Raw genomic sequence first — 72089 nt, forward strand, 5'->3', positions numbered from 1 at the left:
CGAAAAACAATGCATGATACGAACACAAAAAAATGATTCACATCTCTGGTTTCACAGTTAGTGTTTTTAGACAGATAACTCAAGGGTGGGGTATGAGTGAATCAGGGAGGAGTTAAGTTTGCTGGATAAGTTATCCATCTAAATTCAACTTTAGCTGGTTAATATATCCGGCTAACTTTGGTCAGGCCACAGGGTTGTCCTAAAATTAGGCTAATAAATTTATCCAATTGATTTTAAGATAGCTGGTTAACTAGGGATATTTAGCCCTTTCTAGCTAAGTTAACCAGATAAGTTAAATGTGACCCATAGCAGCTGGGCAAGCTTATCTGGAGAACTTTGATATTTTTCCTGGTATATTCAGTGGTATTGCTGTTCCACTAGATATCAAATATAACTTAGTCAGATAAGTCTTATCTGGATAACTTACATAGCTGGTTGGATCTAGATAGAAATTCCAGATGAAAAAGATAATAAAATAGTAGTGGGGGTATATTACCATCCACCTGGCCAGAATGAGCTAACAGACAATGAAATTCTTAAAGAAATTAGGGAAGCTTTCAATTACCCCAATACTCACTGGGTGAATGTTACATCAGGATATTCTAGAGACATAAAGGTCCTAGATGAAATAAATGACTGCTTCATGAAGCAGCTGGTACAAGAACCAACAAGATGGGAAACTATTTTAGACCTGGTCCTTAGTGGAACACAGGATTTGGTGTGAGAGGTAACACATAAGCACTAGCAAGTCAAATGAAAAGCATTGATAAAGAAGGTAAAGAGAATTCGAAAAGAAGATTGACGTGGAAGCAAAAATTCATAATAAAAACATTGTCAAGTACATTTGAGGTAAAAAGCCTGCAAGGGAGTCAGTTGGACCATTAGATGATCAAGGGGTAAAAGGGGCACTTAGGGATGACAAAGCCATAGCAGAGAGACTAAATTAATTATTTGCTTCAGTTTCCATTGAGAAAGATGTAAGAGATATATCATTTTTCGGGTCGTCATACACGGACGTGAAAAAAGACTGGCGTTTCCGGTTGAATAGACTTCCGGATTTAGGGTATTAAAGGATCACTGGAGGTGGTTGCCATTTCAAAAAGAGATGCAGTCCAACGGGGCTGCCATGGATTACTAAGAAGATGCGATTCCAAGGAGTGAAAAGGCTTCCCTACGACGCTCTCAAAAAAGAAATTTTGAAGGACACCCCCTGAAGCAGGACGGCATCGTCCGAAACACAGCTGTGTCGGGTGAATTACTACGGACTAGATGAGTATTTGTGTCCCCTCTCTCTGGAGTATGTGACACTAAGATTTTATTATAATGAAAAATTCCTAACAAAAAATGGACGATTGATGATAAATTTAAATTAAAGCAAGGTGACCCTATACAAAAATAGTGTCTGTTACATAATATAGACTCTGTAAAGTAAGGGGCCTACATACATTTGGTTTTCTGCATATATTGTTAAGTGATTATAAAAATACACTGGTGATACCTTTTCGATTTTTGATATTGTTGGTAGACTATTTGGTACACTGGAGTACAGTGGATGTGGGTTATTTGGTTGTGATAGAGATATATCCATGCCAGAAATTATATTTAAAGATGATGATTCAGAAGGACTGGAACAATCTTAGTGAACCTTGAAAATGTACTAGGACAAAATGACAAACTAAATCATCTGGACCAGACATTATACATCCTACAGTGCTGAAAAACTAAGAAAATAAATTGGGAACCTGCTTTTGGAAATGTGTAAATTATCAGTAACATCATCTATGGTACCAGAAGACTAGAGGGTTTTCAATGTAAAACCACTTTTCAAAAAGGGATCAACGAGCGAGTGATCCAGGAATCTATAGACCAGTGAGTCTGATGTCTTTGCCAGTCAACATGGTAGAAACTATCATAAAGAACAAAACTGCTGAACATATAGATAAGTGTAGCTTAATGGGACAAAGCCAACAGGAATTTAGCCAAGGGAAGTCTTGCCTCACAAACTTGCTACATTTTTTGAGGGTGTAAATAAACATGTGGATAAAGATGAGCAGTTGATATAGTATATCTGGATATCAAAAAAGCATTTGACAAAGTCCCTCATGAGAGACTTCTTAAGAAGTTAAAAAATCATGAGATATGGGACAGTGTCCTACTGTGGATTGTCAACTTGTTAAAAGATAGAAAAAATAGAGTAGGGCTAAATGATAAATTTTCCCAATGGAAAAAGGTAAATAGTTGAGTTCCCTAGGAGTCTGTTCTGGGACCACTGCCTTTTAATATATTTATAAATGATCTGAAAATGGGAACAAGTGAGGTGATCAAATTTGCCAATGACACAAAATTATTCAAAGTTGTTAAATCACAAGATGATTGTAAAAAATTGCAAGAAGACATTGCAAGACTGGGCATGTAAATAGCAAATGAAATTGAATGTGGACAAATGCAAAGTGAAGTGATGCTCAAAAGGGAAAACTAATCCCAACTACAGGGACACAATGTTGGGTTCTGTATTGAGAGTCCCTACTCTGGAAAAAGATTGTGAAGTCCTTTGGAAAATACATTGAAATCTTTGGCTCAGTGCATGGTGGCAATAAAAAAAAACAAATATTAGGAATGGTCCAAAAAGGAATGGAGAATAAAATGTAAAATATATTACCTCTGCAATGAGTCATGGTGCAACCACATCTTGAGTACTGTGTGCAGTTCTGGTCACCTCATCTCTAGATAGACTGAGCAGAACTAGAAAAGGTGCAGAGGAGAGCGACAAAAGTGATAAAGGGGAAGGGGTATCTCTCCTGTGATGAGAGGCTGTGAGGGCTTTTCAGCTTGGAAAAGAGGCGGATGAGAGGGGATATGAGAGAGGTTTATAAAATCATGTGTGGGGTGGAACAGGTAAATAAAGGATGATTAGTTACCCTTTCAAATAATACTAAACCAAGGGGTCACTCCAGGAAACTAACAGCCAGCAGATATAAAAGAGATTGTAGGAAGTGCTTTATCACTCAGCGCACTATCGAACTGTAGAATCTGCTGCCAGAGGAGGTGAGCAAGGCAACGAGCAGGGTTTAAAAGAGGTTGGGATAAGTGCCTTGGGGAAAAGTCCATAACACATTATTAGCCAGGCAGACTAAAGAAAGCTAGTACTATCCTTGGGAGTGAGTCACAGGAATTAGATCTGCTTTAGGGGATCTGCCAGGTACTTGTGACTTGGATTGGCCACTGTCGGAAAAAGGATGCTGGGCTTAATGAACCTTGGCCTGACCCAGCAGGGCAAATCTTATATTCTTATGAGGCGCAGGGAGATAAGAGGGACACCCTTGAAATCACACTCAGAGAGGCAATGACAGAGCCAAGTATTAGAACTGAAGCACGGGGTGATAAAGTGACTCCCCCTGTGTCACACAGTTAGTGACAGAGCTGGGGATTAGAACTGAGGGACAGGAGTGAATGAATTAGAATGAATAGTTATATAAGAGAATATGTTCTTGCAGTTAATATATGAAGCAAAACAAAATGTAGGCAACACATAATCTGTTTTGGTAAATATATGATTGTACATAAGAACATAAGAAATTGCCATGCTAGGTCAGACCAAGTGGTCTTTCGGGTTCCTGCTCAATGTAATGTGGCTTTGGTACATCCCACTGATCTGGACTGATCTGGGTATGTACAGGAAAGGAGAATTGGTTCTTACCTGCTAATTTTCGTTCCTGTAATACCACAGATCAGGAAAACACAAAAGAATAGATGCCTCAATCTTTTCCAAAGTTTATTAGAACAGAGACGTGTTCGTAAAATGCCAACTCAGGCCGAGTTTCGCAGCTTAGTAGCCGCTGCCTCAGGGGCTTGAACACTTCAAAGTCAAAGGTGAAACTGAACAATATAGTTACATCCAGTAACCAATAATTGTGTGAACAACTTTCTGAATAGCGTACCGCATACAGTTTCATACGCTATTCAGAAAGTTGTTCACACAATTATTGGTTACTGGATGTAACTATATTGTTCAGTTTCACCTTTGACTTTGAAGTGTTCAAGCTCCTGAGGCAGCGGCTACTAAGCTGCGAAACTCGCCCTGAGTTGGGCATTTTACGAACACATCTCTGTTCTAATAAACGTTGGAAAAGATTGAGGCATCTATTCTTTTGTGTTTTCCTGATGGCTATCATAGATTGCCTACCTCTTTGGTTTCTTATACCACAGATCAGTCCAGGATCCTGCCCGGGTGCTACTGCCAAAAGACTGATTTACCTAACAGTTAGCTGCTGTAAATATGGAATCTATCAGAATGATTCTATAATATTTTAGTTTTTGTTATGAACCGTGGTACAAACCTGATTTTCAGGTATTGGGGTCATTTGTTTCAGACCCTTGAGGGAGATTTTTCATGTTCACCCTTTTTTCTGGAATTAGATATTTTTTTTTGTCAATTATACTTTGCTTGGGTATTGATAAATACTGATGAGCTGCAGGTGGCACACTTGGGAGTGCCTCAAAGCTTTGCTGTCTGACTCCATCTGCTGGTGGGACTGCATAACCCAAGCCCAGCATCCTGTTTCCAACAGAGACCAATCCAGGCCACAATAACCTGGCAAGTACCCAAACACTGAGAAGATCCCATGCTACTGAGGCCAGTAATAGCAGAGGCCATTCCCTAAGTCAACTTGATTAATAGCAGTACCATCAGATTCCATCAACTCCAGGGAGGACGACTCAGAACCACTGTCAGGAAATATTTCTTTAGAGAGAGGGTGGTAGATGCCTAGAATGCCCTTCTGGAGGAGGTCGTGAAGAAAAAAATAGTGAAAGATTTCAAAGGGACATGGGATATACACTCCGGATTCCTAAAGGCTAGAGGATAAAAATGAAGAAAAGAGTACATGGGAGTAATTTCCTGGTGTGGTGCTTACTATCTTTAACCAATAGGCCTTCATACTGTTGCTGCAACTCCATCATTGCTCTCTGCTTCAATGGCAGGGGGAAAAGAGGAATAGCAAATTAGATTCAGACTCCAACCAACAAGGACATTGAATTGTACAGTCTGGGAAAACAAATAAGCATGGGGGTAACTTGCTGATGCGGTGGCACTGGTTACTTCCCTTAACCAATAAGCCTGATATTGTTCATGCAACTCTTACATTGCTCTCTGCTTCACCAGCAAAGGTAATGGGGAATTGGACTCAAACAGCAACCAACAAGCGCCGTGACTTTGGCGGTCTGGGAAAATGGTAATTATAAAGGTGACTTGTATGGTGCAGTAGTTTTTACCATAAGCTTGCTGGGCAGACCGGATGGACCGTTTGGTCCTTTTCTGCCGTCATTTCTATGTTTCTGTGTTTCTATATGTAAAGTCAAATTCCTGCTCATAGTTGTAAATGTTCACGATTATCTGCATAATTGAAAGTAATCTGATTTGCTAATAAAAAAACAAATGCAGCACAGGGAGATAAAGAGAGTAATATTCAACATCTGGCCAGTTTAGAAAGATATGCTTCTCTAACTTTGGTGGAATATTCTGTCATGCAGCCACACCACTGAATATACCCAAAGGTTTATCCAGCTAACTTTAGGACTATTCTACGACATGACCAGAACTAGCTGGATACATATTTCCAGCTTAATAAGATTTTGCCTGAGAAAAATATATTTGTAGGGAAAAGGACACCAGGATAATCTCTCTCAGCTACTATTGGCTAGGAGGGTCTGAGCCCGGTGGAAGCTTCTGAATAAAATTGTAAATTGTATCTGATGAGAGAATGAAGCTCACAGAAGGTGTCAAAGTCGCACATTACAGGATTGCTGGGTTTCTCCTTACCTGTCCTGCAGCGCTGCCTCCTCTCCTCCACTGTGGATCAGGCTGGGTTTATCTTGGGTGTCTTAAATGCTTTAAGAGAGAGACATGGAGAGAAAACTGTTTTCTGTTCATTTGGGAAATTATAAAAACCTTGCAGACAATTAAGGGAAGATTACTGCTCAGTAATTGATCCATGGGGAGAATACATTTTGGATCTCTCATTCTGTTACATCCCTGCTGAATCAGGAGAATCTCCTTTCAGTTATAGAAGATTTAAGGAAATCTTATTTGAGCTTCACTGGCACTCTCAATGGTCAGCATCTGGGGATTATAAGTGAATTTAAACCCCTTCTGCATTTACAAAGTCCCTTGTCAAGCCCTCCCTCTCACCATTATGTGGTATTTATGTAATGATAATTTTATCAAATTTTCTCCTAGATTTTCAGCTCTTTGGGGAACTATCCTGCCTTATTCTGTATCTGGTTATTATTTGTATATTTTGTACAGTTCACCTGCTGCAGTCTCCTCATCTGCACACTAATAACTCGTTAAGTAGTAATCAAATTTCCCTGCAATGAGAGACAGAATTTAATAATTACCTTTAGAAGAACCAAGAATCCAGGTTGATATGAAAGTCCCTCTAAATAAGGATCAATACCACATGACATTATAGAACATAAGAACATAAGAAATTGCCATGCTGGGTCAGACCAAGGGTCCATGAAGCCCAGCATCCTGTTTCCAACAGAGGCCAAACCAGGCCACAAGAACCTGGCAATTACCCAAACACCAAGAAGATCCCATGCTACTGAATCAATTAATAGCAGTGAGTGGCTATTCCCTATGTAAACTTGATTAATAGCAGTTAATGGACTTCTCCTCCAAGAACTTATCCAAACCTTTTTTGAACCCAGCTACACTAACTGCACTAACCACATCCTCTGGCAACAAATTCCAGGGTGTTATTGTGCGTTCAGTGAAAAATAATTTTCTCCGATTAGTCTTAAATGTGCTACTTGTTAACTTCATGGAATACACCCTAGTTCTTCTATTATCCGAAAATGTAAATAACCGATTCACATCTACTCATTCAAGATCTCTCATGATTTTAAAGACCTCTATCTATCCTGCCTCAGCCATCTCTTCTCCAAGCAGAACAGTCCTAACCTCTTCAGCCTTTCCTCATAGGTGAGCTGTTCCATCCCCTTTATCATTTTGGTTGCCATTCTCTGTACCATCTCCATCACAACTATATCTTTTTTGAGATGTGGCAACCAGAATTGTGTACAGAATGCAAGGTGCGGTCTCACCATGGAGCGATATTGAGGCATTATGACATTTTCCGTTTTATTAACCATTCCCTTCCTAATAATTCCTAACATTCTGTTTGCTTTTTTGACTGCTGCAGCACACTGAGTCAACAATTTTAAAGTATTATCCACTATGATGCCTAGAACTTTTTCCTGGGTGATAGCTCCCAGAATGGAACCCAACATCGTGTAACTACAGCAAGGGTTATTTTTCCCTATATGCAACACCTAGCACTTGTCCACATTAAACTTCATCTGCCATTTGGATGCCCAATCTTCCAGTCTTCCAAGGTCCTCCTGTAATGTATCACAATCCGCTTGTGATTTAACTACTCTGAATAATTTTGTATCATCCGCAAATTTGATAACCTCACTCGTCGTTAGGGATGTGAATCGTTTTCCATATCGTCTTAACGATAGAAATCGTGTGGCAGGGCAAGAAAATCGTCTTAGGCACGATTTTTTAGTTAAAAAATCGTTAAAAATCGTTTTTTCCGATTAGTGCGCACTAACGGGAGTTAGTGCGCACTAACTGGGAGTTAGTGCGCACTAACTGAAAATGATACAATTTGACACTTTTCAGGTCAGTTAAGGTCAGTTTAGGAATGAATATGTATTCCTATTGGCTGCCCTCTTATTTATTCATGTTACCAAGTTTCCTACTGACAGTATATGGGGGATGGGAAATGGAAACAGTTGGTAGCTTGACAAAACAAGTAATGTGATCAGTCAATGTGACTAGAACTTGTGCCCTAACCCTGATACCAGGGGTATTGTGATCTTCCTGCACACAGTGCCCTATCCCTATTAATACCAGGAGTGTTGTGATCTTCCTGCACACAGTGCCCTATTCCTGATACCAGGGGTGTTGTGATCTTCTTGCACACATCCCGGTATCAGGGATAGGGCACTGCATGCAGGAAGATCACAACACTCCTGGTATTAATAGGGATAGGGCACTGCATGCAGGAAGATCACAACACTCCTGGTATTAATAGGGATAGGGCACTGCATGCAGGAAGATCACAACACCCCTGGTATCAGGGATAGGGCACTGTGTGCAGGAAGATCACAATACCCCGGAGGAGTGAGGGTCAGGCAGCTCCCCCCTGTCTGTGAAGCCAGCCTCTCACTAGTAATGCAGGGAGGGAGCTGTCTCAGACTTCACCATCCTCCCCCCCCCCCCCTTACCCACACACCATTCACTAGCTGGGACATGGGGGAAGTCAGGAGTGAGGGTCAGGCAGCTCCCCCCTGTCTGTGAAGCCAGCCTCTCACTAGTAATGCAGGGAGGGAGCTGTCTCAGACTTCACCATCCACCCCCCCCCCCTCACCCACACACCATTCACTAGCTGGGACATGGGGGAAGTCAGGAGTGAGGGACAGGCAGCTCCCCCCTGTCTGTGAAGCCAGCCTCTCACTAGTAATGCAGGGAGGGAGCTGTCTCAGACTTCACCATCCTCCCCCCCCCCCCTCACCCACACACCATTCACTAGCTGGGACATGGGGGAAGTCAGGAGTGAGGGTCAGGCAGCTCCCCCCTGTCTGTGAAGCCAGCCTCTCACTAGTAATGCAGGGAGGGAGCTGTCTCAGACTTCACCATCCTCCCCCTCCCCCCTCACCCCACACACCATTCACTAGCTGGGACATGGGGGAAGTCAGGAGTGAGGGTCAGGCAGCTCCCCCCTGTCTGCGAAGCCAGCCTCTCACTAGTAATGCAGGGAGGGAGCTGTCTCAGACTTCACCATCCTCCCCCCCCCCCTCACCCACACACCATTCACTAGCTGGGACATGGGGGAAGTCAGGAGTGAGGGTCAGGCAGCTCCCCCCTGTCTGTGAAGCCAGCCTCTCACTAGTAATGCAGGGAGGGAGCTGTCTCAGACTGGTATCAGGGTTAGGGCACTGTGTGCAGGAAGATCACAACACTCCTGGTATTAATAGGGATAGGGCACTGTAAGAGATGACTGTAGTAGATTGAATAAAGATCTGATGTTTCTGCTCTCCTCACACCAAACAAAAACAACACACAAGCAGAGAAGCCCTTCTTACAAAGCTGAGCTAGTGAGTTAAGTAGGAGGAAAAGTAAACATACTGGTGCCAGTGTGGCTACTTAAAAAATACACTTACCAACAATCAATTACATATATTTGAACTGTGTACAGTTCCAGCCAGGACCACCTTTCTAAAATGCACAGTGATTGGCAAATTCAACATGCACTAGCATTTCAGGTGCCTGCTAACAAAAATAATAAACAAACAAGTTCTAGTCACGTGAGTGCTGATCATTACATTACTTTTTTTGTCAAGCTTCCAACTGTTTCCATTTCACATCCCCCCAACCATATTGGTAACATCAATAGATAAGAGCACAGCCAGCCAATAGGAATACATACATACATATTCATTCCTAAGTGACCTTTACTGACCTGGGAAGTGTGAACACTTTGTTTCATTTTCTGTTGGTGTTCGTTAGTTTCCAGTTCCATTTCCCATCCCCCCAACCATCACCTCAGTGGTAACCTTGGTAACATCAATAGATAAGAGGGCAGCCAGCCAATAGGAACACATATTCATTCCTAACTGACCTTCAGTGACCTGGAAAGTGTTTATTTGTATCATTTTCAGTTAGTGCGCACTAAATCGAGTTAGTGCGCACTAACACGATTTAACGATTTTTAACGATAAATCGTTAGAATTTCTATTGTATCGTGTTCTATAACGATTTAAGACGATATAAACATTATCGGACGATAATTTTAATCGTTGAAAAACGATTCACATCCCTACTCGTCGTATTCCTTTCCAGATCATTTATATATATATTGAAAAGCACCGGTCCAAGTACAGATCCCTGAGGCACTCCACTGTTTACCCTTTTCCACTGAGAAAATTGACCATTTAATCCTACTCTCTGTTTCCTGTCTTTTAACCAGCTTGTAATCCACGAAAGGACATCGCCTCCTATCCCATGACTTTTTAGTTTTTGTAGAAGCCTCTCATGAGGGATTTTGTCAAAGGCTTTCTGAAAATCCAAATACACTACATCTACCGGTTCACCTTTATCCACATGTTTATTAATCTCTTCAAAAAAATGAAGCAGATTTCTTAGGCAAGACTTCCCTTGGGTAAATTCATGTTGACTATGTTCCATTAAATCATGTCTTTCTATATGCTCTACGATTTTGATCTTGAGAATAGTTTCCACTATTTTTCCCGGCACTGAAGTCAGGCTCACTGGTCCGGAACCTCCACTGAACGACCTCCTGCAGTCGATCTCCGGCCGGCGCCATTTTCCGTACGGAAAACGATTCGCGGCAGGAGATCGTTTTCCGGACCCCCGCTGGACCCCCAGGGACTTTTGGCCAGCTTGGGGGGGCCTCCTGACCCCCACCAGACTTGCCAAAAGTCCAGCGGGGGTCCGGAACGACCTCCTGCAGTCGAATCGTGTTGGTCTATGGCCGCCGCCATTTTGCGCCGCCATTTTGAAAAATGGCGCCGGCTGAAGACAACACGATTCAATTGCAGGAGGCCGTTCCGGACCGCTGCCGTTCCGGACCACCGCTGGACCCCCAGGTAATTTAAGGCATTTGGGGGGGGGTTCGGGAGGGTGGGGGATTTAATTTAAAGGGTCGGGGTGGGTTTTAGGGGGTTTTAGTGTGCCGGTTTTCCTGCCCGCCCCCTTCCCCCGATTTACGATTTTTTGACGATAAATCGGGGGAATTGGTATTGTATCGTGGCCCTAACGATTTTTGATGATTTAAAATATATCAGACGATATTTTAAATCGTCAAAAAATGATTCACATCCCTAATGAATACGGTATCAGAGTTAAGATGCTGCTTATAGTTGTAAATGTTAACTTGTCTATACAATTGGAAGTATTCTGATTTTTCAAAAAAAACTTGTTTAAAAATGAACTCAGGTACAGAGAGAAGAAGTGACTATCCCAACATCACAGAACCAGAGGCAAAACCGGGAATTAGAACTTATTTTTTTTTTTTGGTTCCTAGTTCACTATTCTAACACCAGAGCACTCCTTAAATTTAGGGATGTGAATCGTTTATCTGACGATTGAAAATATCATCCGATAATATCGTCAATATCGTCAGATATCAGGGGATCGCTGATAGCGATATGAAACCCCATGATTAATTTAGTGGGTATTCTTATCGTTATGGGGGGGGGGGGGCAGGAAGAAAGGACACAACCTAAAAATACAATCTGACCCTTTAAAATGAGTTTGTTAGTATCCCCCCACCCTCCGGACCCCCCCCCCAAAAAAGGTTTTAAATACCTGGTGGTCCAGCGGGGGTCCTGGGAGCATTCTCCCGTGCTCAGGCTGTCGGCTGCCACTAATCAAAATGGCACTGATGGCCCTTTGCTCTTACCATGTGACAGGGGCTATCGGTGCCATTGGTCGGCCCCTGTCACATGGTAGGTGCACTGGATGGCCCGCGCCATTTTTAAAGATGGCGCCATCCATTGTTCCTACCATGTGACAGGGACCGGCCAATGGCACGGATACCCTGTCACATGCTAAGGGCAAAGGGCCATCGGCTCCATTTTGTTTACTGTCAGCCGATGGCCCGAGCACGGGAGAATGCTCCCGGGACCCCTGCTGGACCACCAGGTATTTAAAAATTTTGGGGGGGTTCAGGAGGGTGGGGGGATACTAACAAACTCATTTTAAAGGGTCGGCTGTATTTTTTTGTTATCGGCTTGGGCGCAGCCGATAAAAAAAACCCGATCGCACTGCAAGATTAAAATTTCACGATGTGAATCGGAACCGGAATCAGAACCGATACTGGTTCCGATTCACATCGCTAATTAAATTACATTATAATGTATTATATTGAAATATTAAGTTCTGTATTTGCAGTTTAATCAGAGCCATTTTAATTTATGTCCCTTCAGACAGATTCAACCCATTCGCTGGCAAATCAGATCCTTGTGGATCTTCTTGATCACAGGTAGTAGACTGAGTCATGATAAATAGGGATGTGAATCGTTTTCCATATCGTCTTAACGATAGAAATCGTGTGGCAGGGCAAGAAAATCGTCTTAGGCACGATTTTTTAGTTAAAAAATCGTTAAAAATCGTTTTTTCCGATTAGTGCGCACTAACTCGAGTTAGTGCGCACTAACGGGAGTTAGTGCGCACTAACTGGGAGTTAGTGCGCACTAACTGAAAATGATACAATTTGACACTTTTCAGGTCAGTTAAGGTCAGTTTAGGAATGAATATGTATTCCTATTGGCTGCCCTCTTATTTATTCATGTTACCAAGTTTCCTACTGACAGTATATGGGGGATGGGAAATGGAAACAGTTGGTAGCTTGACAAAACAAGTAATGTGATCAGTCAATGTGACTAGAACTTGTGCCCTAACCCTGATACCAGGGGTATTGTGATCTTCCTGCACACAGTGCCCTATCCCTATTAATACCAGGAGTGTTGTGATCTTCCTGCACACAGTGCCCTATCCCTAATACCAGGGGTGTTGTGATCTTCCTGCACACAGTGCCCTATTCCTGATACTGGGGGTGTTGTGATCTTCCTGCACACAGTGCCCTATTCCTGATACCGGGGGTGTTGTGATCTTCTTGCACACATCCCGGTATCAGGGATAGGGCACTGCATGCAGGAAGATCACAACACTCCTGGTATTAATAGGGATAGGGCACTGCATGCAGGAAGATCACAACACTCCTGGTATTAATAGGGATAGGGCACTGCATGCAGGAAGATCACAACACCCCTGGTATCAGGGATAGGGCACTGTGTGCAGGAAGATCACAATACCCCGGAGGAGTGAGGGTCAGGCAGCTCCCCCCTGTCTGTGAAGCCAGCCTCTCACTAGTAATGCAGGGAGGGAGCTGTCTCAGACTTCACCATCCTTCCCCCCCCCCCCTCACCCACACACCATTCACTAGCTGGGACATGGGGGAAGTCAGGAGTGAGGGTCAGGCAGCTCCCCCCTGTCTGTGAAGCCAGCCTCTCACTAGTAATGCAGGGAGGGAGCTGTCTCAGACTTCACCATCCTCCCCCCCCCCCCTCACCCACACACCATTCACTAGCTGGGACATGGGGGAAGTCAGGAGTGAGGGTCAGGCAGCTCCCCCCTGTCTGTGAAGCCAGCCTCTCACTAGTAATGCAGGGAGGGAGCTGTCTCAGACTTCACCATCCTCCCCCCCCCCCCTCACCCACACACCATTCACTAGCTGGGACATGGGGGAAGTCAGGAGTGACAGTCAGGCAGCTCCCCCCTGTCTGTGAAGCCAGCCTCTCACTAGTAATGCAGGGAGGGAGCTGTCTCAGACTTCACCATCCTCCCCCCCCCCCCTCACCCACACACCATTCACTAGCTGGGACATGGGGGAAGTCAGGAGTGAGGGTCAGGCAGCTCCCCCCTGTCTGTGAAGCCAGCCTCTCACTAGTAATGCAGGGAGGGAGCTGTCTCAGACTGGTATCAGGGTTAGGGCACTGTGTGCAGGAAGATCACAACACTCCTGGTATTAATAGGGATAGGGCACTGTAAGAGATGACTGTAGTAGATTGAATAAAGATCTGATGTTTCTGCTCTCCTCACACCAAACAAAAACAACACACAAGCAGAGAAGCCCTTCTTACAAAGCTGAGCTAGTGAGTTAAGTAGGAGGAAAAGTAAACATACTTGTGCCAGTGTGGCTACTTAAAAAATACACTTACCAACAATCAATTACATATATTTGAACTGTGTACAGTTCCAGCCAGGACCACCTTTCTAAAATGCACAGTGATTGGCAAATTCAACATGCACTAGCATTTCAGGTGCCTGCTAACAAAAATAATAAACAAACACGTTCTAGTCACGTGAGTGCTGATCATTACATTACTTTTTTTGTCAAGCTTCCAACTGTTTCCATTTCACATCCCCCCAACCATTACCTCAGTATTAGCCTTGGTAACATCAATAGATAAGAGCACAGCCAGCCAATAGGAATACATACATACATATTCATTCCTAAGTGACCTTTACTGACCTGGGAAGTGTGAATACTTTGTTTCATTTTCTGTTGGTGTTCATTAGTTTCCAGTTCCATTTCCCATCCCCCCAACCATCACCTCAGTGGTAACCTTGGTAACATCAATAGATAAGAGGGCAGCCAGCCAATAGGAACACATATTCATTCCTAACTGACCTTCAGTGACCTGGAAAGTGTTTATTTGTATCATTTTCAGTTAGTGCGCACTAAATCGAGTTAGTGCGCACTAACGGGGAGTTAGTGCGCACTAACTCGAGTTAGTGCGCACTAACACGATTTAACGATTTTTAACGATAAATCGTTAGAATTTCTATTGTATCGTGTTCTATAATGATTTAAGACGATATAAACATTATCGATCGATAATTTTAATCGTTGAAAAACGATTCACATCCCTAATGATAAACTCCCTGTGAAAAAAGAGCAGGCTCTGACAGGTGCTTCCAGCTTACCCAGAATGGCCACTGTCAGAGACAGGGTACAGGGCTCTTGGCCTTGATCTTGAGGTTAGAGATTGGAAATGAAGGAAAAGGTGCATTGGGGTAACCTGCACAGAGAGGCAGTTATTATCCTTAAGAGAAACATGATGGTAACCAACCCAGCACATCTCATCATGCCCATCTCTCTCTTTCTACCATCCTCTTTACCTTCCAACCTAAGTTGGAGCAGCAGTAGAAGCCCTGAGCACCTCTTCTGGCTTTGCTTGTAGATGGATTAAAATTCAGCAGTACAGGAGTTTCAAAAGTGGAAAGGACTGAGTCTTAGCACATCTACTGGACCAGAAAGTTACTCAGTGCATTTTCTATAATCCAGCCTCTTCTATGTTATCCTTTCCTGCTTGAGGCTGCCTGGGGCTGACCATGGCTCTACCGACTCTTCCATGGGGCAATTTGATACTAGGTCCTTATCTCATTTCCCTCCCCATCCTGGATCCTCTCCTTCTGACTGCATTTCAGGTTACCTGAGGGCACTGTAGCTGAAGGCTTTAGGGGACTGGGAAAGAGGGAGGACCCCAGTCTCCCAGGCGTCCATAGGATTCTACGGAGATCAGGTCCTAAGAGATCAAAGAATTCAATGGTCAGTTCGTCAATGCCTGGTGTTTTATTGTTAAGCATCTGACTTAGCTCCCCAGTGTGCTCAGACAGAGTAAAGGCCTTCTTCAGTCTCTCCCTCGCATTCTGACTGAGCATGAGAAGCCCCTCCCACAGGTCCCTGTAGGCATTGGGGTTGACAGGGTCCAGAGAGAAGAGAGCTGAGTAAAATTCCTGCGCTCTCACCCTAATCCTCTCTGACTCCATGAAGGGGGATCCATCAGTGGATAGCAAACAGGTCATCCACTGCTTCTTCCCCCTCCCCTTCTCCAGTTCATAGAAGAAGCTTGAGCTGCAGTTCATTTCTCATAGGAACTGGACTTGCAAGCGTACAAAAGCCCCTCGGCCTCACCACTCAAGGTCACGAAGGGTGCACTTCTTATTTTCATTCTCTGTCTGCAGCTAGTGGTTGGCATCAGGGAGCTCCGCTTCAGGAGTGAGCAGCATCACCTTGAGCCACTCCGTCTGGAGATGCCGCTCCCCATTGACATCTCTGGCATATTGCCAACAGAGATGTCTGAAACAAACCTTCCCCACATCTCACCATATGGCAAGTGAGGGGAAGTCTGGCCTGAGTTATTTACGTGCCAATGGGTGGCTCAAGGTAAAAGAAGGGTTGGCTCAACCAGGCTATTGAAGGGCCCGAGATGTTCAAGGGATTCTGTGAGATCCATTGATCCTCCCACAGCAGGTTGGCCCTCATCCCCTAACTCTCTGTGTGGGGAAATGGACCTCCCCCTAGGCCTGGAAAGGTGATATCGGGCCTTCTAGCTCAATGATGGGCAGGGGAGGAACTTCTACATCCTCCTCCACTAGACTACCTTCCCCGCTCATCTGAAGGCCTTGCTCTCTGGTGGAATTTGTGCTACCAGGAGGGGAAGGTTGGATTCTGATCCTTCTCCTTTGCACAATTCCATTTGCTTGTAGTCACTTAGGGTGTACATTAACTCCACACCCTGATCTTCCCCTGGTTGTCTCTCCAGTGGCTTGACCGCCACCTCCAAAATCTCTTCAATCAATGGATTGGTATCTGTGGGTGCATGTGGAGGACAGATACTCTTGCCTCCACCTTATTCTCTTCATAGGGAAGTGGGATGAAAAGGGGGTGGTCTGGGATAGGGTCATATCAGAAGGGAGACTCTAATGGTCCTTCACACACAAGCATTGCAGGAGTACTCCTAATGAATCTGGGGCAAGCAGATGAGGAAAGCATGGTAACTGGGCCCTCTTCCTCTTCTATTTGCTGGGAGGGTAAGCCTCTTAGTCGAGGGTCCAGCTGAATTGCCTTTTGACGCTCGTGTGGTTGGTTGCCAGATCTGTATTTAGTCCCCTCTTCGTGTCATCCCCAGCTTTGGAAGGAGCGGTGGGAAGGGAGCCCTGTGTAGGCAAGGCAGCATCACAATCCACCAATACTCAGGTCGGTGGAGGATCAAGGACTTCCCCTCTTTTGCCTCTCTTCTCATGCACCTCACCTTCTTGCTCTCTCTGTCCTGGTGCTTCTCCCTCCCCCTTCCCCACCCGCAGAAAAATACCAGAGTTGAAGCCCGAGCCCCTGATGAAGGTTTTTCCACAAAACACACGCAGTGTTGGGTGTTGTTGATTAAGCAGTTTAAACCCTAAACTGCAGCAAACAATCGGGCGTTCTGAGCAGGGCACAGAAGTTCATTGCCGCTGCGATTTCACACCACAATAAGTGTTCACTTTTTTTCTGTGGATATACTTGCAATGCGGTTCAGCACATAATATTATTATTATTATTTATTTCTTTTATATACCGACATTCAATCGAGATATCACATCGGTTTCCAGATAACCAAGAGAATAGGGCGTAGTCCGCCCTATTTTACATTATAACATGGTAACCAAAAAAAAACAATTATAACATATTATAACAGTGGTACATGGAACAAAAGGTTATAGGATATAACAAAAGGTTATAGAAAATAACATATGTATATGAATGTGTTGTTGATAAAATAAATTTAGGATTAGGGACTTGTTGGTAAGGTAATTTAGGAATAGAGGTGGGGGGGATGAGGGAAGGGAGGGGGGAAGGTGGGGTGGGAGGATGTAGTGGAGAGAGGGATTCAAGGGGGTGAGAAGACTGAGTATGGGATGAGGTGTGTTGCGTTCAGGCAGGTTAAGGGTCGGGTGGGAAGGCTTTTAAAAACAGCCATGTTTTTAGGTGTTTTTTGAAGGTTTGCAGTGATGGTTCATTTCTGAGACAGGTGGGGAGGGTGTTCCATAGGGTGGGTCCCGCTATTGTTATGGCTCGTTTGCGGGTTGTGTTGAGGTGTGCAGATTTGAGATTGGGGATGGCTAGGAGGCCAGTGTTGGTGGATCTGAGGGTTCTTTGTGTGGGGTGTGGATGTATTGCGTTGTTTAGCCAGTTCATTTTGTTGTTGTGTATTTTTTTGTGCATGAGGGTGAGTGTTTTGTAATGGATTCTTTGTGTGATGGGTAGCCAGTGGAGTTCTTTGAGGGTAGGTGTGATGTGGGAGGATTTTTTGTTGTTGGTGATGATTCTGGCGGCGGCATTTTGTAGAACTTGGAGGGGTCTGATGTGGATTTCTGGTAGGCCGATGAGAAGGGAGTTGCAGTAGTCGAGTTTTGAGAGGATAATTGATTGAAGGACTGTTCGGAAGTCGTGCGCTTGGAGAAGGGGTTTAAGTTTTTTCAGGGTTTGGAGTTTGAAGAATCCATCCTTAATTGTATTGGAGATGTGTCGTTGAAAGTTGAGTTGGCTGTCGATTGTTACTCCTAGGTTTCTTGTGGATGGAGTGAGTGAGATTTGTGAGATCTGTGGCACTCCCGTGTTGATTGAGGTTCCTGGGTGGTTGGAGGGGGTGCACTTGAGGGGATAAGAGGGACGGTCATCGTGGATGTGAAGGATTTCTGTTTTGGCTTGGTTGAGGCATAGTGATAGTTGGGATAGTAATTGGGACAGATTTGAGCTGAGGTTGTTCCATTTTTCCATGGTGAGTTGGATGGACTTGTTTATGGGGAGAAGTATTTGTATGTCGTCTGCATAGACGAAGTAGGTGAGGTTTGCATCTGAAAGGTATTTGCATAGTGGGAGGAGGTAAATGTTAAAGAGCGTTGAGGAAAGGGAAGAACCCTGTGGGACCCCATGTGTGAGGGGCACTTGAGAGGATTTGGATGATAATAGATTCGGATGATAATAGATGCAAATGAAAGTGTTTAAACATTGAAAATTATTGAAAGAAAAAGAAAATATTAAGAAAGAAAGAAAAACAAGACAAGGAACCGAACCAGAAACCAGGACAGAAGACGAAGATCCAAACCTGGAACTGGAACTGGAAGCGGAGATATTCCCTGGAAGGAGTGTTCCCCGGATAGACGTAATCCATAGAGGAACTTCTCGAGGTAGTGTGGGGATTTGCAGTTGGTGAACTAGATCCTCCAGAATGAAGTTACCCTCTGCCCCAGAGTCCATAAAAGTGAGAGTTTCAAATGATCCACCTGGGTATTCCAGGGTGATTGGTACAGTACATTGAGGAGCAGTATTAGCACAACCTAGGAGTAGCTCCTCACGACCTCCTAGGGTCTGGCATTTTCCAAATGCTCCTTACAGCATGCCAAGAAGTGACCCTTCTGCTCGCAATAGAGACATAAGCCCAGAGTTCACACCCAACTGCATGGGCTCCTCGGTGGTTACCTCTTGTCGTGAGGGGCCCCGGAGTCAGGAGTGAGAATAGAGGTTTGGAGAAGGTGGGAGCCAATGGCAAGGTGTGCCACACCGGTCGACCTTCTTTAGCCCTCTGCTGAATATGTCGGTCGATTCGCCCCGCCAAATCTATGAGGGCATTAATATCCTCCGGGATGTCACGGTCGGCCAGTTCATCTTTGATGCGCCCTGCCAGGACCTCCAAGAATACTCCTCGAAGACTGTCATCCCGCCATCCTACTTCGAGGGCGAGTGTGTGAAATTCCATGGCATAATCTGCCAACAAGAGGGAGCCTTGGCGCAGTTGAAGTAATTCAGAAGTAGCTGTAGTCAGGCGACCTGGCTCGTTGAAGGTTTGTTTAAAATTGGAGATGAACTGTGGCAAGTTGTTTAGCAGAAGGTCATTTCATTCCCAAAGTGGGGAGGCCCAAATTAACGCTTTCCCATCCAGTAGAGACATGATATAGGCCACTTTCATCAAGTCCGTAGGAAACTGACTGGCGAACAGAGAGAACCTGAGGAAACATTGATTTAGAAACCCTCAACAGGTCTTAGCCTCCATGGAGTAGCGTGACGGTGCGGGCAACTGAGTGGGTGGACCAATGTTCACCACCGGGGCCGGTGATGGCGCTTGTGGCGGTTCCTGAGGCGTGGCATCCAAGCGATTGGCAAGACGCTCCACCATAGCCACAAGCACATCTAGGCAGTGCTTTTGCTGTTGTAGTCATTGAGCCATCCCGGGAATGGCCTGAAGACCAGACATATCCGCCGGTTCAATGGCCTTGCAAACTGTTGTGAGAACTGTTGCGAGTGTAACAGTGGACCCTTGGGCCGACCTGATGGGGGAAGACGTAGATGGATAGGAGGTCTCCGTGAAGAACCCACAGGTCAGTAGGCAGACGTTGGCTGAGTGATAAGGAAGGTCTTCACCCTGGAAGCCTGAATCCCCCCGGGAGGAGCCCTTGAGGATCCGAGCCACTGGAACTTATGGGACTGAAGAAGAAGACTTCGCCCTGGAAGCCCGAGGTTCCCCCGGGAGGAGCCCGTAGGAACCTGGGCCGCTGGGACTTAGGCGAACAGCAAGACGAGGAGACGGTCCTAGGTCAAGGCAGGCAGCAGGAGAGAAGCGTAGTGTTTGTTAGGGGTTTTTTTTTTCCTTTCTGAGTTTAAGACTAAAAGTGTTGACATTATTATTACACTTGCAGTTTGACCATAGAACTGGATGATTTTTATTGTAATTCAGTTTTAATGTTATTGTTTGATTAGCTAGTGAATGCTTGTATGAGTATCGCTTACAGGAATTAGGAATCTAGAGGGACACACACAAGTATGCTCTACACCTGATAAATACCAAGGTTAGTGGTTAGGACACACTTTTAAGTTCCTTTGTTATGGCTAATCGTCGGGGACCGGTTGGTGTGCCACATTGCCATTTAATGTGGCACAAGAGGGAAATGATATAATGAAGATTTTGGTTCTGGACTTTGGTTCATTCAGCTAGTCCCAGAGTCCTTAGCTGTCTGCTTTAAACTGAAACTGCTGGGATACAGTGAACCTTTGACTGACCTCAGACTCAAGAATTTGGAAGATATATGGAGGACCTGTAGGCTCTGCAAAGCCTTTAATTAAAGGCCATAAGGTTATCAATGGCAGATAGCTGAGCCATAATACAAGCTTGGTTCTCACAAATTTGGTTGCCCCTGAATCCAATAAAAAAAGTATCCTGTTGTTTATTTATATATATTGTCCACATGGGATCTGCTGTTTCTGCCCTAATTTGCACCACCCCTAAAAGTCATGGCAGGCAGAGGTCAACACCGGAGTAGCGAGACTGGAACTGAAGACAAGTAACCGAACCAGAAACCAGGACAGAAGACGAAGATCCAAACCTGGAACTGGAACTGAAGACACAGAGCCGAACCAGGAACCAGAGCTGAGGACAAGGATCCCAACCAGGAACTGGAACTGAAGACTCATAGCCGAACCAGGAACCAGGAACCAGGATCCAGGAACCAGGACTGCAGACAAGGATTCCAACCAGGGAACGGATGAAGCCTGGAGCACACTGCAACATGGAAGGTAGGCAACCCTGTTGCAAGGCACTGGTTACAGGCAGACGCTGGCTTTAAATATCTGCCGGCATCTGACGTCACGGAAGAGTTGGCCCGCGATCCGGTCAGAAACGGCCTTTAAATTGCTCCCCCTCATGCGCGCACGCACCTAGGAGGGGAGGAGCAAGACTCAGAAGTTCGGCGGCATCTCCCTCGTGGACCAGGACCAGGGCCCAGAAGTGGCGAATCGCCCCGAGGACCCTGAGTGTGCCACCCTGGGAAGCAAGGTAAGGTCCCGGTTGCTAACGTTGCAACCGGGACTGCAACACCACCTTTTATTCAGAAATTTATAAAAAATGAATGAATGATTTTTTCCATATATAAAAAATAACTTAGCTCATGACAGTGTCCATTCTAGTCCACAGATTCTGCTTAAATTGCCGACTCTGGCCAACATTTTGCTGACAAGGCTTCATCAGGGCATCATCTAAAAATAACAATATTGTTCTATCTAAGGGGTTGTCCTTTGTTCTTTTGTTCTCCCATGATTCTTTTCAGTTCCTTATTGATTTTGAAAGGGTCATACGCAGACTTTCTTTAAAACTATATTTTAGTCAAGAATATGCATGTAATTTAGTGGATTTGTAGGTGCAGGAGAAATCAAAGTGGTGCCCGTAAGACCACTAGATCCAGTGACTGAAACATATAAAAATTTAGTCTTACTGATTGGAGCTCACTCGATTCGAACATCATGCTAGATATAATAATATGAGTAAAGGAGAGAGAAAGGCTTTGGATGCCCTGAAAGCAGATACATCAATTGTAATTAAAATTGCTGATGAGGCTGGCTCCATAGTGATTCAAGTCAGAAGGACATATTATTGAACAATCTAAAGATTCCACAACTTATAGATGTTTGGAATCAGATCACACACAATCTTTATGGAAGATAATTTATGACATCACAATCCAAGCCTTTGAATGTGGTTTCTTAATGAAGAAGTTTGAATATTTGAATCCAAAACACCCTTGTGTCCCTACCTTTTACACGTTACCAAAGGTTCACAAAGATTTGGTAGAATCCACCAGGGAGACCCATCATTTCTGCGAATGAATCTATTTTGGAACGACTTTCAGTTTAAGTGGACACTTTTTTAAAACCATCTATGGACAGTATCAGCTAATATATAAAAGTTACAACTCATTTCATAAATATTCTTGAAGAATTTGATTATGATTGCAGAGATTGTTATTTAGTAATGTCAGAAGAGAGAGTTCTTTATACATCTATTCCTCAGGAAGAATCATTGATAGTCATTCATGAAATATTGAAAGGTAGACCATGTCCACATTCAGTTCCCACCAGTTTCATCATGCAACTTACTAGATTGGCTCTCATAAAAAAAAAATTCTGTTTCTGGATATTTTTTATGAACAAATTTCAGATACAGCAATGGGAGCCACTCTGGCCCCATCATTGGCCAATTTGTTCATGGATAGGTTTGAGAGAGAATGGGTGGAACATTCTCCATTTTGTGACAACATTAAATTATGGAAAAGGTTCAATGATGATATTTTATGATTTGGCCAGGCTCACTACATGATTTACATTCTTTCCATAACTGGTTAAATAGTTGTGAAGACAATATTCAGTTTTCCGTGTGTTTTGATCCACACAATATCCCTTTTTTGGATCTGGTGGTCATGAACAATGTGGAAGGTAAAATAACTATGAGCCTCTTTTCAAAACCTACAGACCAGAATACCTTTTTACATTATTCTAGTTTCCATCCTCTTCATTTGAAAAAGTCTTCCTTTCTCACAATTTCTGTTCATATGCAGAAACTGTATAGAGATTACTGATTTCAAAGTTCATTCAAAAACATTTTCAGAGAAATTATTGGATAGGGGATACCCTGTAGATGTATTAAACAAGTTTATAAATGTGCATTATTTTCCAGTTGTGATTTATTATTGTCCAGAACTAAATCAATAGAAGTGCATGACCAAACTCTAACTTTTGTTATGCAGTATGCCCACAAGATGCAAAGGAATTATTAAAATTATGAGGAAACATCAGAATATTTTGAATTTACACTAGTGCTTCAGGGAGAACACCATTCATATTTCCTATTCTCGTTGTGGATAAGTGCAAGGTGACGCATATAGGGAAAAATAACCCTTGCAGTAGTTACATGATATTAGGTTCCATATTAGGAGCTACCACCCAGGAAAGAGATCTAGGCATCATAGTGGATAATACTTTGAAATATTCAGCTCAGTGTGCTGCAGCAGTCAAAAAATCCAAAAGAATGTTAGGAATTATTAGGAAGGGAATGGTTAATAAAACAGAAAATGTCATTATGCCTCTGTATCGCTCCATGGTGAGACTGCACCTTGAGTATTGGGTACAATTCTTGTCACCACATCTCAAAAAGGATATAGCTGCACTGGAGAAAGTGCAGAGAAGGGTGACCAAAATGATAAAGGGCATGAAACATCTCCCTATGAGGAAAGACTAAAGACGTTAGGGCAATTCAATTTGGAGAAGAAACAGCTGAGGGAGGATATGATAGCAGTCTGCAAAACTATAAAAGGACATGAACAGGTTAATGTAAATCAGTTATTTACTGTCTCAGATAATAGAAGGACTAAGGAGCACTCCATAAAGTTAGCAAGTAGCTCATTTAAAATAAATCAAAGAAATTGTTTTCACTCAGCACCTAGTTAACCTCTGGAATTCATTGCCAGAGGATGTGGTTAGGGAAGTTAGTGTAACTGGATTTAAGAAAGGTTTGGAAAAGTTCCTAGAGGAAAAATCCATAAACTGCTATTAATTAATAAGCAACAGTAGCTTGAGATCTATTGAATGTTTGGGAACTTTCCAGGTACATGTGACTTGGATTGGCCACTGTTAGAAAGAAACAGGTTGCTGGGCTTGATAGACCCTTGGTCTGACCAAGTATGACATATCTTATGTTCTTGTGTAATCAGCTGAAGTCACTTTATCCCTGTCAGAGATCATCCTAAATAAAGTATGCTACAATAATCCAACCTATGACTGATTGTAGCACAGATCGCTGTTGCGTTCTTCGGTGCTAGATGGCTTCTCCCCATTTGCCTCACCTTGTTCACGGCTCTTCCCACTTACCTTGGGAAAATGGATACTGCTGCATCTACAAGCCATCCACTCCAGCGTCCTGGGAACAGTTATGGTGATGCCTCCCACCATGCTCCTCCCAAGGACCTACTAGGGTGCGCGGTCGCCACCCACGTCTTTATTCCAGCATTGGCGCTAACCTTGGAGGCGTTCCCCTCTACTGATGTCACGCCATCCGGGTATATAGTCTGTACTCTTTTGCTAGCTCGTTGAGTTAGCAAGGGATTGGTCTCAGCCAGTCTAAGCTACTCTGCTGCTTCTGTGCTGCCGCTGGAAGCTCTCTCTCTGCCCTTTGGGGTAACTGCTAACCTGGGTACCCGCTCCTCGGGGGCCCTCTGCTTTATTGCAGGTACCTTACAGGGATCAGGTACTCACTCCTTGAGGGCCTGCTCTCCCTCCCTGCCTGTACCATCTTCTTCATCCTCGTGGAATCACATACCTACAGCAAACATCTAGTGAGTAATCTAACTCTCAGTCTATCTCATCCACAGCACTGCCTTGCTGGGAAACCTACACCATAATCTCCCTATAGCAACGGGTTGAGAAGGGCTCCCTCTGCCGAGGGTCTTGAGACTACTACATCCAGACTACCTCACTACCGCCACTTCTGGTGGAACACTTCAAAGCTGTATAATAAAAGAACTAACTCTGTGTGTGTGCGTCCTGAATCTAGCCCAGTACGGGGGCTCCTCACGGGGCTCCTCCCCATAGGCATAGTCATCTGCCACATTACCCAAGAATCCACCCAAACACCACTTAACCATAACAGATTGCTAACTACATGGATTTGGCTTAGCTCACCGCATTCCAGGCCATTCCAGGCCTGGACTAGCGAATCTCCGAACAGTAGAATGCACTGCATTCAACCTGCTGCACACACAGATGAACTTACCCATCACCACAGGTAAAGAAGCTACACCACTAGACTATTGTACCTCTATCTGCTCCTACACGCTTATCAGGGCATGTTTGGAGATACAGAGGGTTTATTAACCAGTGTTGCATATACTTTTCCCTGCAACCCAACCATTTCCCCACAGCTTACGCCAAGACCACCTATATCTTGTCTTATCTGGATGGAAGAGCGTTGACTTGGGCCTCTTCACTATGTGAGTGCGAGGATCCGTTTCTTCATGACATTGAAAGATTCCTCGAGCTATTCAAATCCATTTTTGATGACCCTGCCCAGTATACCACTGCAGGATCTTTGGTTCACCTGAAGCAAGGTAATAAACCTTTAGCTGAATTCGCTATCGAATTCAAGACACTGGCATCTGAATTACATTGGTACCCAAAATGCCTGAAGACTCTCTTCTTTGAAGGACTGAACTCTCGTTTGAAGGACGAGCTCACTGCTTGTGAAATGCCTGAGACCTTGGCTGAACTAGTGAAGTTGGCAACAAGGATTGATCACCGACTTCATGATAAGGTTCAAGAGCACAAGTCTCCCAGAAGACCCTTTCAGGGTGAAGCTCGAGTTAAGTCCACACCCAGGCCTGTTCCCTCAGATCCAGTTGCTGGTGAAGAAGAACCAATGCAATTAGGCCGCAGCCATTTGACATCAAGAGAGAAATAAACGGAAGAAATTGGGGCTGTGCATATATTGTGGACAAGCTGGCCATGCTGTTCAAACATGCCCTATATGTCCGGGAAACTGGCATACCTAAGTCCTGTGGGAGGACTCTTCTTAGGTCTTAATACTCCCTCTCCTCTGCTCTCTCTTCCTGTATCCTTGATCTTTGGACCCTTAGAGTATCAAACCCTTGCCCTAGTGGACTCAGGGGCAGGAGGCAATTTCATTCTACAATGATTAGTGGATCACCTGCAGATCCCCACTACCACTATGATGTCTCCACTACTCCTATCTTCCATTCATGGAGAGCCCTTACCGGGCGAAGTAACCCAACTCAACGAACTAGTTTGTCTATAGACCAGTGCTCTCCATTCTGAAACTATCTCCTTTTTTGTCTTAGAGAAGGCCATGCACCCTATAGTACTGGGACTACCGTGGCTGCAGCAGCATATGCCTCAATTCAATTAGGCTACTCTCAAACTGTCACATTGGGGTCCAGACTGCCATAGTAAATGCCTGATGGAGGTCGCTCCTATAGCCTGCATGCGAACTACCCCAGTGATGCCGGGGTTGCCGCCTCAATATGCATCATTTCAAGATGTCTTTTCTAAAGGAGCTGCAGACATACTACCGCCTCACAGACCTTATGACTGCACTATTAATCTGAAGCCTAACACTGAACCACCCAATGAACGGGTGTACCCCCTCTCCATGGCAGAGAATAAAGCCATGTCTGAATATATTCAGAAAAACCTCCAAAAGGCTTCATAAGACCCTCCAAGTCTCCTGCTGGCGCAGGCTTCTTCTTTGTGGGGAAGAAGGACAGAACATTCGTCCATGTATAGATTACAGGGGTCTCAATGAGATAACTGTGAAGAATTGTTACCCCCTGCCTCTGATCTCAGAGCTATTTGATAGACTACAGGGAGCCAAGATATTCTCCAAGCTTGATCTTAAAGGATCCTGCAACTTACTTCGCATTTGCGCTGGTGATGAATGGAAATGTCCTTCAACACCCGGGACCATCACTTTGAATATTTAGTGATGCCCTTTGGCCTGTGCAACACCCCGGCTGTCTTCCAAAATTTAATGAATGACATTTTCCGGGACCTCCTCTATAAATGTGTCATTATATACTTAGATGGCATCTTGATATTCTCTCAAGACATGACTACTCATCTAGAGGATGTCAAAAGAGTGCTGCAAAGACTCTGTGAGAATCATTTATACGCCAAGTTGTCTAAGTGTTAATTTCACAAGGAATCAGTGCCTTTCTTGGGCTACATAGTTTCCAACCAAGGCTTCCAGATTGATCAACAGAAGATGGAGAGCATTAAGAATTGGGCATAACCCACCGGTCTAAAGGCTCTCAGATGTTTCTTAGGTTTCACCAACTATTACAGGACTTTCATCAAGAACTACTCCTCACTCACTGTTCCGCTTACAGCTATGACAAAGAAAGGTGCCAATGTTGCAAATTGGTCTACGGAGGCAATAACTGCATTCCAGAAATTAAAAGATGCCTTTTCAAGCAAGCCGTGTCTCCAACACCCAGATCCCAATAAGCCCTCATCGCTGAGGTTGATACCTCAGACATTGGCATAGGGACCATACTAAGCCAGGCCGGTGATTCCAAGGCTTTACACCCATGCTCATTCTTCTCCCGTCATTTCTCACCAGCAGAGAAATATTACGGAATAGGAGATAAAGAGTTCCTGGCTATAAAGATGGCATTCGAGGAGTGGCGCCCTTGGCTCGAAGGAGCGCAACATCAGGTCACAGTCTTTACAGACCATAAGAATCTGGAGTACCTCTGCTGCACATATCACCTAAACCATAGGCAAGCAAGATGGTCTCTGTTTTTCAACAGATTCAACTTTGTGCTAAAATATCGCCCTGGAGATAAGAACATCAGAGCTGATGCCCTATATCGCTCATTCCTCTCTGAGGACATCCCAGAGGAACCACAACACATCATCGACCCAAAAAGAGTTATTTTGGCAGCTACTCACTCAGTACCTGCAGGTAAAACCATTGTACCCAAGAACCTCATAAAAAAGCTGCTAGCATGGGCTCACAACTCCAAACTGGCTGGACACCCTGGCAAATGCAGAACTCTGTCTAAACTACAAAAGTTTTATTGGTGGCCCACCATGAAGGAAGACACTTTCTCCTATGTTACTTCCTGCACAAATTGTGCCAGACAGAAGACGCCATCTGGTCATCCTTGGGGTCTACTCCAACTCTTGCCAGTACCAGATGAACCATGGACACACATTGCTATAGACTTTGTGGTAGACTTACCACTTTCAGGAGGAAACAACACGATTTGGTTAACTGTAGATTGGTTCTCCAAGATGGCTCACTTTGTGGCTCTCCCTGGCTTACCCACAGCCATGGAGCTTGCCAAGCTCTTCATCACACACATCTTACGCCTACACGGCATGCCTAAGTACATAGTCTCCGATCGTGGAGCCCAATTCACAGCTAAGTTCTGGAAGGTATTGTGCAAGAAGTTTGATATTTCTCTTGACTTCACCTCAGCATACCATCCACAATCTAACGGGCAAAGAGAGAGAATTAATAGGACACTCTAGCAGTTCATTCGTGCCTACATGAACACTCGCCAGAATGATTGTAGTGAACTGTTGCCTGGGCTGAATTCACCATCAACTCTCATCCAGCAACATCCACTGGATCAACACCATTCGAAGTGGTTTACAGATGACTACTACTGCCAGCACTGCCACTTCCACTGTCAGTGTTGTCCCCGGCAGCTCAATCTACTGCCAAAGATATTCAACAACTTTGGACTCAGACCAAAGAGATGCTTCTCAAAGCAGGACTTCGAGCTAAGAAAGGATACGATGCTCACCACTGCAAGGCTACAGATTTCCAGCGTGGTGACAAAGTCGGCTATCCACTAAGCACTTCAGACTTAAACTACCTTCAGCTCGCTTCGATCCATGTTTCGGAGAACCATTTCCCATTCTGCGATGATTAGGCATCTCACCTATAGTCTGAAGCTACTACCTACATTGAAGATCCATAATGCGTTCCACGTCTCTCTATTGAAGCCTTTGATCCTTAGTGAGTTCTCCAACAAGACACCTGAACCTACACCAATAGATGCAGAAGAAGACATCAAATACAAGGTAGATGCTATCCTTGATGTGAGAAAAAGAGGCAGAGTATGGGAATACCTCCTGTCATGGGAAGATTATGGACCTGAAGATAACTCTTGGACTCCTTTGGCTAATATACTGGATAAAGAGATGCTTCAAGAATTCAACAGAATGCATCCTCAGAAACCAAGACCAGATAGGAAGTGAGGATGCCCTTTGAAGGGGTGTACTGTTGCGTTCATCGGTGCTAGATGGCTTCGCCCCATTTGCTTCACCTTGTTCACGTCTCTTCCCGCTTACCTTGGGAAAATGGATACCACTGCATCTACAAGCCGATCACTCCAGTGTCCCTGGAACGGCTATGGTGCTGCCTCCCGCCATGCTCTTCCCAGAGACCTACTAGGGTGCGCGCGCCACCCACGTCTTTATTCCAGCATTGGCGCGAACCTCGGAGATGTTCCCCTCTACTAATGTCATGCCATCCGGGTATATAGCCTGTACTGTTTTGCTAGCTTGTTGAGTTAGCAAGGGATTGGTCTTAGCCGGTCTAATCTACTCTGCCGCTTCCATGCTGCCACTGGAAGCTTTCTCTCTGCCCTTCGGGGTAACTGCTAACCTGGGTACCCACTCCTCAGGGGCCCTCTGCTTTATTGCAGGTGCCTTACAGTGTTCAGGTATTCGCTCTTCGTGGGCCTGCTCTCCCTGCCTCGGTGCCTGTACCATCTTCTTCAACCTGGTGGAATTGCATACCTACAGCAAACATCTAGTGAATAATCTAACTCTCAGTCTATCTCATCCACAGCAGTGCTTTGCTGGGAAACCTACATCGGAATCTCCCTATACCAACGGGTTGAGAAGGGCTCCCTCTGCTGAGGGTGCTGAGACTGCTACATCCAGGCTACCTCACTACCGCCACCTCTGATGGCACACTTCAAAGCTGTATAATAAAAGAACTAACTCTGTGTTTGTGCATCTTGAGTCTAGCCCAGTACTGTGGCTCCTCATGGGGCTCCTCCCCATGGGCATGGTCATTTGCCACAGTACCCAAGAATCCATCCAAACACTGCTTAACCATAACAATGACATGAACAAACTCAGCTTGCAAGAAATAGAGTTGAATCTGGTGCAGCTGGTGTAAGTAATAGAAGCTTGTTCACACTACTGAAGAACTGTGTGCATGCAAAGACACCCAATATGCATTCTGTACAAATCTTAGTTCCTTGCATTGTGCCTGCTCACACCTCCGTGGACTGCCACCTTTAAACTACTGCATGGACAGAATTGTGTCATACTTCTTGACTTTGCAAAGGCATTTCTTAGAGATATAAATGAACTTTTACATTTAAGTGTCACTTTTTCCTCACTCATTCCATGTAGCGTTTGCTAGTTGCAGGGCCATCCCACGACTGGTAACACTCACCCTAAAGCAATCTCGCGGCCTCTACTTCAGCATGCCTACCAAGCTCTTCGCAGTACATGCCACCAGAATAATCTGTTGCTGCCAGACCTCCTAGGCATGTGCAAGAGTGCACTCATGCTTTGTGAAAGCCCTGCGGCGGTGCTCTCTCTCAGTGCCTCCTGATGACGTCTGCCCTGCTGGGATATTTAAATATGGCCCCCACAGCCACACATTGCCTCAGTAACAGGATCTCCTGTTTTCTGCAGTGCGTGTTGCTCTAGCGATCTTGATCTTGCCTTATTCCAGTGTTCTAGCCTTACTTGCCATGTCAAGCCTGCCTTGTTCTCTCCAGTCCATCCTGTCCTATCTTGCCTTCAGCCTTGCCTCGTCCCAGTCCCTCACTTGCCATCTGCCAGACCTCTGCTTCAGACCTCAACTATACATTTCTTGCTTCCTGCCTTGACCCTTGGTCTGACTCTGGTATCTACCGACCATTGCCTGCCTTGAACCTTGGCCCAGTTGCAGACTTTCTAATTCCGACCACCCTGTGGGATTCTCGCCTATGTCCTTCTAGCCCCTGGAACTCAACTTGCAGGGAATGGGTTGATATACGTGAAGGTCAAGGCTTGTCCCAGGCTAGGACACATTCATCAGCTGCCAGTGTGTGCCTCCTACGCTGCACCAACGACTCCACAGCGCAAGGGCCCACAGCCATTGCACTCCAGAAAGGATGTTGTCTGTTCTTACGGTATCCCAAATTACTAAATACCCCTACATTGCAATGATACATAGAAATCCCCAGAGGACAGATGTTTGGTAAATAGTGTGCAAGGGACATATGCAGTAAGTGTGCACAGTGAAAATATATAAGGAGCTTTATTATTTATTTATTTTATTTATTTATTTAAGGAGTTTTATATACCGTCATTCGGAAATGTTAAAATAACGCCACCATAATGGTTTACAAGATAGGTTACAGGGAAATGGGGGGGGGGGGGGGGTTTAACAATGGTTATAAAGTACAAACTGTTATAAGGCTTAGGAAATAACATAAGTAATGATAAAGTTCAGTTTATGAGTTCTTTCTTATTTAAGAAGAGCATAGATGTGATTAATTTCAATTAGTCATGAGGCTGTGTTGGAGGATGGCGATGTTTAGATGATCCTTTGGATGGATTGGTATGCTTTGTTGAACAACCAAGTTTTTAATTCTTTTTTAAAGGTTTTTAGGTTTTCTTGAATTCTTAGCTTAGTCGGGAGGAAGTTCCATAGTTTTGGGCTGCCAAGGGAGATGGCTCTATTTTGGGTGGAGGTGAGTTGATTTGAATGTGTTGGTGGTATTTTTAGGAGTCCTTTGTTTGCTGACCTCAGGTTTCTACTTGGGGTATGTAGGTGTATGTAGGGGCTTAGCCAATTTTTTTGTTCTCCGTATATGATTTTATGTAAGATGGAAAGGACTTTGTATTCAATCCTGTATTTTATTGGTTGCCAATGGAGTGAAATAAGGGTTGGGGTGATGTGGTCATGCTTTTTGGCTCCTGTGAGGATTCTTGCAGCTGCATTCTGTAGGATCTGGAGAGGACGAATGGTGTTTAGCGGTAAGTTGAGAAGTAGAGAGTTGCAGTAGTCTATATTGGAGAAAATTAGTAATTGTAGAACTGTTCTGAAGTCATTATTAAGAACAAATCACCCAAAACAGAGAAAACAGCAAGTACTCAACACAATTAGAGAGACGGATTTACACAGCCAGGTAGACTGAGTGATGACCAGACATCTGGTGAGCCCAACCTTCTTCCAGTTGTCTGACCGCCCCTCCCAATGTAAAGATCCAGCGGCGGGGGGGGGGGGGGGGGGGTAAAGTACTGAACATCAACAAAATCTTCCTTTCCAACCCCAAATATAGTGATCAGCTGAAATCCCAGGATCAGTCCTTCCCCAGAGTCTAAACACCTCACCAGATCCACCATATCATCTTTCTCCAAAGGCTTGGCCAGTGCTGATCTGATTCATATTAATTTATACATTTATAAGGAAATTTACCAAACCACGTAATCATGTTAAAAAGCATACAGAGTGGATAAGACACCAGTTCACCTCATGCCTGATGCTCTCAACTTGGGATTTGGATTCCACATGCTCAGTACAAATGATAATGCTGGAGAATGTGACATAAGGACATTAGAGGTTCCATGCTGGGTCAGACCATGAGCCTTCATATGCAACTATGCAGAGATTTTTCTACTAATTAATAAATACCCCTTATCCCTGCAAATGTCCCTGATCAAGTCATTGCAGTGACAGTCCTCAGCAAGGGACCATGCCCTGAGGCTTCTTACAGAACTCCACAACCGTAAACCCTGAATCCAACCACCGGGTGTCACCCTTGAGCAATAAGCATAACTCTCTCCTCCAGGGAACTGTGACTGCTTCAAGCCACATGTGCAGCTCTAGATGACCGAACCTGGAGACTGAACCAGGGAGTTTATTTTTCACTTTTAAAAGAGAATCATCTCAAGCCCTGCTAGATACAGGAATCTCCTCTGTCTGATAAAATGCTCTGATTTATACAGCACATATTCTCCTAAACTACTTTCCTATGAGTTTCCTCAGTGCATTTTTTACCTCCTTATTTCTCAGAATGTAAATAAGGGGGTTCAGCATGGGGGTGAGAGTTGTGTAAAGCACAGACAGGATTTTACCCTGTTCCTGGGAGTATGTTGAGTTGGGTCTCAGATACATGCAAAATGCTGGCAAATAATATACGGAGACAACAGTGAGGTGAGAGGAGCAGGTGGAGAAAGCTTTACGCTTCCCCTCTGCAGAGCGGATCCTCAGGATGGCTGAGATGATGTAGATGTAAGAAATGAGAGTCACAAGGAAGGCAGGAACTGATATCAATGCAGCTGCAACAAACAATATAGTTTCTGTGATGGCCGTCTTGGTGCAGGAAAGCTTTAACAGTGGCATGAGCTCACAGAAGAAATGATTGATCACATTAGAGCCACAGAATGAAAGGCGGGTGACAGAAGCTGTGATTGTCTCAGATGGTAGAAAGCCGATGATCCAGGAAGCAGCAGCCAGCAGCCCACACAGTCTCTGATTCATAATGAGGGAATAGCGCAAGGGGTCACAGATTGCTGTATAGCGGTCATAAGCCATGGCAGCAAGAATAAAGACTTCAGCATAGCCAAAACTAATAACGAATTGCAGCTGCAGAAAGCACCCAGCATAGGAAATAGTCTTATCCCCTGACAGGAGGATCCTCAGCAGTTTTGGGGTGATGGTGGAGGTGCAGCAGATGTCTGTGAGAGAGAGGTTACTGAGGAAGAAGTACATGGGGGTGTGCAGGCGAGGGTCAGCACAGGTCGCTGTGATAATCACAAGGTTCCCCAGCAGGGTGATCAGGTAGATGAGCAGGAAGACCAGGAAGAGGGGAACCTGCAGCTGGGGATTATCAGAAAGTCCCAGAATAATAAATTCTGTCACCGTCGTCATGTTTTCCATGTCTATTGGGTGTTCATAGATTTTATCCTAGGAGATAATAAATCATGAATGAAATGTATGTTAAGTACAAATGTAATGGAACATTATAGATGCTGTAATGTACTATCAGCAGTGAAAGTCAGTGATCTGCACCTCATCCTGTCACATTAAACACACGGGCAAGACGTTGACCAATCATAGCATAAGCAGGAGACTGTTCAGAGAAAGGACTCTGTTAGCAATTCTGTCTCTCAATGAACAGAGGTTTAAAAATTGGGTCTAAGAGACAGAGACAGAAAGTCTATGGTGGAACTGGGGTTAGAATTGAAGCTCAAAGAGAAAAAGTGAAATCTGCAAGGTCAGACACAGAGAGTCAGAGACAGAGCTGAGGAGTAGAGCTCAGAGGTAAAGTGACTCCCCCGAGGTCACTTAGGAAGTCAATGACAGAGCTGGGGATTAGAGCAGTACAAACAAAATAAAATGACTCCCCCGGACTCACACAGAGTTAGTGACTAAGCTGGTGATTAGAACTGAGGTACAGGAACATAAAGCAACGCACCCCAGGGCCACACAGCCAGATGAGCAGGCGATTAGAAATTCTTTTGGTTACTATCTCACAACTAAAACACCTAATCAGTGAATACATTATCTATGGTGTGATATTTTATTATATTATATTGAGATATATATGTGTAGCTTAATCAGATTCATTTTAATGGGTCCCATTAAGGCAGCTCTATCTAATAAACAGAGATAGTGCATTAGTGATAGCCAGGGGTTAGCACTGAGGCACAGGGAGATAAAGTGACTCCCAAGGCTCACAGAGAGAGTCAGTGACAGAGCCGGGGATTACAGCTGAGGCACAGAGGAAGTGATTCCCCCAGTGTTACACATAAAAAATCAGTGACAGAGCTGGGGATTAGAGCTGAGGCACAGAGGAAGTGATTCCCCCAGTGTCACACACACAAAATCAGTGACAGAGCTGGGGATTAGAACTGAGGAACTGGGAGGTAAAGTGACTTCCCCAAGGTCATACAGAGAGAGAGAGAGAGAGGGAGTCAGTGACACAGCAGAGTATACACCAAAATACAAGAGTGAATGAATTTTAATGGGAGAGAATGTATATTTGTTGTTGATTAAAAAAAATCTAGGTCTCACATTATCTATTTTGGTAAATATCTGAATGTCACTCACAAGTCTTGCTGACAGAAAAGAGATGAAATAAATGGTGAGGTGTCCCTCATAACACAGGAACATTAAATGTGCACATTAAATGTAAATATTGCTCTGTTATTTTCTCCCCTCTTCCAGTTCCAAGTTAATTTTTCCCTGTTTTATTGTAACTTTCTCACATCCTTTATCTGATTCCCTGTATTTAAAGTTCAAGGTTTTTATTGAGAATATTGTTTACTACGCTACGTTATGCTTTCACACTTTGTTAATTGTAAACCGGGTTGATGTGATGCCTGTCATGAAACTCGGTATAACAAAAACAATAAATAAATAAATAAATAAACCAATACTGACTTTTCAAAACACTGAGCCAGTGTCGGGGATGGGAATAATATTTTTTGTCTAATTATTATAAAAGAAGACTCACTGTAAGATAAATAACATTTTTTATTTGCAACAAAAAACACACGTGACAAGAGATCAGCCACATTTTACTACTGTGCATTCAGCATCCCTATGTCATGAAGGTCATCACATGATTTATTTCATCTTTTTACTATCAACAAGAGTGGAATTGTTAGTTTTGTCTGTTGATAGCTTTTGTTCCTGAGGAGCTCAAGTTTTATTAGGTTTGGCAGCACAATAAAGGGTAAACAGATAAAGAATCACAATGCCTAGAAACCCTTTCCTGTGTATCCCATCCCTCCCCCCAACCAGATAATAATATTAAACAAGTGAGAGGAGAAACACAGCAAAGATCATAGAAAATATGAACAATATCTTCCACTACTATACTTAACAAATGCCTAGAAACATAGAGACAGGTCAGACAATATAAATATTATAAGCATAATACACAATACATAATGGGGTAGATTTTCAGACCGCGCGAATAGGCGTACTTTTGCTGGCGCATCAGGCGCAAGCAAAAGTACGCAGGATTTTAGTAGATACGCGCGGAGCCGCGCGTATCCGCTAAAATCCGGGATCGGCGCGCGCAAGGCTATGGATTCTGTATAGCCGGCGTGCGCCGAGCCACGCAGCCTACCTCCGTTCCCTCTGAGGCCGCTCCGAAATCGGAGCGGCCTCGGAGGGAACTTTCTTTTGCCCTCCCCTCACCTTCCCCTCCCTTCCCCTGCCTAACCCACCTGGCCGGCCCTGTCTAAACCCCATCCTTACCTTTGTCGGGGGATTTACGCCTCCCAGAGGGAGGCGTAAATCCCCGCGCGCCAGCGGGCCTTAGCGCGCCGGGACGCGACCTAGGGGCGGGTCCGGAGGGAGCGCCACGCCCCCGGACCGCCCTGGACTGTAACCACGCCCCCGGACCCGCCCCCGAAACGCCCCCAAAACGGCGCTGCGCTCGGTCCCGCCCCCGACACTCCCCCGACACGCCCCCCTCCGAAAACCCCGGGACTTACGCGAGTCCCGGGCTCTGCGCGCGCCGGTAGGCCTATGTAAAATAGGCTCACCGGCGCGCAGGGCCCTGCTCGCCTAAATCCGCCCGGATTTGGGCGGATTTAGGCGAGCAGGGCTCTTAAAATCTGCCCCAATGTTATCTAAAACTAATCAGAATTGCCAATAAAATGATGTTTAAGAAAACAAACTGAGGTACAGAAGGGTAAAGTGACTCACTCAGAGTCACATACACAGACTGCCAGAGCCAGAGATTTGAGCTAAAACACAGGGAAATAAGGTCACTCACCCAGGGTCACACACACAGACTGCCAGAGCCAGGGGATTTAGAGCTGAGACACAGGGAGATAAGGTCACTCACCCAGGGTCACATACACAGACTGCCAGAGATTAGAGCTGAGACACAGGGAGATAAGGTCACTCACCCAGGGTCACATACACAGACTGCCAGAGATGGGGATTAGAGCTGAGACACAGGGAGATAAGGTCACTCACCCAGGGTCACATACACAGACTGCCAGAGATGGGGATTAGAGCTGAGACACAGGGAGATAAGGTCACTCACCCAGGGTCACATACACAGACTGCCAGAGACGGGGATTAGAGCTGAGACACAGGGAGATAAGGTCACTCACCAGGGTCACATACACAGACTGCCAGAGATGGGGATTAGAGCTGAGACACAGGGAGATAAGGTCACTCATCCAAGGTCACATACACAGACTGGAGATGGGGATTAGAGCTGAGACACAGGGAGATAAGGTCACTCACCCAGGGTCACATACACAGACTGCCAGAGCCGGGGATTAGAGCTGAGACACAGGGAGATAAGGTCACTCACCCAGGGTCAGATACACAGACTGCCAGAGCCGGGGATTAGAGCTGAGACACAGGGAGATAAGGTCACTCACCCAGGGTCACATACATAGACTGCCAGAGACGGGGATTAGAGCTAAGACACAGGGAGATAAGGTCACTCACCCAGGGTCACACACACAGACTGCCAGAGACGGGGATTAGAGCTGAGACACAGGGAGATAAGGTCACTCACCCAGGGTCACATACACAGACTGCTAGAGCCAGGGATTTGAACTAAGACATAGGGAGATAAGGTCACTCACCCAGGGTCATACACACAGTCTGCCAGAGACGGGGATAAGAGCTGAGACACAGGGAGATAAAGTTACTCACCCAGGGTCACATACACAGACTGCCAGAGATGGGGATTAGAGCTGAGACAAAGGAAGATAAGGTCTCTCACCCAGGGTCACATACCCAGACTGCCCCAGATGGGGATTAGAGCTAAAACACAGGGAGATAAGGTCACTCACCCAGGTCATATATGCAGAGACAGAGCAGAGAATTAAAACTTAGAGGCTCTTTTGATTGTGAAATAATTGGTTACGTTTTCCATTTTTAAACAGATTCATTTGTAGCTGTGTCTCCTCAAACAAGCACATTAGATCCCTGCAGCTCCTCTCCAAGGCAGTGTAAACTATATTTGTAGGGAAAAGGACACCAGGGTGATTCATCTCAGCTGCTCTTGGCTGAGAGGATTTGACCCCAGTGGAAGCTTCTAAATAAAACTGTAAATTGTATCTGATGAGAGAGCGCAGCTCACAGAAGGCATTAAAGTCGCACGTTACAGGATTGCTGGGGTTTCTCCTTACCTGTCCTGCAGCGCTGCCTCCTCTCTTCCACTGTGGATCAGGAGGGGGCACCTCAGGTGTCTTAAATGCTTTAATAAAGGGACGTGGAGAGAAAACTGTGCTCTGTGCATCTGGGAAATTAAAAGGTCTCACAGACAATTAAGGGAAGTTTGCTGCTCTGTGCCTGAATTCTCTAGAAAGTTTAGAAGTGATTGATCTGTGGGAAGAATAGGTGTTGGGTCTCTCATTTTGCTGCAGTAGGGGAATATCCCAGAGACAAATGGGCGGCCCCTCAGCACGGATGTGCGGGAGCCGTGAATAACCGTGTGCCTGATGCATGCGTGTGGGCAGCCGCCCCCACCATGCCTGGCCTTGCCTTGGGTGCACTGTGATGGACGGCAGGAGGGGGTTCGTCCCTCTCAGCGCTGCGTGGGTAATGGCACTGTCATCGTGCTTCCGGCACCATGGGGGATCCTCTCCACAGCGGAGCCATTACTGATGCTGCTCTTCCAGGTTGGTCCAACGATGGCAGCGGTGACATCATCAACACGCGCCCCGATGCCAGGCCAACCGATTGGCCTGGAGGAGCGCGCAATGCCATCATCAGGGGAGGGGCGGCCGGTGGGAGATTCATAACTCGCCAGCTCCCCTAAGCTTAGCCTCTTCCTCCTCAACCCAGAAGCAGAGCTGATTCTCCTGACCCCCCTGGTTAGCCAGAACTAATTGATAGGTAGCAGGTTTATTGCTTGCTTGTTATTATGTCAGGGCAGCAGCGACCGAATCCAAGAAAGCCTATTGTAACTCAAAATGCATTAGAAGGAGAAGCTGGGAGGTGCCAGGATGGACAAGAGGGGCCAAGGGGCTACCACTCGGTTTGGCCATGTTGGGCCTGAGGTTTGGGGCCTTGATGGATCGATGGCTGGATACGTGGGGAGGGGCTCCAGCAGGGCTTGCTATGTAGTGGCCAGACTGAGACCCCCCCCTACGGTGTGGGAAGCGAGACCACCATGGTTGCGATTGGACGGAAAGAGTCAGAGTTATCGGCTTCTACCTGGCGGCAATATGTAGGCATTACTGGCAGGACTCAGCGCCTAAATTAGACTCCCCTGTTGGGACTCTAATAAATGGCTGCAGCCATTTCATGCAAGCAATGTGTCACGGTTTCCTTGTGTGTCTGATTGGAAGAGTCCAGCTAGGCTGAGTGGGGGTGGAGCAGAACCAGGGGTGTCTGAGCTGCCCGGTTATTAAGGGAAGATTGCTGCCCTCCCCAAGATCAGAACGGACTTCTGATCTGCCCTCCCCAAAATCTCCACCCCACTTCCTCCTCCCCTCCCCCCTCACCATCACTTCCCTTCTCTGTACCTCAGCTCTCTCAGATCTGGTCTGTCATTTTCACTTTCTTCTAGATTGTCAGCTCCTTAGGGAAGGGAACTGCCATGTTCTGGTTTCCTGTGGCAGATTTTTCAAAATTCTCCAGCAATTATATAGCAAATTTGCATAAGTTTGCAAACAGTCACATCTCTGATTATGCAGAAAGTCAGTTTTTTATTGAAAACCTTTCACATTGCTTGTTGTTAAAGAATATTTAAACAGTTAGCCTGACTTCAGTGCCAGGAAAAATAGTGGAAAGTGTTCTAAACATCAAAATCACAGAACATATAGAAAGACATGGTTTAGTGGAACAAAGTCAGCATAGCTTTACCCAAGGCAAGTCTTGCCTCACAAATCTGCTTCACTTTTTTGAAGGAGTTAATAAACATGTGGATAAAGGTGAACCGGTAGATATAGTATACTTGGATTTTCAGAAGGCGTTTGACAAAGTTCCTCATGAGAGGCTTCTAGGAAAAGTAAAAAGTCAAGGGATAGGTGGCGATGTCCTTTCGGGGATTACAAACTGGCTAAAAGGAAACAGAGAGTAGGATTAAATGGACAATTTTCTCAGTGGAAGGGAATGGACAGTGGAGTGCCTCAGGGATCTGTATTGGGACCCTTACTTTTCAATATATTTATAAATGATCTGGAAAGAAATACGAGGAGTGAGGTAATCAAATTTGCAGATGATACAAAATTATTCAGATTAGTTAAATCACAAGCAGATTGTGATAAATTGCTGGAAGACCTTGTGAGACTGGAAAATTGAGCATCCAAATGGCACATGAAATTTAATGTGGATAAGTGCAAGGTGATGCATATAGGGAAAAATAACCTATGCTATAGTTACACAATGTTAGATTCCATATTAGGAGATACCACCCAAGAAAGAAATCTAGGCGTCATAGTTGATAATACATTGAAATTGTCGGTTCAGTGTGCTGCGGCAGTCAAAAAAGCAAACAGAATATTGGGAATTTTTAGAAAGGGAATGGTGAATAAAACAGAAAATGTCATAATGCCTCTGTATTGCTCCATGGTGAGACCGCACCTTGAATACTGTGTACAATTCTGGTCGCCACATCTCAAGAAAGATATAGTTGTGATGGAGAAGGTACAGAGTAGGGCAACTAAAATGATAAAGGGGATGGAACATAGAAACATAGAAATGACCGCAGAAGAAGACCAAATGGTCCATCCAGTCTCCCAGCAAGCCTACACACTTTTTTCTTTCTCTCTCTCTCTTCATACTTATCTGTTACTCTTGTCCCTTGTAAGTAACTTTTTGGTTCTATTTCCCTTCCACCCCCGCCATCGATGTAGTTAGCAGTGCTGGAGCTGCATCTAAGTGAAGTATCTAGCTAATTGGTTAGGGGTAGTAACAGCTAATTGGTTAGGGCTAGTAACCAGTGTCATAGCAAACTACTCCCATGCATTTTATCCAGCCTGTGCAATTCAGTCCTTGTTGGTTGTTGTCCAAATTTAAATCTTTTCATCATTCCCCCTGCCGTTGAAGCAGAGAACTATGCTGGATATCATTGAAAGTGAAGTATCAGGCTTATTTGGTTTGGGGTAGTAACCACCGTATCAAGCAAGCTATTCCCCTGCTTTTTAGTGGATGCAAATCCTTTTTTTCACTTTTCCTCTTGCCGTTAAAGTATAGAGCAATTTTGGAGTCACATTAACCATGTGTATGTTTATTGAATAAGGATATTAATCACCAGGTAGTAGCCGTCATTCCTGCAAGCCACCTTCATGCCTCTTCACTTCATTCACATCCTCTAGACTTTATGGATCCACTGAGTTTATCCCATGCCTCTTTGAAATCCTTCACAGTTTTGGTCTTCACCACTTTCTCCGGAAGGGCGTTCAAGGCATCTACCACCCTCTCTGTGAAGAAATACTTCCTGACATTGGTTCTGAATCTTCCTCACTGGAGTTTTAAATCATGACCCCTGGTTCTGCTGATTTTTATGCAACGGAAAAAGTTTGTCATTGTCTTTGGATCATTAAAACCTTTCAAGTATCTGAAAATCTGTATCATATCACCTCTGCTCCTCCTTTCCTCCAGGGTGTACATATTTAGATTCTTCAATCTCCCCTCATAAGTCATTAGATGAAGACCCTCCCCCTCCATCTTTTTGGTCGTCCTCTGGACCGCCTTCATCCTGTCTCTGTCCCTTTGGAGATACGATCTCCAGAACTGAACACAGTACTCCAGGTAAGGCCTCACCAAGGACCTGTACAAGGGGATAATCACATTCCTTTTCTTACATAGAAACATAGAAATGACGGCAGAAGAAGACCAAATGGCCCATCCAGTCTGCCCAGCAAGCTACGCACTTTATCCATTTTTATTTCCCTTTTTCTCTCTCCCACCTGTTACTATTGGCTTCCAGTACCTTCCAGCCCTAATTCCCCTCCACCCCACCACCAATTTAGAGAGCAGCGCCGTATCTGCATCCAAGTGACATCCAGCTCAATTAGGGGTAGCAACTGCTGTAACAAGCAGGCCACTCGATATTCCTCTCTCTATGTAGCCCAGCATTCTTCTGGCTTTAGCTATTGCCTTGTCACATTGTTTCACCGATTTCAGATCATTAGACACTATCACCCCGAAGTCTCTCTCCTGCTCCGTGCACATCAGCCCTTCTCCCCCCATCGAATACAGTTCTTTCGGATTTCCACACCCCATATGCATGACTCTGCACTTCTTGGCATTGAATCTCAGCTGCCATATCTTTGACCACTCTTCCAGTTTCCTTAAATCCTGTCTCATTCTCTCCACTCCTTCCGGCATGTCCACTCTGTTGCAGATCTTAGTGTCATCTGCAAAAAGACAAACCTTACCTTCTATCCCATCTGCAATGTCACTCACAAAGATATTTAACAGGACCAGTCCCAACACTGATCCCTTCGGCAGTCCGCTCAACACAGCTCCCCTATGAGGAAAGACTAAAGAGGTTAGGACTGTTCAGCTTGGAGAAGAGACAGCTGAGGGGGGATATGATAGAGGTGTTTAAAATCATGAGAGGTCTAGAATGGGCAAATGTGAATCAGTTATTTACTCTTTCAGATAATAGAAAGACTAGGGGGCACTCCATGAAGTTAGCATGTGGCACATCTAAAACTAATCGGAAAAAGTTCTTTTTCACTCTACGCACAATTAAACTCTGGAATTTGTTGCCAGGGGATGTGGTTAGTGCAGTTAGTTTAGCTGTGTTCAAAAAAGGATTGGATTTCTTGGAGGAGAAGTGCATTACCTGCCATTAAATTGACTTAGAAAATAGCCACTGCTACTAGCAACAGTAACATGGGATATACTTGTGAAATGTGACTTTTCTTTTGAATTGAAATATTGCACCATCCTTTTTATATTTCCTAGAGAAAGTCCTTGCCATTTATCTGACCATATTATACTGAAAGTGTGCTCAAGATCAGCAGTTTGACTTGCTGTTAATTACACAGAAAGATATGTGCACATATTGGACACATGATAACAAATGCAAAAAGAAGTTGAATTAATGCAGGTCTGAAACTCGTTAGTAGTAATGTCAGTCATCAAAGTTACTATGAATTGAGCTGAATGCCCTCTCTGCCAGCTGCAAAAGCACGTCCAATCTTTACAGTTGATTTATGTTTGGCCACATGTGGAGGGGCAAGAACTTTTGCATAAAGATAAAATTCTTCTAAAAGGAACATCACTCCTTCCAGGAATGATAGCAAAATCATTTTCCTTGATTTAAGAGATCTTTGAGGGATGAAACATTCTAACTACTTTCTCTTTACTACTTCACTCCTCCCCTACTATTCCCTTCTGGTGCATGAACTTTGTGTCAAATTATCACAAGAGAAGTTGAGTTTTAAGTAAGCTGGTGGTTTTTTTGAAATGCTACTTTTAAGCGTGAAGAGTGATTTGTCAGAGTCCAAGTTTATAGCGCCAAGAACCTAGACGTGCATCTTCCCTCCTGCTTGGGACCAGACCTGTGCCATCTGGAAGGTTCCCACCCCACCCTGTACTGTGAGAGGTTATTATTTCTTCCACTGTATATGATCCCAGTCTGAGGATGTTCATCTTTAACCACTATTTAGATAGAAGAATGTTCCATCTAAAGCCGATGGTGTTCTCTCTCAGTCAGAGTTAGTATAAATGTGACTTCTCTATCTGAGGTTTCCTGTATAGTGCCTGCTCCCACCTCCCAGTGCTCCAACGGACAGGATTGTGTCATATAGCTAAAGGCATTTTATACAGTAGCACATGGACATTTACATTTAAGAGTCAATTTGCTTCACTAACTCCAGAAAGGGTCAAATCTCTGCTTAGCAGTGACCAGTATTATCGTACATCCCTCCAACATTGTAACTTTTGGACGGATGTTTGGTAAATAGTGTACAAGGGATGTGTGCAATAAGTGTACCCCGAGGATAACAGTAAGGAATTTTATTACAGACTGAAAATAAATCATTTACGACAGAAAGAGAGCACCAAATACCCAACAGAATTAGAGTTACAGAGTAGCAAAACTGGTTAGACAAAAAGGGGCGGATTTTAAGAGCCCTGCTCGCCTAAATCCGCCCAAATCCGGGCGGATTTAGGCGAGCAGGGCCCTGCGCGCCGGTGAGCCTATTTTACATAGGCTCACCGGCGCACGCAGACCCCGGGACTCGCGTAAGTCCCGGGGTTCTCTGAGGGGGGCGTGTCGGGGGCATGTCGGGGGGCTGGCCCGGTCATCGCGGCGTTTAGGGGGCGTGCCGGGAGTGTTTCGGGGGCATGGTTACGGCCCGGGGCGGTCCGGGGGTGTGGCCGCGCCCTCCGTACCCGCCCCCAGGTCGCGTCCCGGCGCGTTAGCGGCCCGCTGGCACACGGGGATTTACGCCTCCCTCTGGGAGGCGTAAATCCCCTGACAAAGGTAAGGATGGGGTTTAGACAGGGCCGGGCGGGTGGGTTAGGTAGGGGAAGGTGAGGGGAGGGCAAAAGAAAGTTCCCTCCGAGGCCGCTCCGATTTCGGAGCGGCCTCGGAGGGAACGGGGGTAGGCTGCGTGGCTCGGCGCGCCGGCTATACAGAATCCATAGCCTTGCGCGCGCCGATCCCGGATTTTAGCGGTTATTTACTCTTTCGGATAGTAGAAAGACTAAGGGGCACTCCATGAAGTTAGCATGGGGCACATTTAAAACTAATCGGAGAAAGTTCTTTTTTACTCAACGCACAATTAAGCTCTGGAATTTATTGCCAGAGGATGTGGTTAGTGCAGTTAGTAAAGCTGTGTTTAAAAAAGGATTGGATAAGTTCTTGGAGGAGAAGTCCATTACCTGCTATTAAGTTCACTTAAAGAATAGCCACTGCCATTAGCAATGGTAATATGGAATAGACTTAGTTTTTGGGTACTTGCCAGGTTCTTATGGCCTGGATTGGCCACTGTTGGAAACAGGATGCTGGGCTTGATGAACCCTTGGTCTGACCCAGTATGGCATTATCTTATGTTCTTATGTTCTTATAAAGCAAACAGAACTCTCGTGAGACCTATTCCATCGAGTTCTTTCACATCTCCTTGTTGTGCATTGTATTGCAAGAACTGATAATGTTTTAATAGGATAACTCACAAGGCTCGGCAGCCAGCAGTATTTATACTTATTAAAGATCCCCTTGGGGAAGGAACCCTAGAATGGAGGCACACAGCAAAGAAGCAAATGAGCTGTGCTTTGTGCGTTTGGATAGAATATAAAATACCTACCGATCAGCTAGTGCAGCAGATCTAAATTATCTGCAGCAAAACCAGCACATCAAACCTTCAATGTCTGCAAATACAGAATCTTTTTAAAAGAAAAAAAATAAAATTTCACTCCCCAGTTGTATCACCCTCCTAACCACATCATTCATCTCCATAGACTTCAATGGTATCACTCTCCTAACCACATCATTCATCTCCATAGACTTCAATGGTATCACCCTCCTAACCACATCATTCACCTCCATAGACTTCAATGGTATCACTCTCCTAACCACATCATTCACCTCCATAGACTTCAATGGTATCACTCTCCTAACCATGTCATTCACCTCCAAAGGCTTCAGTGGTATCATCCTCCTAACCATGTCATTCACCTTCATAGATGTCAACGGTATCATTTCCACGATTATAGAACAGTGCTCCAAGCAATAATATTTGCTAAAATAGATTACTGCAACGCTATCCTACTAGGCCTCCCATCATCCCACACTAAACCTCTCCAAATGATTCAGAACACGGCAGCAAGAATACTAACAAACAAGAGGAGAAGAGATCACATTACGCCAGTCCTTAAAGACCTTCACTGGTTGCCAATCCACTTCAGAATAATCCATAAATCCCTCACCACAATCTACAAAAATATTCATGGACTGGCTCCACTCCATCTACAAATAGCACTCAAAAAACACTCCTCCAACAGACCCATCAGAGAAGCGTACAGAGAATATCTACAGGTACCACACGCCAATACCACCCAACATATAACATTGAGAGATCAGGCCTTCTCTACAGCAGGTCCCCCACTATGGAACTCAATCCCCTTAGAATTACGACAGGAGCCATGTCTTCCAACCTTCAGAAAAAGACTTAAGACATGGCTGTTCAAGAAAGCCTTTCCGGACCCTGACTGATGCTCTTCCACCAAATACAGCAAGACTGATCATCACCCATTAAACTGATACAGACATGACCAACCACTGCAACGTTCTACTTCTTGTTAAACTTCTATCATCCTCTTCTTCTACTCCCAGTTAGAATCATCCCTGTTTTATTGTAACTTCTTATTCTGCACACTTGTTATAATTTGTTATATTTTGTATTTTATACTCTCATGTTATAGTTATGTACGTTATAATGTATTGCTCACCTCTTGTTTTATGTAAACCGACATGATACGAACATCCGTGAATGCCGGTATAGAAAAACTCAAATAAATAAATAAATAAACGGTATCACCCTCCTAACCACATCATTTATCTCCATATACTTCAATGGCATCGCCCTCCTAACCGCGTCATTCACCTCCATAGACTTCAATGCTATCACCCTCCTAACTCAGTCATTCCTCTGTACAGGCTTCAATGGCAGCCACTTCATCAATTCTTCAGTTTCTCTACCCTTAGTCATTGACCTCTAAAGATATTTGGTATTATTTTATCTAAGCCTTTTGCATTCATAGATCAAAAGAAAATTACAAGATCCTCAGTCATTGGAGGCTGTTTTTTCTGACATTTCCAAGCAGATTACATTCAATACTGTATGTATTTCCATGCTTCAGAATGCTTAAAATCTAAGTTTATACCTGAGGCAATGGAGGGTGAAATGATTTTCCAAGGTCACAAGAAATGTCAATGGTTTGGAGGCTGAAGCTCTGACTACTGATGACCCTTCCACACTGGTATTGTTATCAAGAGTTTTTGGTGTCTCTCTTGATGTGCAAGTCCTTTCCAGATTTGTATATGCCTAAATTAGAACTAGAGTAGCCATATTCCCTCACTTAATAAGATGCTACATTCATTTACCTTGAACCACATTTTTTTCTTCAAAGTCCTGCTTATCCAGCTTGTCCAAGTTCTCCTGCAGTCTTTATGTTTTTTCAGCATTATTGTCTCTAATCCTATATTAAAGTGTTCCATCTTTTGTAGGTAAGTATAGAATATTATGATAAAGATGAATGAAATGCCCTATAGAATAGCAATTAAATGTTTGTGTAGTACAGTGGAATATAGAATAGTATTTTATAGAGTACTTTAGTATAGTATTAGTTGAAAGCCCATCACAAAGTGATGGGGTAGACCAACATTGCTTCTGGTTGCTCCCCTCCCCCTCTTTCCCACCTGCCTCAACATAATCTCCCTTTACCCTCTAGCCCACCCAGGAAAACTGTTCTATCCCACCCCCACCCAACATTAGGTCTGCCATGTACCCTGGGTCTCTTTCTTACCCCAAGGGAAGCCGAGCTGTTCAGAGGATCAATACCCAATCACTCCTGTCCCACCAGCAACATTATTGAAGGTGGCACTGGCAAATCCATGGCTCCCCTGTCCACCAGTGTCCATTCTGTGCAGACACTTGATGCAAACAGTATGCTCTTACTGGCTTCTCTTTCTTCATCAAAGTTTTAAACTCTACATCCCATGTGTGGTTTGTAAATTTCAATGCAGTCTGCCATGGCTTCTGGTCATGTTATATCACTCTCAAGTGCAGCAACCTTGCCATGGAATAACCTAAAAAGTCTACCAATAATTTACCACTATGCATGATGATATTACATTCAGATAGTTCCAATGTCTAAAAGCAGATGCCATGAGATAGTCTTTACCATGAAGGCATTTTATTCAGTTTTGAGGTTCACACAGGAATAGTTAGACATAGCATCATCAATGGACACTCACTGCCACTCAGATTACATCTTGGGAGAGACATTCTCACAACACAGGATAAATTCATAAATTAAATGTTCACCTCTTTCTGAGTTCTATTCATTATCTTTGGGAGAAAGCAAAGACAAAAGACATTTGGGTGCTCAGGTTCCAAGTGTCCATTCTAGAACTAAAGATCAGAGGACTGACATGGTCAACATTCATTAAATGGAGATGAGTTATCTCTGACTTTCTCATACTCTGGTGCTTTTCTAATTTGCACTAGCTTCTGATGTATCCATGTGTGCATAAAGACATTTTATAAGGGATTTAGCCAGGTGCATAAGTATTTATCTGGTTGGAATGTCCTTAATGACAATCCTTTATCTTAGAGCAGCTAACAGTACAGGAAGAGGTGGATTCAGGTTGATGGGGTAAAAACCACGCATACAATTGCATTTTCAGATCTACCACATGTGCAATGTTTGTTTTCTTTCCGCTGCCCACAAATAAAGCAAGTGTAAAGGACACGGATGCTTTTATTTTTGTCCTTGTACCTTTCTAAGAAATTAAAGGGAAATTAGCACACATTGGTTCTCTTTAAATATTGGCTATAACACCCCTGGGGATAAAAATGGGCACACACTTTACAAGCTCGTGGGTTACTGAAAATGACCCTGTATGCTTCTGTCTATGGGTCCCATGTATAACACCAGTTATTCACTACTTACTGAGTCCAGTTCTGGGAAGGTCACTTGTGAGCCAGTGTGCTCACTCACTAGCTGAGTTCCACTGTGGAGAGCTCACTCATCAACCCTTGAACCATCTCCCAAGTGGCAAAGGTCATTGCCTATTACAGATTGGAATGGGTTGGTTGAGTCGGGCCTAGTTCATGCATGGCTTGGCACAGGACTTGTATTTCCTCATTTTCTGAAAATATCAGCAGCCTGTATTTGTGGGACAGAGCCAGGCCGTCATTGGTCTCCTACATAACTGGTAACATAAAAGAAGAACACGTGCACCCAAAAACAAGCACGGTTAGAGAGAAAGAGAGAGAACCTCTGAAAGAGAGGCAATCTGACACTTTATCTCCCACTGTAACATGAGCACTTTCAGCTCAGGGTGGGTATTGGTGGGGAGGGTACATTATAACCAGGGTTTACAGACCTTTGTGCCCTAGGCAGAACAATGTAACACTGCCCTCCCCAATACCCACCTTGAATTCAAGGAGCCCCTCTTACAGTGGGAGATATATAAAGCGTCAGATTGTTTTCTTTTTGTCTCTCTCTCCCCCCCCCAGCATCTTAAAACTCAAAATCCAGCAGTAAGGTTACACAGGTAAGATGCAAATCAGCCTTTGCAAAATTCAGGGTTATGGCTTCTTAAAATTCTCATGTGTGTATGTGCCATTTTTACGCAAGCAATGCTCTTAAAATGTAACTTTCTTTTCAATTTTTGGGTTTCAGCAGTACATAAGAGAGCATAATTGTGAAAACACGTACTGTTTCACCCCTTAATAGTGAAAATGTATAGAAACATTAAATATGATGCCTGAAATGGGGCCATGAGGACCATCTAGTATCTGCCCAATTCCATTTCTGGTGCATTCCGCACACTCCACTGATTGCTGAAGTTTCCCTCACATCTTCAAATCTGATGATCCTCTGCCCCTTTCAGGCTTTCTTCAGTTCCTTTAGTGTTTTTGCCTCCACCGCCTCAGAAGGTCTAAACAGGACACATTTCATTCTATATTTTGGTCAGCCATGACATTTGACAGTCACAAACGCAGATGTTCTAATTTTTCATTTAAAATGATTTCTAATAAATACTTTTCGGAGGGCTTCTTTTACTGCTTTGTTATTCAGACTGTAAATGAGAGGGTTACACATGGGAATTAAAACATTATACAGCAGAGCAAAGAACTTGTTTTGGTTCAATGACTGCATGGATGTTGGTCTCATATACAAAAACATTAAAGTCCCATAAAAGAGAATAATGACTGTGAGGTGGGAGGAGCAGGTGGAGAAGGCCTTGCGTCTCCCCTCCGTGGAACGAATCCTCAGGATGGAGGAGATGATGTAGATGTAGGATGTCAGGGTTGAGATGAGGCAGGGAAGTGCTATAAAAGCTCCAGCAATGTAAGTCATACTTTCAACAGTGAAGGTGCTGGAGCAGGAGAGTTTTAGAAGTGCTGAAGGCTCACAGAAAAAATGATTAATCTCGTTGGACCCACAAAAGGAGAAATGAGATATGAGTGTATTGTGTGCCACTGGTTCCAGAAACCCAAAGATCCAGGTTCCTGCAACCATCAATATACAGACTCTTGGATTCATAATCACAGTATAACGTAGGGGGTGACAGATCGCCACATAGCGGTCATAAGCCATGACAGTAAGGAGTTGAATTTCTATACAGAATGAAGAGATGAGAAAGTGCATTTGTGTAAAACACCCAATTGCAGAAATACATTGCCCTTTCCTTAAGAGGATGTCCAGCAGTTTAGGGAGAGTGAGTGAGGTGTAAGAGATATCAAGGAAGGACAAGTTACAGAGGAAAAAGTACATGGGAGTGTGCAGGCGAGGGTCCAGGCACGTCAGGGCTATAATAGTGAGGTTCCCCATCAGGATGATCAGGTAAATCAGTAAAAACAGAAGGAAAAGAGGAATTTGTAGATCTGGGAATTCAGGAAACCCTAGAATGATGAACTCTGTCACTGTAGTGAGATTTTCTGCTTCCATTGGAGTTTGGGATATAATAAGGGAATTTAAACAAAACAATTGGCATTGTTACAATTATGTTCATTAGGTGTACATTAGGGAGGAAGCTATTAGATGCTGCCCGGGGACTCATACAGTTACCAGAGATGAAAGGAGACGTCTGCCCATAGAGTGCTGCCTTCTTCTCACTGCCCACATTTGGGTATTTACATTTTTGCTATGTTTATGACGTGGAGTTGAAGTCATCATTCATCTTCCCTGAGAGCCTCCTGGCACACCGATATCCTGAGAAAGAACAGAAGAAGGACCATTAGGTTGAACCAACTGTGCAGGTTTGAAGGAGTCAGTTTTGAAAATCATTGACCAATTTTCTTGGCAAGCTTTTACCTTCACCCAGAAAATGTGAGGAGCAGAGATAGCCATTAATTAACCAAATAACACCAAATAGAGGTCATAAGCCATGACTGTAAGGAGGACATTTTCTATACCTATTGAAGACTGGAAAAAGTGCATTTGTGTAAAACATCCAATTGCAGAAATACATTGCCCCTTCCTTAAGATGATGTCCAGCAGTTTTTGGAGAGTGAGTGAGGTGTAAGAGATATCAAGGAAGGACAAGTTATAGAGGAAAAAGTACATGGGGGTGTGCAGGCGAGGGTCCAGGCATGTCAGGGTAATAATAGTAACATTTCCTATCAGGATGATTAGGTAAATTAGTAAAATCAGAAGGAAAAGGGGAATTTGTAGAGTTGGGAATTCAGGAAATCCCAGAATGATGAATTCTGTCACTGTGGTGAGATTTTCCTCTTCCATTAGACTTTGGGCTATAAGGGAATTTAAGAAAAAATTGACATTGTTAGAAATCATTAGAGATGTGATTCGTTTATCATGAATTAGGCAATTACAATGAAATTGCCTAATTTGTCATGGGTCTGGGGCCCCGAACCCTGAAACAGATTTCCCCAAACTTTGGGGAAAATCCGTTTTTTGGGTTTGTATGGGGAGAGGGGCACATTTTATTTTATTAAATTAAAAATCACCCCAAGCATAACAATTAACTATAATACAACCTCCCCCCCATCATCCCTATCCCTCCCCAAGACTTACTAACATCTCTGGTGGTCCAGCTGGGTCCCACGAGCGATTTGTCCCTCCGTGCCCGGCGTGCCTACCTCGCTCAGAATGGCGCCGATAGCCTCTGAATTACTATCTCACAAGGGCTACTGGTGCCAGTGGTCAGCCCCTGTCACATGGCCATCGGCGCCATCTTGTGCTCCTACCATGTGACAGGGGCTGACCAATTGCACCGGTAGCCCCTGTGACATAGTATGGGCAAAGGCTATCGGTGCCATTTTGATTCCTGGCAGCCGACGAGATCGCTCCCGGACCCCCACTGGACCCGTAGGGACTTTTGGCAAGACTTGTTGGGGTCAGGAGGCCTGAGGCCCCCCCAAGACTCCTGACCCCCCCAAGACTTGCCAAAAGTCCCTGGGGGTCCAGCGGGGGTCCGGGAGCGATATCATCATTGGCTGCCAGTAATAAAAATGGCGCCGATAGCCTTTGCCCATACTATGTCACAGGGGCTACCGGCGCCATTGGTCAGCCCCTGTCACATGTTAGGAGCACAAGATGGTGCTGATGGCCATGTGACAGAGGCTGACCAATGGCACCCGTAGCTCCTGTGACATAGTAATTCAGAGGCTATCGGTGCCATTCTGAGCAAAGCAGGCATGCCGGGCACATAGGGTCAAATCGCTCGCGGGACCCTGCTGGACTACCAGGGATGTTGGTAAGTGTTTGGGAGGGATCGGGATGGTGGAGGGGGGTTGTATTTAATGTTTTATAGTAAGTTTTAATGCTTGGGGTGGGTTTTTTTTAGCTTCATTTTCCCGCGTCGTTTTTTGAGCCGGTTTCGAATAATAAAAGGACTAGGGGGCATTCCATGAAGTTAGCAAGTAGCACATTTAAGACTAATCAGAGAAAAATCTTTTTCACTCAACGCACAATAAAGCTCTGGAATTTGTTGCCAGAGGATGTGGTTAGTGCAGTTAGTATAGCTGGGTTCAAAAAAGGTTTGGATAAGTTCTTGGAGGAGAAGTCCATTAATGGCTATTAATCAATTTTACTTAGGGAATAGCCACTGCTATTAATTGCATCAGTCGCTAACCAACCTCTTTCCCTTTTCATGGCCTGGTTTTGGCCATGAGACATCAATAAAGGCGACGACCTTGATAAGTATGACATAAGACTAGTAGTGGGTCGGAAAAGCAGCAGGGGAGAAGGGATTTTAAGAAAAATTGAAAAATCACACGAAAGAGCACCAAAAAATATTTTTGACCTTAATAAAAGAATAATAGACGGAGGTAAAGAAAGGATAACTGCAAATCGGTTACCCTCATCGAAAACCTCCGTACAAGATTACCACCACACGAGGATTCCCTTGTATGCTCAAGTTGGTGTATTAATTGCATCAGTAGCATGGGATCTTCTTAGTGTTTGGGTAATTGCCAGGTTCTTGTGGCCTGGTTTTGGCCTCTGTTGGAAACAGGATGCTGGGCATGATGAACCTTTGCTCTGACCCAGCATGACAATTTCTTATGTTCTTATGTTCGTTTTTCTCTATTAGTTTTTTATTTGTTTGTCAAAAAAACTAACCGAGGAAAACCGAACTTTACCCCGAAGCGTCCGACTCAAAAAACGATCCGGTAGTAAAAAACAAAGCTCATCACTGGAAATCAACTCATTAGATGCTCATGAGTGAGAAAGCTACGAGATACTGCCCAGGGACATACACAGTTACTAGAGATGAAAGGTGAGGTCCATCCACAGAGTTCAGCCTTCTTCAAACAGCACACATTTGGGTATTTATCTGTTAGTTAAATTGATGACATGGAGTTCTTTAAGACATCATTCATATTCACTGAGAGCCTCCTGGCATACCCATATCCTGAGAAAGAACAGAGGAAGGACCATTAGGGTGAACCAGCTGTGCAGGTTTGAAGGGGTCAGTTTTGAAAACCATTGACCAGTCTTTGGGGTCAGATTTTACACTCAGAATAAAAGAGGTACAGATGTAGCCACTAATAAACCAAATATCACCATAAAGAATGGTATCCTAAACAGACAAGCACAAAACATAATGAGAAATCCTAATGTGTCATTATAAACTTAGAAAGAGGTCATACATTTGTAACCCCTTCCCAGGCCTCTCCTTAAGGATAAGGGCTCAGAGTCAGTCCTGGGGCTATCACTGTCTCTGCTTTCTGGTGTGTATGCTGCAATGAGGTAAAGGATTTACTCATAAGGACCAAGGCGATGACCATTGCTGTGTCTTCAGTGTGCCAGTAAATAGCTGGGACTCCATACTGGTGTTGCAATGTAAATCTTTACTGGATCAAATCTTCAACATGAATAGTTTATTTATTTATTATTTATTTTTCTATACTGAAGTTCCTGTACAAGTACAAATCACCCCGGTTTACAATATAACCAAAAAATTTGCTAAGGAGCGTTACATAGAACAGTGAAGGGAGTTGAATATGGAATGTATTATAACTTCATAATGTATTATAACTCATCAGCAGGTCCAGCTCTCTGGAACTCGATCCCACCTGATTTGAGACAAGAGCCGTGCTCTTTAACATTTAGGAAAAGACTAAAAACTTGGCTTTTCAAAAAAGCATTTCCAAGCCTTGAATAAAACCTCCTCTCACTAGCACTAACTCGTATGCAATAATGGAATGTAAACACGAATCAACCAACCTCAAACCCTCTCTCACTAATTCCTGCTGAATATTTATCATACTATTACCATTCACAACTGTCATATTTATTCATTTGATTACCTATGTACCGTTTCATAGTCTTATTTTTTCACTTGCTATTCTAATGTATCAATAGGCTGAAATGTAAATATTGTGCTGTTCAATTTCTCCCCTTCCATCCCAAGTTTATTTTCCTTGTTTTTTGTAACTTTCCCTCTCCCTTTTTCTGATTCACTGTATTTAAAGTTCAAGGTTCTTATTGAAAATATTGTTTTTTACGTTACGTTATGCTTTACACTCCTTGTTATTTGTAAACCGGGTTGATGTGATGCCTATCATGAAACTCGGTATAACAAAAACAATAAATAAATAAATAAATAAATAAATAAATAAATAAATAACTTGAACATATAGAACATGTAACATATCAAAGCGAATAACTTGACATATCGTAACAGGTCTTAACCAGAACTAACATGTCTTATAACTCAACATATCGTAATATATTGTGATACAGGTATCTTAGGAGAGCGTTTAGGACAAATAACTGAGACAAAATAACCAGTCCTGATATGTCATAACATAACATGGTAAATTAGAGGAACGCGTGGGAAGGATGAATTAGAGACCTAATATGAGCGAAAAGACTGACTGTGTCAATTGACTGGGGTGTCAGAGATGGGAGTTAAGATATTGAAATGATTGGAAATAAGAGTCTGAGATGGCAAGAGTCTAGAGTTTGGTAGGAAGGAATTAAGAGTCAGGGAAGGCTAGGCTGAATAGCCATGTTTTAAGTCTTTTTTTGAAAGAAGATGGGCAGTGCTCTTGCCTGAGGTCTGGAGGTAGTGCATTCCATTGATGCGGACCTGCTGTCAAAATGGCCCTCTTTTTGAAGGATGATTTAGCTTGTGTGGCAAACAGGGTGTCTTTGTAGGCACTTCTAATTGGTCTGGAAAAGGTGTGTGGTGTGAATTGAATAGTGTTGTCTAGGGAGGTTAGGTTGTGTTTGGTTTTATGAATGATCGTGAGGACTTTGAAGAGTATCCTGTACCTGATGGGAAGCCAGTGGAGGTGTTGCAGCGTGGGGGTGATATGATCCCTCTTTTTGGTGTTGGTGAGGATCCTGGCTGCTGAGTTTTGAACCATTTGAAGAGGTTTTATGGTGTTGTCTGGGAGCCCGAGCAGGAGGGAGTTACAATTGTCCAGTTTTGACAGGATGATGGCTTGTAACACCAATCTGAAATCTTGGAAATGAAGGAGTGGTTTTAAGTTTCTAAGGACTTGTAATTTGAAGAATTGGCCATTCTCTACATTTCTTCCTTGTACCAGCCATCCTACAGAAAATAAATTTGTTATAAAACCTGTGTTTCCTTGAGTCTCTATATGGGGTCCCCTCTATTCCCTCCTGGATATTAGTGTGGGCTTGGTGGTAACTAGGCAGGTTCCTCCCTTCTACTGAGGTTTCTCCTTGGTGAATCCTGCAATCTATTGCTTGATCTTAATTCTCAGTTACATTCCTCTCCATCTTAGTGTGCCAGGAGGGCACCTCCTCTGCCGGGTGAGCACTGGATAAATACTTTGATGCTTCCTCTCTCTTCTGTGATCACTGGATTTTCATTCCCACTCCCCCCCCCCCCCTAAATGATTTCCTCCACCCTGGCACCAAGTCTCTCTAGTTGAGTGGCACAGGATTGTACGGATGCCTTATTGCAAAGTTCTTGATGACACAGTGGCAGTGCTAATTCTGTTTTCTTAACTTGTGTAAGGTTTTGTTTTTTGTGCTGTCAGTTTTGTTTACCTGACATTCTTGCTTTCAGTTGGGGAATCTTTTAGGAGGGGAAGAATTTGAAAGTTCCTGTCTAGATGCAAACTCTCTGGATGCTTTTATCCTCGGGCTTTGCACCAGTTTCCAAAGGGAAAGTCAGAGCATCCTTTCCCTTTGAGAATCGCGCTGGAACCAAGGACCCGGATAGATTTACCCCTACATGATCTGCATGAACTTCAAAATAACTTGCGTAGATTTTTAAAAAATACAATGTATGGACAATATTTCTATTTCCCGACCTAACCATGACTCTTAAATGCATCCTCCTAAAGCAGCTCACAGTACATGAGCCCTGGAGCACCATGAATGCTTTCAGCCAGGTGCTGACGGGGCAGTTTTCAGGCATCCAGGTTACTCAGGCGCATCAGCAATTACCTGGGTGAGTGGCTTTTGGAAACTTCCCGGCCCGTGTGCTGCATTCACATTTGGTGCACTCCACAGCCTTCACGCCAAGCCTCCCAGGCTATGCTTGAGTATTCAGTGATACTCCAGGATTCACAGCAACCAAAAAAACCTGTTTATCCTAAATATTAATTTAAAATACCCAAGAACTCATGGAAAAGCTGGCAGTGCAGCCACACAGCAGAAGGGTAATGGCATTAGATAAAAGGCACATGCTTGAGGCTTCGCTTCTCTTTGAATATTAGTGCCTGGAAAAGCACGCAGGATAAAATCACCTGCAGGCTCTATACCTGTTATTTGTGTGAGTGCAGGGGGAGGGGATCAGGAGAGAGTGCTTGTGCTTTACAGACTAGTAAGGGATCACCTCCTTTTGAGAGCGGTAGATTGCACATGTGCTGTGAACCTCTATAGCTACTATGGAGCCACTCTAAGTACTGCAATTTCAGATAGGATCAATTGATCAGAGTAAATTGCTATTTCCCTAGATAAATGAATGTGAAAGTTGCTGGCTCAGAGTTTATCAGCATCAACCAAATCCTATTTATGTTTCTGCTGTGATACAAATTTAATCCTTTCCAATGAGCCAGGATCCAATTCATTTACCTGGACCTTAAATGATTTCCATCTTAACAAAGGAAACCTCTTATAAATGTGTCTTCATCTCATCCATAGCAGTGTTAGTCAGTCCTGGTCACTGCTGCCTAGCCAGGTCAGAGGCTGTCTCTGTCTCCTCCATCCATTGTCTCTCAATCTCTCTCTTGAGTTCATCTCAGTATCCTAAACCTTTCCTTCCTAGTCCTGCTCTCCAGTGCCCCTCCCTATCTCTCAGCCCTCATCTCTTCCTGTGCCCATTTATACCTTCCACTGCACACAGCACAGACATCACCCCTGTGTGCCCAGCTTCCTTCATGCCTTCTCCCTCTTTTCTCTCCACCTATGGATTTCTTTCTCCCTCTCTCCTGACCAAACTCCTCTCTCCATCCTGAAATCCTGCCTCATTGCTACTTATCTGCAGAGAACCTTTGGTAATAAAGCCCTCTGCTCAGTGTCTTCTGCATCATCACGCACTGCCGAACTCTCAGAACTGCAGTGCCTCCCCACATAACTCCTCTCTCCATCCTGAAATCCTGCCTCATTGCTACTTATCTGCAGAGAACCTTTGGTAATAAAGCCCTCTGCTCAGTGTCTTCTGCATCATCACGCACTGCCGAGCTCTCAGAACTGCAGGGCCTCCCCATGTAACTCCTCTCTCCATCCTGAAATCCTGCCTCATTGCTACTTATCTGCAGAGAACCTTTGGTAATAAAGCCCTCTGCTCAGTGTCTCCTGCATCATCACGCGCTGCCGAACTCTCAGAACTGCAGGGCCTCCCCATGTAACTCCTCTCTCCATCCTGAAATCCTGCCTCATTGCTACTTATCTGCAGAGAACCTTTGGTAATAAAGCCCTCTGCTCAGTGTCTTCTGGACCATCACGCGCTGCCGAACTCTCAGAACTGCAGGGCCTCCCCATGTAACTCCTCTCTCCATCCTGAAATCCTGCCTCATTGCTACTTATCTGCAGAGAACCTTTGGTAATAAAGCCCTCTGCTCAGTGTCTTCTGCACCATCACGCACTGCCGAGCTCTCAGAACTGCAGGGCCTCCCCATGTAACTCCTCTCTCCATCCTGAAATCCTGCCTCATTGCTACTTATCTGCAGAGAACCTTTGGTAATAAAGCCCTCTGCTCAGTGTCTTCTGCATCATCACGCACTGCCGAACTCTCAGAACTGCAGGGCCTCTCCATGTAACTCCTTTCTCCATCCTGAAATCCTGCCTCATTGCTACTTATCTGCAGAGAAACTTTGGTAATAAAGCCCTCTGCTCAGTGTCTTCTGCATCATCACGCGCTGCCGAACTCTCAGAACTGCAGGGCCTCACCATGTAACTCCTCTCTCCATCCTGAAATCCTGCCTCATTGCTACTTATCTGCAGAGAACCTTTGGTAATAAAGCCCTCTGCTCAGTGTCTTCTGGACCATCACGCGCTGCCGAACTCTCAGAACTGCAGGGCCTCCCCATGTAACTCCTCTCTCCATCCTGAAATCCTGCCTCATTGCTACTTATCTGCAGAGAACCTTTGGTAATAAAGCCCTCTGCTCAGTGTCTTCTGCACCATCACGCACTGCCGAGCTCTCAGAACTGCAGGGCCTCCCCATGTAACTCCTCTCTCCATCCTGAAATCCTGCCTCATTGCTACTTATCTGCAGAGAACCTTTGGTAATAAAGCCCTCTGCTCAGTGTCTTCTGCATTATCACGCACTGCCGAACTCTCAGAACTGCAGGGCCTCTCCATGTAACTCCTTTCTCCATCCTGAAATCCTGCCTCATTGCTACTTATCTGCAGAGAAACTTTGGTAATAAAGCCCTCTGCTCAGTGTCTTCTGCATCATCACGCGCTGCCGAACTCTCAGAACTGCAGGGCCTCACCATGTAACTCCTCTCTCCATCCTGAAATCCTGCCTCATTGCTACTTATCTGCAGAGAACCTTTGGTAATAAAGCCCTCTGCTCAGTGTCTTCTGCACCATAATGCGCTGCCGAACTCTCAGAACTGCAGGGCCTCCCCATGTAACTCCTCTCTCCATCCTGAAATCCTGCCTCATTGCTACTTATCTGCAGAGAACCTTTGGTAATAAAGCCCTCTGCTCAGTGTCTTCTGCATCATCACGCACTGCCGAACTCTCAGAATGCAGGGCCTCCCCACATAACTCCTCTCTCCATCCTGAAATCCTGCCTCATTGCTACTTATCTGCAGAGAACCTTTGGTAATAAAGCCCTCTGCTCAGTGTTTCTGCATCATCACGCACTGCCGAGCTCTCAGAACTGCAGGGCCTCCCCATGTAACTCCTTTCTCCATCCTGAAATCCTGCGTCATTGCTACTTATCTGCAGAGAAACTTTGGTAATAAAGCCCTCTGCTCAGTGTCTTCTGCATCATCACGCACTGCCGAACTCTCAGAACTGCAGTGCCTCCCCACATAACTCCTCTCTCCATCCTGAAATCCTGCCTCATTGCTACTTATCTGCAGAGAACCTTTGGTAATAAAGCCCTCTGCTCAGTGTCTTCTGCATCATCACGCACTGCCGAGCTCTCAGAACTGCAGGGCCTCCCCATGTAACTCCTCTCTCCATCCTGAAATCCTGCCTCATTGCTACTTATCTGCAGAGAACCTTTGGTAATAAAGCCCTCTGCTCAGTGTCTCCTGCATCATCACGCGCTGCCGAACTCTCAGAACTGCAGGGCCTCCCCATGTAACTCCTCTCTCCATCCTGAAATCCTGCCTCATTGCTACTTATCTGCAGAGAACCTTTGGTAATAAAGCCCTCTGCTCAGTGTCTTCTGGACCATCACGCGCTGCCGAACTCTCAGAACTGCAGGGCCTCCCCATGTAACTCCTCTCTCCATCCTGAAATCCTGCCTCATTGCTACTTATCTGCAGAGAACCTTTGGTAATAAAGCCCTCTGCTCAGTGTCTTCTGCACCATCACGCACTGCCGAGCTCTCAGAACTGCAGGGCCTCCCCATGTAACTCCTCTCTCCATCCTGAAATCCTGCCTCATTGCTACTTATCTGCAGAGAATCTTTGGTAATAAAGCCCTCTGCTCAGTGTCTTCTGCATCATCACGCACTGCCGAACTCTCAGAACTGCAGGGCCTCTCCATGTAACTCCTTTCTCCATCCTGAAATCCTGCCTCATTGCTACTTATCTGCAGAGAAACTTTGGTAATAAAGCCCTCTGCTCAGTGTCTTCTGCATCATCACGCGCTGCCGAACTCTCAGAACTGCAGGGCCTCACCATGTAACTCCTCTCTCCATCCTGAAATCCTGCCTCATTGCTACTTATCTGCAGAGAACCTTTGGTAATAAAGCCCTCTGCTCAGTGTCTTCTGCACCATAATGCGCTGCCGAACTCTCAGAACTGCAGGGCCTCCCCATGTAACTCCTCTCTCCATCCTGAAATCCTGCCTCATTGCTACTTATCTGCAGAGAACCTTTGGTAATAAAGCCCTCTGCTCAGTGTCTTCTGCATCATCACGCACTGCCGAACTCTCAGAATGCAGGGCCTCCCCACATAACTCCTCTCTCCATCCTGAAATCCTGCCTCATTGCTACTTATCTGCAGAGAACCTTGGTAATAAAGCCCTCTGCTCAGTGTTTCTGCATCATCACGCACTGCCGAGCTCTCAGAACTGCAGGGCCTCCCCATGTAACTCCTTTCTCCATCCTGAAATCCTGCCTCATTGCTACTTATCTGCAGAGAAACTTTGGTAATAAAGCCCTCTGCTCAGTGTCTTCTGCATCATCACGCACTGCCGAACTCTCAGAACTGCAGGGCCTCCCCATGTAACTCCTCTCTCCATCCTGAAATCCTGCCTCATTGCTACTTATCTGCAGAGAACCTTTGGTAATAAAGCCCTCTGCTCAGTGCCTTCTGCATCATCACGCACTGCCGAACTCTCAGAACTGCAGGGCCTCCCCACATAACTCCTCTCTCCATCCTGAAATCCTGCCTCATTGCTACTTATCTGCAGAGAACCTTTGGTAATAAAGCCCTCTGCTCAGTGTCTTCTGCATCATCACGCACTGCCGAGCTCTCAGAACTGCAGGGCCTCCCCACATAACTCCTCTCTCCATCCTGAAATCCTGCCTCATTGCTACTTATCTGCAGAGAACCTTTGGTAATAAAGCCCTCTGCTCAGTTTCTTCTGCATCATCACGCGCTGCCGAACTCTCAGAACTGCAGGGCCTCCCCATGTAACTCCTCTCTCCATCCAGAAATCCTGCCTCATTGCTACTTATCTGCAGAGAACCTTTGGTAATAAAGCCCTCTGCTCAGTGTCTTCTGCACCATCACGCACTGCCGAACTCTCAGAACTGCAGGGCCTCCCCATGTAACTCCTCTCTCCATCCTGAAATCCTGCCTCATTGCTACTTATCTGCAGAGAACCTTTGGTAATAAAGCCCTCTGCTCAGTGTCTTCTGCACCATCACGCGCTGCCGAACTCTCAGAACTGCAGGGCCTCCCCATGTAACTCCTCTCTCCATCCTGAAATCCTGCCTCATTGCTACTTATCTGCAGAGAACCTATGGTAATAAAGCCCTCTGCTCAGTGTCTTCTGCATCATCACGCGCTGCCGAGCTCTCAGAACTGAAGGGCCTCCCCACGTAACTCCTCTTTCTATCCTGAAATCCTGCCTCATTGCTACTTATCTGCAGAGAACCTTTGGTAATAAAGCCCTCTGCTCAGTGTCTTCTGCATCATCACGCGCTGCCGAACTCTCAGAACTGCAGGGCCTCCCCATGTAACTCCTCTCTCCATCCTGAAATCCTGCCTCATTGCTACTTATCTGCAGAGAACCTTAGGTAATAAAGCCCTCTGCTCAGTGTCTTCGGCATCATCACGCACTGCCGAACTCTCAGAACTGCAGGGCCTCCCCATGTAACTCCTCTCTCCATCCTGAAATCCTGCCTCATTGCTACTTATCTGCAGAGAACCTTTGGTAATAAAGCCCTCTGCTCAGTGTCTTCTGCACCATCACGCACTGCCGAACTCTCAGAACTGCAGGGCCTCCCCATGTAACTCCTCTCTCCATCCTGAAATCCTGCCTCATTGCTACTTATCTGCAGAGAACCTTTGGTAATAAAGCCCTCTGCTCAGTGTCTTCTGCATCATCACGCACTGCCGAACTCTCAGAACTGCAGGGCCTCCCCACATAACTCCTCTCTCCATTCTGAAATCCTGCCTCATTGCTACTTATCTGCAGAGAACCTTTGGTAATAAAGACCTCTGCTCAGTGTCTTCTGCACCATCACGCACTGCCGAACTCTCAGAACTGCAGGGCCTCCCCATGTAACTCCTCTCTCCATCCTGAAATCCTGCCTCATTGCTACTTATCTGCAGAGAACCTTTGGTAATAAAGCCTTCTGCTCAGTGTCTTCTGCATCATCACGCACTGCCGAACTCTCAGAACTGCAGGGCCTCCCCATGTAACTCCTCTCTCCATCCTGAAATCCTGCCTCATTGCTACTTATCTGCAGAGAAACCTTTGGTAATAAAGCCCTCTGCTCAGTGTCTTCTGCATCATCACGCACTGCCGAACTCTCAGAACTGCAGTGCCTCCCCACATAACTCCTCTCTCCATCCTGAAATCCTGCCTCATTGCTACTTATCTGCAGAGAACCTTTGGTAATAAAGCCCTCTGCTCAGTGTCTTCTGCATCATCACGCGCTGCCGAGCTCTCAGAACTGCAGGGCCTCCCCATGTAACTCCTCTCTCCATCCTGAAATCCTGCCTCATTGCTACTTATCTGCAGAGAACCTTTGGTAATAAAGCCCTCTGCTCAGTGTCTTCTGCACCATCACGCACTGCTGAACTCTCAGAACTGCAGGGCCTCCCCATATAACTCCTGACTCCCAAATGTCTTCCATTACATTGTAAGCTCTTTGAGGAAAGGAACCTGCAGTGCCATCTATGCCTCTTTGTTTTTTATTTTGTGCTGTCTTAATTTATCGGTTTTATCCATTGTTCATGACTCCTTGTGCTTGGCAGAGCAAGAAAAGATGGAGGTTGAGTACGATAAGAATCCTTCGAGTGCTAATAGCAAACCTTCCTCACACATTCCTTAACTTGGGAGTCTTCATCGCTCTCTTCTACTGAGGTTTCGCTTGGTGACACCTGCAATCTACGGCTTGATCTTGATTCTCAGTTCCACTTCTCTCCTCCTTAGAGCGTCAGGTGGGCACTTCCTCTGCTGCCTCTAATGAGTGAGCACTGGATAGGGAGCTCAGTGCTTCCTATCTCTTCCCTATGAACACTGGATTGACATCCCCCTCTTTTTAAGAGATCTCTACCATTGTGAAACCATGTTTCTCAGGTTGAGAGACACAGGACTGAACTTCTTGGTCCCCAAAAGCAATAAGCAAGCTCCAGCTACTAAAACAAAACTCTCAGGGAAGCATTACACATCTATAACATCACAGATGCTAAATCTTGTGTTATTTTTTTTAATTTAGATTTATATTCCGCTTTTCGTACTTTTTTCAGCGCTTCAAAGTGGATTACATTCAGGTACTGTAGGTATTTCCCTATCACCAGAGGGCTTATAATGGTTGTTAGCTCATATGCAAAAGTTGATTGTCATCCATGGAATTCTTCACTGTAAAGAACTTTGCTTAGATACTGAAACCAAGTGTCATCCATAACATGCTTTCTATATAATTCAGCACAGACATGAGCCATATTTTGCTCAGAAGAGCTGCTTCAGTGGATAGTAACTACATATATTGCTAAGGCATCATTGAAAATAAATATAAGAGAGATCATGCATATACAACATTCATCACAAGAAAACATCACAAATGAGAACAGCAAGCCAATCATATCAGTAAGTGCATTTTGAAAAGTTATCAAAGGCTGCATTATAATTACGACATAAAATGGATGGCACTTCACTTCAGCATCCTAGTAATGTACTTTAGTGAAGAATTTTACATGATCGAGGTGTTAAAGGGGCACTTAGAGAAGATAAGGCCATCGCGGAAAGATTAAATGATTTCTTTGCTTCGGTGTTTACTGAAGAGGATGTTGGGGAGGTACCCGTAATGGAGAAGGTTTTCATGGGTAATGATTCAGATGGACTGAATCAAATCACGGTGAACCTAGAATATGTGGTAGGCCTGATTGACAAACTGAAGAGTAGTAAATCACCTGGACCGGATGGTATACACCCCAGAGTTCTGAAGGAACTAAAAAATGAAATTTCAGACCTATTAGTAAAAATTTGTAACTTATCATTAAAATCATCCATTGTACCTGAAGACTGGAGGATAGCAAATGTAACCCCAATATTTAAAAAGGGCTCCAGGGGCGATCCGGGAAACTACAGACCGGTTAGCCTGACTTCAGTGCCAGGAAAAATAATGGAAAGTGTTCTAAACATCAAAATCACAGAACATATAGAAAGACATGGTTTAATGGAACAAAGTCAGCATGGCTTTACCCAGGGCAAGTCTTGCCTCACAAATCTGCTTTACTTTTTTGAAGGAGTTAATAAACATGTGGATAAAGGTGAACCGGTAGATATAGTATACTTGGATTTTCAGAAAGCGTTTGATAAAGTTCCTCATGAGAGGCTTCTAGGAAAAGTAAAAAGTCATGGGATAGGTGGCGATGTCCTTTCGTGGATTGCAAACTGGCTAAAAGACAGGAAACAGAGAGTAGGATTAAATGGGCAATTTTCTCAGTGGAAGGGTGTGGACAGTGGAGTGCCTCAGGGATCTGTATTGGGACCCTTACTGTTCAATATATTTATAAATGATCTGAAAAGAAATACGACGAGTGAGATAATCAAATTTGCAGATGACACAAAATTGTTCAGAGTAGTTAAATCACAAGCAGATTGTGATAAATTGCAGGAAGACCTTGTGAGACTGGAAAGTTGGGCATCCAAATGGCAGATGAAATTTAATGTGGATAAGTGCAAGGTGATGTATATAAGGAAAAATAGCCCATGCTATAATTACGCAATGTTGGGTTCCATATTAGGTGCTACAACCCAAGAAAGAGATCTAGGTGTCATAGTGGATAACACATTGAAATCGTCGGTGCAGTGTGCTGCGGCAGTCAAAAAAGCAAACAGAATGTTGGGAATTATTAGAAAAGGAATGATGAATAAAACGGAAAATGTCATAATGCCTCTGTATCGCTCCATGGTGAGACCGCACCTTGAATACTGTGTACAATTCTGGTCGCCACATCTCAAAAAAGATATAATTGCGATGGAGAAGGTACAGAGAAGGGCTACCAAAATTATAAAGGGAATGGAACAACTCCCCTATGAAGAAAGACTAAAGAGGTTAGGACTTTTCAGCTTGGAGAAGAGACGACTGAGGGGGGATATGATAGAGGTGTTTAAAATCATGAGAGGTCTAGAACGGGTAGATGTGAATCGGTTATTTACTCTTTCGGATAGTAGAAAGACTAGGGGGCACTCCATGAAGTTAGCATGGGGCACATTTAAAACTAATCGGAGAAAGTTATTTTTTACTCAACGCACAATTAAACTCTGGAATTTGTTGCCAGAGAATGTGGTTCGTGCAGTTAGTATAGCTGTGTTTAAAAAAGGATTGGATAAGTTCTTGGAGGAGAAGTCCATTACCTGCTATTAAGTTCACTTAGAGAATAGCCACTGCCATTAGCAATGGTTACATGGAATAGACTTAGTTTTTGGGTACTTGCCAGGTTCTTATGGCCTGGATTGGCCACTGTTGGAAACAGGATGCTGGGCTTGATGGACCCTTGGTCTGACCCAGTATGGCATTTTCTTATGTTCTTATGTTCTTAAGTTCAGGACGACACAGTAGCAGTGCTAATGATGTTTTCTTAACTTGTCTAAGGTTTCACTTGTGTGGTGTCATTTTTGCTTACCTGGACTTTTGTTCTCTATTGGATCAATATTCTTGCGTTTAGGAAATGTGTCATGAGTCTGGAGTATTTTTCGTGGGGATAATTCTGAAAAGTACTTGCATAAATGCAAAGTCTCTGGATGATTTATCCACAGACTTTGCACCAGTTTCCAAAAGGACAGTCCGAGCATCCTTTCCCATAGAGAATCATGCTGGGACCCAGAACCCGGACAGATTTACCCATGCACGCTCTGCAGGTAATCTTTTCCCTTCAAATTACCCTGTGTAGATTTGAAAATCCCATCTGTGGGAATTATTTCTCCTCCCTGACCTAAATACATCCCTGGAACTGCCTCCTTCTAATGCAGCTAACAGTACATGAGACTTGCATGAGTTATTTCTCCCCCTCAACCTAAAACACATCCCTCACACAGTCTTTACCTTCAGAGGACTCAGCTTTCCATGCTGATCATTCTTGGTATGATCAGCGATGATCTTTTCTGTGCACGAGCCCTCACGTAGTTGGTAAGTGAGAAATCTGCATCAGCTCTAGCCTCAACAGTTAGAAGTATTTATAGTCACCATGCATCCCTTTGGGAAAGAATCTCTCAGGCTGAAAATTTCCAATCATAGATCACATGGCAGAGAAACAGCAAGGGAGTCCTGTACTGAATACATGGTTAGACTATCTCATATATTTGTGATCGAGGGCAGAGTATGTATTCTCAGATTATATCTTATGAATTGCTAAAGAATAGACTTCTAACCACATTATTCTCCGTTCAGCGGGCTTCAATAGCAACAACAATGTAAATTATTTAGTTTCTCAACCTCTGATCATTTAGCTCTAAAAATACATATTATTATCCTCCTAGCACAGCCTTTGTATTCATAGACATGAAGAGCATTACCCTTAGAATTACAAAATTAAAAGTTCCTTATTAAGAACATAAGGACATAAGAAATTGCCATTCTGGGTCAGCCCAAGGGTCCATCAAGCCCAGCATCCTGTTTCTAACAGAGGCCAAACCAGGCCACAAGAACCTGGCAATTACCCAAACACTAAGAAGATCCCTTGCTACTGATGCAATCAATAGCAGTGGCTATTCCCTAAGGGGCGGATTTTCAGAGCCCTGCTCGCGTAAATCCGCCCAAAACTGGGCGGATTTACGCGAGCAGGGCCCTGCGCGCCGGGAAGCCTATTTTACATAGGCTTCCCGGCGCGCGCAGAACCCGGGGACTCGCGTAAGTCCCGGGGTTCTTGGAGGGGGGCGTGTCGGGGGCGGGCCCGGTCGTCGCGGCGTTTCGGGGGCGTGTCGGCAGCGTTTTTGGGGCGGGCACGGGGGCGTGGCTATGGCCCGGGGGCGTGGCCGCGCCCTCCGTACCCGCCCCCAGGTCGCGGCCCGGCGCGCAGGAGGCCCGCTGGTGCGTGGGGATTTACGCCTCCCGGAGGGAGGCGTAAATCCCCCGACAAAGGTAAGGGGGGGGGTTTAGACAGGGCCGGGTGGGTGGGTTAGTTAGGGGAAGGGAGGGAAGGTGAGGGGAGGGCAAAGGAAAGTTCCCTCCGAGGCCGCTCCGATTTCGGAGCAGCCTTGGAGGGAACGGGGTAGACTGCGCGGCTCGGCGCGCGCCGGCTATACAAAATTCATAGCCTTGCGCGCGCCGATCCAGGATTTTAGTGGATACACGCGGCTCCGCGCGTATCTACTAAAATCCAGCGTACTTTTGTTTGTGCCTGGAGCGCAAACAAAAGTAGGCTATTCGCACGCCTTTGAAAATCCGCCCCTAAGTAAACTTGATTAATAGTTGTTAATGGACTTCTCCTCCAATAACTTATCCAAACCGTTTTTGAACCCAGCTACACTAACTGCACTAACCACATCCTCTGGCAACAAATTCCAGAGCTTTATTGTGCGTTGAGTGAAAAATAATTTTCTCCGATTAGTCTTAAATGTGCTACTTGCTAACTTCGTGGAATGCCCCCTAGTCCTTCTATTATTCAAAAGTGTAAATAACCGAGACACATTAACACGGTCCTCCTCTACTGCAAACCGTGCGGGGCCTCTGGAAGCTGGGGCTGTGGAAGTCAATCCCTGGATCGCTTGTGGTGGCTCTGGACTCCTCTCCCGGGGGATGCTGGGAGCAGTATGCAGATGAGCCTTCCGGTCTTCCTCTACTGTCAGACTTAATTGGCTAAGTGGCTGTTGTTGAATATCCGGCTACACCACTTAGCTGGTTACGTGACTTATCTAGTTAAATAGTTAGCCATATAGTCAGTGGGTGAGCAGTGGGCCTAACAGGGCAGCACTACCTGTCTGGTTAACTTTGCTGGATAAGTAGCGATAATGAGCCTTATCCAGTTAACTGGATAAGATAGATAGCACCCATTGCATGTGTAAAGTTAGCCAGATAAGCTTATCCATCTAACTTTAATACTTATCCAGGTGTATTCAGCAGCATTGCTGTGCCACTGAATATCCCATTTATGTTAGCCAGATAAGTCTTATCCTATCTTACATTACTGGATATATTTTAATATTGACCACTTAGATTGTACTACTTTTAGGTATAAGACTTTGGTGTCAAAGTTTTGTGGTCTGAGTGTAGCAACTCTGCTAATTCTACCATTCAATATTGAAAAGTGAGACTTTATCATGATCTCCATGTAGCTAGAACACATTTTTTTTTACTAATCACAAACCTTTCATAAAGTGTCTTGCCCTACCCAGCTTGACCTAGGTATAAATGTTTCATTTTGGGATTATAAGTGCTGTGGGATCTTTTACATTTACTAGCTAGAGGACCAGTTCCAGGATCTTTTACATTTACTAGCTAGAGGACCAGTTCCAGAAGAGTCCAGGTATAGCCAGATTGGGTGTGGCTCACTCAGTGGCTAGAGGTAGCTAACTTGTGAGCCAGCAGAAACAATACAGACTGTGCACAGCCCAGGAGAGGAGCCAACTGTTCCAGTGCAGATAAGATACTAGTTTTTGGAAATACTGCTCTGTGTTTCATAATCCCTTTTTATTCTAGTATTGTATATTAATCTGTGGTTCCTTGATATTGGTTTGCTTCTGTGTAGAAAACTGCTCTGTGATTTCAAATCCCTTTCTATTCCAGTATTGTATACTAATCTGTTTGGTTTCTTGATATTAGATTGTTGTAAGATTCAAAAAACCCACACACAAAAAAAAAAATTCCCAGTATCCCTCTAATTGTATAGCTGTCATATAATCTGTTCCAAATTGGGATATAAGTGCTGTGGGATCTTTTACTAGCTAAAGGACAAGTAAACTTTCAGAAAGTGTCTTGCCCTACCCAGCTTGACCTAGGTATAAACTGTTTAACTCCCGCCCACCCACCCCTAGGTTTGTATTTCTAATGTAGTCATCCTAACTTCATAATAGGCAACCAGATAAATTAGTAAATTGATTATTCCTTAGGTGCACCAATCAAATAACTTACCTAAATGAGTACTATTCAATGCAACTGCTGTGGAGCCTTTATATTGAGGGTAATCATATGGAAACTTAAGGCTTGCCCCTTTTGTTCAAAACTCTCTACCTTGGAAAAGGAGCTGGATGACTTTAAAGCTGAATTAGCTTCAATAAAGAGAGTCTCAGCCACGGTACATTATTCAGGAAATAATTTCCACTTACCACTGAATAACCAAAACTCAAGAAAAAAGAGATTTACTGTGGGCTCAGGCAGGATAAGACCTGTAACCCACAGACACCCATTATTGAAAGCTGTGCAGCCCACAACTCTATCCCCCCACTCACACAGACCATTAAGAAAAAGTATTACAGTGGGCTCTGGTAGAATTAGACCTGTGATCCGGAGACAGACACTGTATCAAGTCCAACAAGTACAAAATGCCTTCTCTGTATTAAATTCTGAAGAAGTCCTTGAGAAAAAGATTGAAATGTTATCAAAAAAGAGAGAAAAAACCCAATGCATACAGAAATTCCAGATCAGAAACCAAAGGAAAAAGCTCTCGGTGATGGATGACTCTGTCATCAGAGGCATTAATCTCTTCCCTTGCACAAATGCAAAGAGAAAAGTGGATAACAAAACTCAACTAAATATGTCACAAAAGGAGTCCAGGAACAGCAGTAACCTGAACAAAGAAAGCTGGAAAGCTATGAGCACAAATGCTTGTAGTTTGGGTAATAAAATCCCAGAGCTGTAAGCTCTAATGGTGGAGGCAGACTTGGACGTTGTTGCTGTCACGGAAACGTAGTTTACAGAATCTCATGACTGGGATTCAGCAATACCAGGCTATAACTTGTTAAGGAAGGACAGAGAGATAGGAAAGGGGGAGAAGTGGCTCTTTATGTCAGAAACAATATCCAAGCATCTGAGCTGCAAGGAAGATGGGGCAAAGAAGAAGCACTATGGGCCGACTTAAAAAAAGATGAAGGAGCGTCCATTTTTATTGGAGTGGTTTACAGGCCTCCAAACCAAAAGGAAGAACTGGACAGAGATCTGGTTGAAGACATCCACAGGATAGCAAAGAAAGGAGAAGTGGTGATCGCTGGAGATTTTAATATGCCAGATGTAGACTGGAGAATCCCATCTGCAGAATCTAATAATAGTAGAGAAATAGTAGATGCCCTGCAAGTAGCTTTGTTCAAACAAATGGTAATGGAACCCATGAGAGAAGGAACTATACTCGACTTAGTGCTCACTAATGGAGATAATGTCTCAGACATCCAGGTGGGTGCCCACCTCAGCACCAGTGATCATCAAACGAAGCCCAAAAACCCAAGTTTTGATGTTCAAAAACACAGACTTTGATGAAATGGGGAAGTACCTGGAGGAAGAACTAAAAGGCTGGGAAAACGAGAGAGATGTGGATCAACAGTGGACCAATCTAAAAGGAGCAATTACCAAGGCAACTAATCTATATGTTAGAAAAGTAAAGAAAAGTAAAAGAAAAATGAAACCTATCTGGTTCTCAAAGGAGGTGGCTGACAAAATAAAGGCTAAAAGAACTGGCGTTCAAGAAATATAAAAGATCCCAAAAGGAAGAGCACAAAGAAGAATATCTGGTAGAACTGAGGGAGACGAAGAAATTAATCAAGATGGCAAAAAGTCAAGTGGAAGAGAGGATTGCCAAAGAGGTAAAGAGTGGTAACAAAACATTTTTCAGATACATCAGTGAAAAGAGAAAAGTTCAAAGTGGTATAGTGAAATTGAAAGGTGGAAAGCATCAATGTGTGGAGAGAGACGAAGAAATGGCAGAAATATTAAATGAATACTTCAGTTCTGTGTTCACTAAAGAGGACCCTGGAGAAGGACCGTCACTAGTTAACAAGAAACTGGAGGAGAATGGAGTAGATGTAACTCCATTTACAGTAGAAAATGTATGGGAAGAGCTGGTGAAACTGAAAGTGGACAAAGCCATGGGGCCTGATGAAGTTCATCCCAGAATACTGAGGGAGCTCAGAGATATGCTGGCAGGTCCGCTGTGTGACCTGTTCAATAGATCCCTAGAAACGGGAGTGGTGCCGAATGATTGGAGGAGAGCGGTGGTGGTCCCGCTTCACAAGAGTGGGAACAGAGAAGAGGCTGGTAACTACAGACCGGTTAGCCTCACTTCGGTGGTGGGAAAAGTAATGGAGTCACTGTTGAAAGAGAGAATAGTGAACTATCTACAGTCGGGAGAATTGCCGGACCAGAGGCAGCATGGATTCATCATTGGAAGATCCTGTCAGACAAATCTGATTGACTTTTTTGACTGGGTAACCAAGGAATTGGATCAAGGAAGAGCACTCAATGTCATCTACTTGGATTTCAGCAAAGCTTTTGACACTGACCCGCACAGGAGACTGGTGAATAAAATGAGAAGCTTAGGAGTGAGTGCTGAGGTGGTGACCTGGATTGCAAACTGGTTGACGGACAGAAGACAATGTGTGATGGTAAATGGAACTCTCTCTGAAGAGAGAGCGGTTTTAAGCGGTGTACCGCAGGGATCGGTGTTGGGACCGGTCCTTTTCAATATCTTTGTGAGCGACATTGCGGAAGGGATAGAAGGTAAGGTATGTCTTTTTGCGGATGACACTAAGATCTGCAACAGAGTGGATATGCTGGAAGGAGTGGAGAAAATGAGATGGGATTTAAGGAAGCTGGAAGAATGGTTGAAGATATGGCAGCTGAGATTCAATACCAAGAAGTGCAGAGTCATGCATATGGGGAGTGGAAATCCGAATGAACTGTATTCGATGGAGGGAGAAAGGCTGATGTGCACGGA

The 72089-nt window shown here is 44.5% G+C and overlaps 2 protein-coding genes across 2 annotated transcripts; both read right to left on the minus strand.

The window, feature by feature from the left end:
• Window positions 1-32805: 32805 nt before the first annotated feature.
• LOC115078364 (olfactory receptor 5B21-like) lies at window positions 32806-33723 on the minus strand. The gene has a single exon (XM_029581269.1). The coding sequence runs from the start codon at window positions 33721-33723 to the stop codon at window positions 32806-32808; it is 918 nt and encodes a 305-aa protein (XP_029437129.1).
• A 15759-nt stretch (window positions 33724-49482) lies between these two features.
• On the minus strand, window positions 49483-50418 carry LOC115077766 (olfactory receptor 1019-like). The gene has a single exon (XM_029580050.1). The coding sequence runs from the start codon at window positions 50416-50418 to the stop codon at window positions 49483-49485; it is 936 nt and encodes a 311-aa protein (XP_029435910.1).
• Between the last annotated feature and the right edge of the window lie 21671 nt (window positions 50419-72089).

Source organism: Rhinatrema bivittatum, chromosome 16, assembly GCF_901001135.1.
Source record: "Rhinatrema bivittatum chromosome 16, aRhiBiv1.1, whole genome shotgun sequence".
Classification (NCBI taxonomy): Eukaryota; Metazoa; Chordata; class Amphibia; order Gymnophiona; family Rhinatrematidae; genus Rhinatrema; species Rhinatrema bivittatum.

What these genes read in the sequence shown, in the direction of transcription:
- LOC115078364 (XM_029581269.1), bottom strand. Translation starts at nt 33,723, where the DNA reads ATGGAAAACATGACGACGGTGACAGAATTTATTATTCTGGGACTTTCT.
- LOC115077766 (XM_029580050.1), bottom strand. Translation starts at nt 50,418, where the DNA reads ATGGAAGCAGAAAATCTCACTACAGTGACAGAGTTCATCATTCTAGGG.